At 50.2% G+C, this 56244-nt stretch overlaps 1 protein-coding gene across 3 annotated transcripts; it reads right to left on the minus strand.

The window, feature by feature from the left end:
• Window positions 1-1996: 1996 nt before the first annotated feature.
• On the minus strand, window positions 1997-33653 carry TNFRSF21 (TNF receptor superfamily member 21). 3 transcript variants are annotated; one of them, XM_082755610.1, is made up of 7 exons: window positions 32705-32849; window positions 28487-29141; window positions 26101-26592; window positions 13033-13298; window positions 6792-6845; window positions 4159-4378; window positions 1997-3371 (listed from the first exon to the last, which is right to left on the minus strand). In XM_082755610.1, the coding sequence occupies exons 1-7, from the start codon at window positions 32816-32818 to the stop codon at window positions 3142-3144; spliced, it is 2031 nt and encodes a 676-aa protein (XP_082611736.1). In that variant the 5' UTR covers window positions 32819-32849; the 3' UTR covers window positions 1997-3141. The 3 variants fall into 3 exon arrangements, with proteins under 3 accessions (XP_082611736.1, XP_082611737.1, XP_082611738.1); XM_082755611.1 differs by lacking the exon at window positions 32705-32849 and adding an exon at window positions 33302-33653 and having other exon boundaries at window positions 1998-3371; XM_082755612.1 differs by lacking the exon at window positions 6792-6845 and having other exon boundaries at window positions 1998-3371; window positions 32705-32848.
• Window positions 33654-56244: the final 22591 nt, after the last annotated feature.

Consider the following 56244-nt stretch of genomic DNA (forward strand, 5'->3'; position numbering starts at 1 on the left):
AGCCCTCCAGTCCCAAGGATGCTGGAGGCACCTTCAGTGGGTTTTGAGCCTTGTTTTCTGTCCCCTCTGTCCGTGACCACCACCCCAGCAGCCAAATTCCCCCCCTTGGCTGTCCCCACGTTTCAGATGGCATGCAGGGACACAGACACTGCAACCATGACTGAGGTCTAAAGCTTTTCAAACCTACACCAACCCTACCCAAACATCTCAAACCTGCACCTCTCGCCTACTGATGCAGTCACAAGGGCGTGCTTTGAATATATACTCTGCAAAAAAAAGAAAAAAAGCAAAATGGGGTTTTATACATATTATTTATGTCTTTATAGTCACAGCTTTGCCTTTCAAAACCCTTGCTCTCAAGAGCTTTACCCTTTCCAGTTGCACCGTGCACAGGTCTGAGCATTGCCCTCAGCACCTCAAGCCACGCACAAGGACAAGGACATTATTTTTCTGGGTCACAAACCCACAGAGACATTATTTCTCTGGGTCACAAGCCCATCCATTCCACCCAGGGGATATTTTCTTAAGGCATGGGAGCTGGCGCAGAGGAAGGGTGCGGGCACCGGGCTTGTGGCTCCTCGCACCTCCCACGCCCGAAGCGCCAGGAAATACCCTGCGTGCACCAGGGCTCAGCTGCTCTCAGACATTTCCCCCGCACACCCCCAGATATGCAAAGTATTTCTCACGCGTGTGTCTGCTTATATATTGCAGAGAAATGCTTATGCACCCAGCGGATGAAGTCGCAGCTAGGAAATGGAAAGGGATGGAGCCAGGGACAAGATCAAGGGCCAGGTCAAGCCAAGAAAGGAGTGATGCTGAAGTGTGCACAGAAGGAGCCCAAAGGCTGTTTTGCCCCACTGTGTGCCACCAGGCCAGGTTAAACGGGATGGTGGTGCTCCAGGAAGGAAGCACTGTTGATTCTGGCCTTTACAACCCATGGGACCATCACAAAAAGGACAAATCCCCACTTTCCCAGCTGGACCAGGCCCCCACTCCAGGAACCTGTTAAGGATTACCTACAGCAGGTGGATTGTGCTTATATAAAGCTATCGATTGAGCACACTAGTGCATGCCTTTCCATATGCTTGGCTGCTCCTCCCTTGTCAATTCTTGCCCAGGCAACCCAAAACCGCTCCCAACACAGAGATAAAAACAAAACAAACACATGCTTGCCAACAGGGTGGCACTCAGCTCCACCTCAAAATACCACTTTCAGCAATCCAGCATAGCCAGGCACACGAGCCATGCTCAATATTTCTTTGCAATGCTCCGAGCACACACCGCAGCCACCAAGAGCTCAACGCCTCCTTCCCAGAAAGGGGGAATCCCATCCCAGCGCTCCCATTAATGGCTCTTGCTATTTTGCTCTGTATTTCTGTCCGTTGGAGGTATTTCACCCAGCTTTGTGGTCAAAGGTTCATCCTTTCACCCTTAGCAAGGATTTCCGATGCCAGGCAGAGGGAACACAGAGCAGAAAACACCCCGTGCAGCTTGGTATACAAAATGACAGTATTATAAAACAGAAGCTTGCGTCCCACTAAGGTTTCCATTTGTAAAGCAGAATGAGGGCTGTGTTATTTGGGGATGGGAAGGATGTTGCTAACACAACAGGCCAACAGAAATGCCGCAGCTATGAGCCCTTCGCTTTGCGGGGCATCAGCTCAGCAGCTGCATCCCGGGAAACTGATACTTCGCACACCCCCAGCCACCCTCAAGGTAGCGTTTGCAACAGAAAGCCAAGTGCATTTCAGGCTCAAGGCTTTGTACAGGCTGAAGAAGCCCCCCCTGAACCCCAAATCTCTCTCTCTTCACCCCCCATCGCACCCTGCAGCCCCTGCTCCGAGCAAGGTGCCCCCCGAGCAGGGTGTTAAGGAGGTTAACACAGAGGCAGGTCAAGTAACAAACACCTAGTATTTATTAATAAATTAGTACACTGGAAGGCAATTTTTTCAGTTCATTCCCCTCTTCCCCCACTCCCACCCCTTCCCACAAGGCAGCACATGCCACCCTAGTATCGTAATTTCTTCAAATTGAGCATATTACAGACTGTTCATTACGGGAGCATAATAGTTGCAAATATAATCAGACAGACTTCTTATAACGATGCAGCTTTTTTTTTTTTTTTTTTTTCTCCTCCCCCCCCATCCCCTCCCCCCTTTTTCTTATTGATAAAAAGTGAAGTGTGATTTGAAGAGACTATTTTAAGGCCAGGCAGGATCTCGGGAGAACCTCCCCTTATCGGCCATGTCTGTATAAAAAACAAGAGACACGAGTGTAAAAGCGTAGCTCGGTAAGTCTTACACTGCAAGGAGAGCAGAACCAGCAGCCTTAGCCTCCCCGGCTCCAGCACCGGCGCTGTTACGACCTGCTGTCCCCTTCAGCGGCCAGGCAGGATGCTCCTCGCTTGGGTTCCCTTCCACCGCAGGCAAAGGACTGGTTTAGGGCTGTTTTCTATCAGTGTAAGGTCGGCGGAACCGAACCTTTCCTTTCCATTCAACCGCTTCTGCTTTAGCTTATGGGAGCACAATGCATTATTGTCCAGGTGAAAACCATACAATAAATAACCGTGCTAGTAAAACCGCAGCAATGGGCGTGAGCTATACGATAGCACATGAAAAAAGTCAGCTGGGAGTGGGAGGGGGGGAAAGCTTAAGATGCATTAAGAGAAGGTAACCAGCAACAATCGGCTTCGCATGTTTCACCGTTCACCACTCCGAGGCGGAAGGGAGGTAGCAGGAGACGTCGTTCAGAGGAACAGCTTTGAGAGAATTGAACCAGGCTACAGAGCAACCCCAGGGCTCAACGCCTAAGTGACACCGGCTTCGTGGTCTTTTAGTTCATTAACTGCGTTTTAAAGTGCATCGACTGATTTGATTGGAATGAGAACAAGACAAAAAAAAAAAAAAAAAAAAAAAAGACAGACTCCGAAGGGGGCAGAGGGTGCAAAGACTTTAACTGAGAGACAGAGTTAAGGTGGAGAGGCGCGACGCTGGCAAGCTGCCCCCCTCCAGAAACCAAGGACACCTCGAGGAAATACTGGCCATGTATTCTACAGCAAAACCCGCCTGCGCATCGCCGGTCGTCTTAACAAGTGCCAAGCTAGTTCTAGCAGATATTCGGAGAGTGCGTGGTGACCAGTGCCTACAGTAAATCGGGAAGGTGGCTATAGACGGAGTCCAGGAGGGTTTGGCTGGCTTCCTGGCTCTTGACGCCGGCGATCTCGAATAGCCTGTCCAGCTTGTCCTCCGCCTGCGGGATCTCCTCTATCACGTGGAGCTCCTCGGGGTTGAGGATGTGCAGCATGTCGTCGAAGATGGGCTGCAGGTCGCAAGGGTCCAAGCGCACCTGGCGCAAGACTGTGTCCTTCTTTTCTGCAGGAGGAAGGAGCAGGTGGTTAACAAAACACTCCCGTCCAAGAAGCCTCCACTCGGGTTCCTCCAAGGAGGAAAGCTCCTTGCAGACCCGGCCCATCCCCTGCTGCCCCCTCGGGGAAAAAAAGGGGTGAAGAAGGTGGCAGAAACGCTGCAGAGGCACTTCATGCAGGATCCTGCTAGATCAAATACAGCAGTTATAAATGCTGAATGGCCAGCACTGAGAAGCGAAGGTGGGAAGGGAGCCAGAAAAGCTGAATTCTGCTATTTTGAGTTGTTTTCACTGGGTCAGCTTCATTTCTGCACCCGAGTATAGATTTGTGAGATTGCCTGAGCTCAGTGCTCCACCTTTGTGAGAAGTTAAAGACGACTGAAGGCAGCAAATTAAATGCAGCAAATTAAACCCCCTCAAAAAGTGGTGGGTGACTAATGGTGATTTACATCTCACGTCACACAATGCAGCAAGTGGGACCAACGGTGAGAGGAGAATAGGAAAAAAATGTTATTTTTTTCATCTCATGCAATAACACACCCCAAGGACCACAAGCCCCCCTAGACATCCAAGGATGCTACACCTCTGACAGCACCACAAAGGAGTTCAAAACCTTTAAAGGCATTTTCCCTCCCAAATATTTGCTATTAGGATATTCCTGGTCTTGAATTGGCATGTGATGAACAGTTACTTTAGTGACAACACATCCCCATGGTGGGGAACATGCTGTGGTCACCCTTTGGGTACCACACATGGCACTTTGGTCCTCCCACGTCCCCAGGAGGACTTTGGTACCTTTGGTAATAAAGGAGCCCGTCCGGCTGAGCGCAGAGGAGCCGCTGGAGGTGGAGTCACACCGCAGGAGGGGCTCCGACTCGTCGACGAAGAAGCATTTCTTCTCCGAAGGAGAGGGCTCCACGGTGAGGACGGTGGCGTCAGGGGGGTTCGGGCTGGGGCTGGGCGTGGGGCTGAGCGGGCTGGGGTTCACCGGCAGCGCCAGCTTGTCGCCTTCCAGCTTCGAGGGAAAGGGAGAAGGGAAAAAAAAAAAAAAACAAAAAAAAAACCAAATTGAGCCATGAGGATGCTACATGACAAGCTGCTGCTCCAAACCATCCACATCCCAAAGGGAATTTGCGGCAGCTTTCAATACATCCCAGCCCATCCTGAGCACAAGACAGGAGAGCAGATGTCTGTGAGAGGTCACCACGTGCAGGGAACCTCCTCGGAGGGGACCTACTGACCCAGAACGGGCACCAGAGGTGACTTGTGGGGGACATCAGTGCTAGTATTAGGTGTATTGCATGCAGCTCAGCAGGCAGGAGGGGGACCTGCACCCCTGCTGGGAGCAACCACAGCACCGGGGTGGCATACGCAAAATGTCTGCCCAGGAATTTACTTACTTTAACTGTCTTTTCCTTTGCACTGTTCCTAATGCCCAAAGTACAGCTCCTAGGGGCTAAGTGCCATGATGACCTAGCAGGTGATCCACTCCCATCCCAAAAAACCTACTCCACAGCTCTCGTTTCTTAAGAACGAGGCATAGCCTGGCTCTGCACTTCCAACCAAGAGCGACTACCCCCTCGGTGAGGTCCACGAACCACGCACACTTGACCAGGGTAGCAATGCTGAACCACTTCTGGTGGCTTCAGATGCCAGTTCCTCACGCATTGCTGGGATTTCAGCTTTTGGGGACACAATGTTCCTGATTTACATCCACCCTGCCTTCCAGTTGGGATGCTGAGCCACATTCCAAGTTAATCATTTGTATGCCCTGTCTGGCCCCTGCTCCCGTGAGCACCCCATTAATGTGTTATGGAGAAATCCATCCCCACCTGACTCGGGGTCAGAAAGGACAAGCAAGGCCTCGTGTTGACCACACCATCACCTCTGCACCTTCACTTTTGCCCCATAACCCTGAAGCAAACCATCAGCCTGCGTTTGGCTCCACGGTCGCAAAGGCATGGAGAGCCCAAAGCGCCACGTGGACCTGTGGAGATGCAAACCCTCCAACTCATCCCATGCCTTGCATCCTTCTTCCCATGCTTCAGCAGCCAACATTTGATGCCTTCAGCATCTCAGCATCCCCTTGGGGTGGGGAGCCTCAAGCACAGCATTTTTGGTTTCTACTCCCACAGGCAGGAGAGCCTCAGGGCTGCGTCCCCATGTCCCTGGCCAGCAGCTCTGCCCCTGCTGCTCTGAAGACCACAGATTATTTAACATCATCCCAGACCCTGTGCCCTTGCTCGACACACCAAAGAGCAGAATTCTCCTCCTGCAGAGACCAGACATGGCCATTCCTCACTGCATCCCTTCACCTGCTGCCCAGAAATTAAACAAAAAGCTAAATCTGGACGAGAGGCAGGGCGCTGCAGAGCCACCTCCATGCTGGGGAGGGACAGATCCAGCAGCAGAGGCACAGATGTGCCCGTGCGTTCCTCATCTGTGTCGAGGAATTCGCCGCCCACAAATCACATGTCCACTGAGACGCCTGTTAGCTCACATCAAATTCACATTTCAGTCTGTTTGTGGAGGAATAAAAAGGCTTGTGTGGTTGTTTTCTTTATTTTTTATTTTTTTCCTTTTCTTTCCCCTTTTGCCCCCATTGAAAATAAACAGGGAGGAATTGTTCTGGCTCAGCGCGTTATGCAATAGGCGTGTTATAAATAAAAGTCAGCTTTAATTTTTAATTAAAAGAGCCTGCATTCTGCTCTCAGACTCCCTCCCCGAAGCAGTGCGCTGACGAGCTGCAGCCCGCTGCCACCAGCGGGGGAGAAGCAGTGCCTGGCTGCCCTCCAAGCTGCGGTGTGCTCCTGTTTCCCCTATAAAACCAAACAGGGTTCATTTCTCCCTCCTTCAACCCCATTTAGTATCCAGCTGCAAACCTGAGCCCTGATTTCCACACCAGACCTGGCTGCCAAGGACCCCTGAAATGGAAGGCACAGAGAAACCACCCACCTCAACCCTGCCTTCCCAGCAGAGGGGAAAACACTTCCCAGAAGCGTGCGAGTTATTTGGAGTTTAATTAAACAGCTGCTAAAGCACGCTAGAAAAAAAAAATCACCCGGGGTTATTTGACTGTAGGCGTCCTCGGAGCCTGAACCCTTGCGAATAGCTGAGCGTTCGTCAGCTTATTAGGCAAAGCAAACAGGATGCTCGGATGAGCGTTAATATTTAAACCGCGGGAGGAAAGCAAGTGGGAATGAGGGCTTTGAAAGGGCAGGGAAAGTAAAAGGTTGCTCTGAGGTGAAGCCTGTGGAATAGGTGTAAAAACACCATTCATAGCCTGTGACTCATCTGCTTGAAACCAGCGCCGCAATTCCTATTTCAAGCGAAACCACAGCAGCCGTGCCCCTGCTCGGGCTGGAAAAAAAATAAAATATAAATCCTCTGCAGTACTTTTGCCCTTCCAGAGCGACTGTATTTCTCACCTTTCCATCATCGTTAGAGCAGTCCTGCATTTGCCACTGAGGCTGCATTTGCACCTGCACAGACAGACAGACAGACAGAGCCGTTAGATGCGCGGTCCCGCGAGGCGAGGCGAGAAGCTGATGGCTTTTAGCAGAACACCAAGCGTGGCTTTGACGCATCAGCAACCTCCTGCAACCAAGCGCAGGTCCATCCTGCTGGGATGCTGAGCCTTTTTTTTTTTTTTTTTTTGAGCACTGCAGCAAAAAGTTTGCAATGCCAAAAAAAAATCCTGAAGGCTCTCCTGTATGCTCAGAGCTCTTTAGGATGCGGCTCTAACACACTGCAGCATCCCCTTGGATCTTGAACTGGCTGGGAGGATGCTCTATGCAGGGGAGGATTTCTGCAGGCTGTTCCCAAATGCCTTTTGGGGAGGGAGGAGGAGGACAGAAGTAGAAGGAAGGCGTAAGCCTGGCCTTGCATTCATTTTATGTAACATTTATGGAACTGCCCGGTGCCAGCACGGTGATCCCGCTGGCTCTGCTTGAACTACTTGGTCCAATTTTCTGGCTAAAAAACGTCTGCCTTCATTTTACTGTACCGCAAATAAAAGATCAGCTGGGACAAACGAACTGCAACCCCTCTGCTATTTTTATTTTAAAAATCAAATCAAATCAAAATCCCCCTGAGGTGATACCTCCTAGTGAGGCAGCAACCAGCCGATCATGAAAGCCCTGGGGACACAAAAAACAGCCCAGACCCCAAACCACCCAGCCTGAGCACCGGCAGGTCTCAACCTCAGACTGCATCAGCTCAAAACAACCCTTGCAAGCCGGTTATCAAGCTGCTGATCCGATCTGCAGAAGAAATGCTGAGGAGGAGGAATGCGTTTGTGTTTGCTCAGTCCAGGCGGCTCCTCCAGGGCTCGACATCGCCGTCTCCGAGTGACACCGGCCTCAGGAGCTTGGCGGCCTCAACCGTGGGAGGATCGAGCCTCAAACGCTGCCGGGAGCCGGGAACTGCTCCTTCTCGGCCAAACCCCAACCCTCAAAAGGCCACGTTTGGGGTTGGGTCAGCCCGGCTCTGGGCACGGAGCCCACAGCAGCTGCCGCCCGTGCTGGGGTCAGGTCGGGTTTTTCCTGCCCAACACAAATAGGGATGAAACAGCCGCTGCTTTTAGAAAACAAGCACAATTCCCAAGGAGGGGAAACCTCCGCAGAGGGAGACGGTGGGGTGATCAGGTCAGGCGGCCACGTGTCATCCCGGAGGGGATAAATTTAGAGTTGAGGTCACGGCTTCCCGGCTTGCCAGCCAACAGATGACACCGGGCAGACACCAGGCCCGGGCTGTAGGCCTCAACACAGAGCTCATGGAGGAGACAGGAGGAGAAATACCAGTCTGCAGGAGCCCTTAAACCTACAGGACACCCTCACGAGACCACCATCTGGATAAAGAGCTGGATAAAGAGCATCCAAACTCAACTATGGGCCGAAGAAGTCACTGTCTCCTTTGTTTTTTTCTGATCCCGCCATCTTCCAGTTTCTCCTCACACTCCTGAGCCCAGTACACTGCAAACCAAAAGGAGATGGGGCTACAAAAGCCACGAAACCTCAAACCCAGCTGCACCTGCTATGAAGTTATATTTGTGCTTATCTCCAGTTCTCCAGCCTGGTTCAAACACAGCCTCGGTTCACTGAGAACTGACCCAGAGTTTAGAGCAAACCTGCCAAAAACCGGTGATGCCCAGTCCTGCCACCACTGCGAACCCAACCAGCCCTACTCCTTCCCCTGGCTCCTAGCCACTTCATACTGCAGCTTCGTGCCAACACACAGTCAAATTACTGGCCCCAGCCCAGTTCTGCTTTGACAAAAGAGGAAACGAAGCAAATCCACAGGAGACTGAAACCGCCCGAAGCCAGGGCTGGATGCAAACATTGTTGCGCCAGCCTCCTGACCCAGAGGTTTTGGCCTGCAAAAGAGGAAGAAAAGGCCCCCAAAAGTGCTGCCACTGCCTCACCCAGGGCTTTCACATCCCTCTTCTGCCCAGCAACCCCAAAAACTGCACAGCTTAATGTCGCACACTGCTAACACTGGGCTTTTCCTCTGCCATATGTGCTGATTCACAGGATTATCTGCAATGGGAAATTAGCAATGGACCTAAATCTCACTGGGCTCAGGGCTGCAGTTCTCCTCTCTGTATTCAAGCCCCTCCATGTCTCTCCTATTATCTATTATTTTGCTGCTGAATACCCCAAGCAAGGCTGCCTGCTTCCCTCCATCAGCTCCCCAAAAGATCTGGGGAGCCAGCAAAGCCATAAATGTGACGAGCTTGGAGCCGCGCTCTCAGTAGCAAACACAGCATGGCTTACAGGCACCACTCAGCAGCCACCTGAAAATGCTCTTATCCCCCAAATTTCCACTCGGCGTCCATGCCGCATTGAACTTTTCCACTTCTAACCCCCAAACTGCAATCTACAGGGGCTGCAGTGAATTCTCCCTCTTCTCCGCCCTTCGCCTCCCTTTTTCTGCTGCCGTCAGCATCGCTAACCTGGGGTGTGCCTGGGCTCGCATGCTGCCCTCGCAGCCACCCGTCTGCCCTAGCAAGCATGCCTGGAAGGGCAGAGATTTTGCAAAGCCTTCCCTACGAGCTGGAAAAAGAAAGCCTTCGTTGCCAGTGCTGAACGGGAGCCGTGCAAACTCAACATGCCCCAAACCCCTTCCCGCAGCCACCGTGCTCTTCTTTGTTTTCTGGATCAGCGACTGCTGCAAAAACTTGTGAAGTGATTCAGGGGGCTAATCCAGTTTTAACCTAAATTCACGCAGTGTGGTGTAAAACCAGCATAATCTTTTGTTGCTAAAAAAGCTGTCAAGAATTCAGTGGAGCTCTTCTTTACGCAAAGGAAAGTCTTCATGCCACATACCACAATGCTCCAGAGGTTTACATTAATTCCCTTTTCCTACGTTATCAACAGTTGTAAGTATTTATATTTCAGAGCCCCAGAGGCTCCTGTGGGCATGGGGCACTACGAGAGCAGCTTTGCTCCTGTAGATTGCACAGGCTGAAGATGGAAGCTGGATACGGGATCTGGGACAAGGATGCAACAGAGAATGGGGTGGTGAAGGAAGGCTGGATTTAGGGTACTGATTTGCAGCCTGAGAGCTATGTCAGCTCTGAGCTGGGGGTGTTGGTGTTTTCTTCTTCACCTTACCCTACCATAGCTGTTTTCTGCAGGAAAGGGGGATTTCCAAGCATTTCCCCATACCAGCACATGCTTGCTGCTTGCTCCTGCGCGCACAGTGCTGGCACCGCATCGCCCCGCTAGCTGCCATGTGCATTACTGAGTCGCTTACAGGAGCCCTCACTCCCTCACAGCATAAAAAGCTCTTTTTATTTTATTTTTATTTTCATTTTTTTTTGGCAAGACTGCTCCCACACGGCTCATTGCTCGAGGGATGTAACGCAGCACCGACTTCTGCCACGACTCCTTCAGATCAAACCAGTTGGGTGCAGAGAGAAACCGCCTCGACCCGGGCTGTGTTTGGACAGACAACTTGTTGAGAGCCAAACAGATTAGCGCTAATTAAAGGCTTTCATACCAGAGCAATTAAAAACAAACCCAAACAAAACCTCAGTGTCTGCTCCCAGCATTTAGCAACAGGCTGCCCTGGCCAGGACTGCCGCGATGCAGCTCAGCTGTGGGCTTGAGGCTCCAGGCCTTGGGGGCTACCTTGCACAAGACGCTTCCCACAGCTTTCTGCCTCTCTCCGTGTGTCCCAGAGGGATGGAACAGCCCCTGAGGCTTTCAGCATGCCCAACCTGCAGAATCTGACTCAAGGAAACGGGTTACAGCAGGTAATACCTTGCAGGATCCATGCCCTAGGGCACTGCTAGGATTCAGCATCCCACGCCCTGCTGCAGCGAAACCACCAGCCTTCAGGAACAGCCACAGGTATGGTTGATCATTACAGACTCATCCGAAAAAAAACCCAAAGGATAGATGGGGGAAGAGAAAGTGCCAGCTTGGGTGAATTTGTTAAAATAGGCAGAAAAAAAAAAATCCCACTTTCTACAGGCAAAGCAGACAACATGCTTGTTTTCCTCTTAGCACGAAGATGAGGGTTTTGTGTCTACTGGGATTCTTTAAAAAATGAAATCAAGCACTTAAAGTATCTCAAACACAGTCAAATCCTAGTAGACAAAGCTTTGAGCTGCTCACCAGAACACCCCTGAGGGGCCCTGCAGCATCTCCACGTGGTGAGCATGAATTCCCCAGCGCCTTCTACCCACTCAGCCACCACAGCGATTCTGTAGGGTTTCCTCCCGGGAGGCTGATTGTTTTTTTCTGGCCCAAGTTTCCAAGCACCTTGCCTAACAGGCACAAGATCCAGAAAGCCTGTGTACAAGTATCTACAAGATCAGGGTTTGCTTATTCTGCAAAATATCCACTCACTGGATTTTCAGATTAATGGGCACTCATCTAAGCAAGTTCCTCAGTCATCCGAAGTCCAGGGTCTCAGTGGGTCACCCTATAAAGCCAATTCCCAAAGTTAACACCCTCTTTTTTAATTTCTTTTTTGTTGTTTGAGAACAAGCACTTGATAATCCTGGCAGAAACAGAGCAATGTTCAAGAGCATTGAACGCTGCACAATCTAGGTCTGTTAATTAGATATTGTGCTGACAAACCAACCCCAGGTTTTATCTGATGTCCTAGCCCAGCACTTTACTGTAACACTCAAAACAGTAACCAGGAGAACAGAGTTTACTACCTGCTCGAGGAGACCAAAAGGACAACGTGTCCTCCTGGCACATGGCACAGGCTGGAAGCTTTATCCACATGTACCAGAGACTTGTAAGACAACAAGTTTGTTTGTTTTTTTTTCCCCTCTGCCTGATTTCCTAACTATAATTTTGTCTCTGGCTTTCACTTTTAAATAAAAAACAAGCAAAAAAGCCCACCAAAAATCTTGGAGGATGGTAGGAAATGGAGAGCGTGACATACTGGAGTAAGAAGGAATAAAACAAATTATGAAGCACTTTGCTGATGAACTCAATGCAAGCCAAGGACTTCCACTAATACATAGAAACTGGTTTTGTGCTGTGGTTACGAGAGGCCAAGATGTTCAGAACACAGCTGTGCTACACAAAGTCATGCAGGGTATGCAAAGGGGCCAGAGGCCTGCTCAGAGTGGCCACCTGGGGATGGCCCTGCCCCAAAAAGGGGATTTAGGAATCCCCTGCCCCACAACCTTCACTACGTACAACCATGAAGGTGCCTTGCCTGATCCCCACAAGCTGCACGCAGAGGTTTGTAGGAAGCCACCTGCTTCTCTTTGGGTAGAAATCACTTCCAAGACCAGCAGGAGGTGTTTCATAAACTGGTTTAGGGGAAAGAGCCCTCCATTGACCTCCCCACCTCCATCTATGTATTGTCCCGTTGGCTTTCACGTTCAGAAAAAGCCCAATCCACCACCTTCCAAAACTTCTTCAGAAGACCACTGAATTACAGTCCCTCAAAAAAAAACAAAACCAAAAGGTCCAACAGCTAGGGCAGCAGGTAGCCAAAACAACCTGAAAAGGTCACCAGTGTTGGTTTTTGATCTGTGTTCCCAAAAACATCAACCCAGCCAAGACCTTGCTACAGGATATCCTGCAGCCATTATTTATTCTCCAAAATTATGGGAAAGCCTGTTCTATAGTCAGAGCTGCTGCAGAAAGGCGACAGTTCTGGAGGACAGCACACACGGACCCTTTATCTATGCAGGGGACATGGCTGTCCCCATGCCACCAGTCACCACCATGGAGGAAGCAACTCACTGCTCCACAGTGGCACCATTTAGAGCTTGAGGATGCTTGGCTCTTCCCACAAAAACCTGGTGATTCAGTAACAGCATTTACATGTGAGTCTAAAGGGGAATGCTGCCTCCCCAGCACAAGGACCAGGTCCTCCACATGACCTTCAAAGATACACACACAAACCACTTCCTGGTGACCTTCAAAGATACACGCAAACCAAAACGCACGAGACCTGAAAGTTGATCAAAACTCAGAGAAACCTCACTCAAAAGCTTGACAAAGCTCTGCTCAAAAGCAACACAGGGCATAAACATAAGCCTTTGAGGAGCTCTGGGGAGAAACAGTGGTCCAGCTACTTGGCTTTTTTAGCTAAGCTGGAGACTACAGCTGAGTCCCAAGCACCCAACCGCAGCAAACCAAGGCATGCAACGCGTCAGAGAAGCCAGCATGAAGCCCAGCCCGGCATTACCGACGTGGTATCCTCCATCAGGCCTCTGATCTTCTCCACCACGTCGTTGCGGCGGTGCTGGCGGAGGGCACTGATGAGCTGGGCCAGGCTGGCCTCGGGCCCGCGGATGGTCCAGTGCTGCAAGGCGGCGTAGGCGCGCTCGTGGTCGGCCGCGTAGCCATTGGAGAAGGCGGCCACCTCGCGCTCGCTGGCGTTGCACAGGAACTGGTAGATGTCCTTCCACTGGCTCCCCACCTGGGCTGCCACCAGCTTCAGGATGTCAATGCCTGTGGGGGACAAGAGCCACAGGTGAGGCATGGGGGGGCCGGGAGGCTCAGAGACACACAACGTTGCACACATAAGCTCCAGGAAAAGGTTTTCCTGTCCCTAACCTAAACAGGCACACTTTACTTTTTGTTTAATAATGATTTAAAAAAAATCCTCATTTTAAATAATAAATTAATATTTTTTTAAAAAGAGTATTTTAAGCAAGAGGGAACAGCTTATGAGCCTGGGGTGCAAGGAGCTTTGCAGACAAGCAGCCCCCATAACATGTTCAAACACATTTCATAGAATCATCGAATCATAGAATCATCAGATCCCAGAATTACTAAGGTTGGAAAAGCCCTCCGAGATCATCTGGCCCAACCATCCCCTACCAACAAAGTCACCCACTACACCATGTCCCTAAGCACCACGTCCAACCTTGCCTTGAACACCCCCAGGTACGGTGACTCCACCACCTCCCTGGGCAGCTTGTTCCAAGGCCTGAGCACCCTCTCCATGAAGGAATTCTTTCTAACATCCAGTCTAAACTTCACCTGCCACAAACTGAGGCCATCTCCTCAAATCCTATCACTTATCACCCAAGAAAGGAGACCAACACCCTCCTTACTGCAGCCTCCTCCCATAGTTGTAAGAGAGCCAGGTCTCCTCTCAGCCTCTTCCCCAGACTAAACCCTAATACCCTCAGTTGCTCCTCATAACTCTTGTTTTTCTAGCCCCTTTGAAGAGCAAGAAGATCAGGATTTCCCCCAGAAAAGCTCTTGAGACACATCAATTCAAGACTGGGAGAATTTCCTCCCTTTAGCTTTGGGAGCAATGCAAACAGCACTCCTTGCCTCGGCGGTCAGGCATTACACCTTCAAATAAACCCATTCCTTCCCCCTAAAAGCTTGTGTGGTCTGTTTTCACCCAGCTGAACACCACCTTGTTCAGAACAGCCCCACAAATGGGAGACTTCGAAGATCTGCAAGAAGCAGCTCACTTTTTCCACAAAGTTACCATACCTCGGGAATCCCCACGAGCCAGCGTTCCTCCACGGCTATGCACACCACTTCCCCTTCCAGCTACAGACACAACATCTCTATCAGCAGAAACAGCTGCCATGGGGAACACTACGCTAGAGCCAGGGCCTTTCCTGCTGTAGTAAAAAATTAGCAATTTTTAAAGCTGTCTAGGCCCAAACCTCCAAAGTGCATCTTCAGGTCTCAGCCCTGATATAGCTAAATATATATTATATAGCTAAATATATACTATATAGCCTGATATAGATATTTTTGACCAAACCCTCCTTCTCTCTGTTAAAGCAGGCTTATCAATACCTGCCATATCAAGACACCAGTTGTTCTTTTCGATCTAGATAAGGACGTGGCATTTTCCAGTAGCCACCAGCCTCAGAGTATCCAAAACCGGTGTTCGACCCGCTCTACAGCAAAAACCCCAAAACCCAGACTTTTACAAGTTTCTGCCCTCCTCCCATCACAATCCCGATCCCTTCCTTCCACAGATTTAAGAGCGAGACCTGGTGATGGGTTGGGGACTGCAGCTCTCGCTCTGCTTCTCCTCTTCCTCCCCCTAGGAGGGTTTGCCCCAGCTTGCTGCTGGAAGGAGCTGGTGGTTTCCAAAATACGTGTGTAATTTTTCCCCAGCCATCCTAGCTGTGTGATTGCTGGGCTTTGTCCTCACACAAAACCTCAGCCCACCAGCCCACCTGGGGTAGGTTTGGGGGAGAGGGAAGGAAAAAATAATAGAAAAAAAAATAGATGGGAAAGGGGAGAAAGACTTTGTCATTATTCAAAATAAACCCAAGACAAAAGAAATGTTCCCCAGCATTAAAGAACAAAAAAAAGGCCTGCCAACACGCTATTGTGCTTTATGACGGGGCTAATTATCCGAGGCACATAAAAAAATGTTATTGCCCATAAAATCTCAGCACGCGGCCGCCAGCAGCCATAGCAGGCGCTTGGTCTGGTCTCATTGCGTGAGCGGCTGTGGGAGGCAAGGAGCCGGCCGCCCTCTGTTCAAGTCGACACAGGTCACCTGTGTGCTTCCCAGAAAATCCCAAATTCCTCACCCTCGATGCCTGTGCATGCCTGCAAGCCATCTGTATGGCACAGCAGCCACACGCACCCTGAATGGTGCCAGCAACCAAGCCCTGTGCCTTCGGGCGCTATGGAGCAGGGCTTGGAAGCAGCACAAACGCAAACTGGGGTTTGGGGTTGGATCCTTTAAAGCAGCGAACGCAACAGCTTCTGGGATAAAAGCAGCAAAGAATCTCAATTTTGTCATTCAATCCAAGGGAAAAATAAGAGTTTAGCTGGAATAGGAGGGTAGGGAAAGCTCTGCAAAGCTTGTGCACCAAGATACAGGTGGGAACGCAAAAAGGGACGAGCATGGCTGATGCTGCTCATGTAGGGTACCTGCAGCACGCTGCTCGATGGTAGGTAGCATTAAAATGCAATTGCTGTTTTACAACCCATGCAATGCACCGAGACTTCCCAGGAAAGGAAAAAAAAAACATATCACCTGCTCCTGCCTACGCACTCAGTGCTGATAAATCCCAGCCTTTATTGCTGTGGCGGGGAGAAAAGTTTTCAGCTGGCTGAAACTTGATTTGCACTGGCTTTACACGGCATCTCGTCCGGATGTTCCTGATCGAGATTTACAGCACCAAGCAGAAATGCGCCTCCTGACGTTTTCCATTTTGGTGTATTTAATCTCCCAGTTCAACAAAGTGGCCCCACAAACATGTTTATATCTCCTGGCAGTGATATCACAGGGCACCAGAACGCACCGCGCAGCGGAGAACTTAATGGCGTGTAATAATCTTTAGAGAACAAATGTTCCATTAAAAATGAATTTGGAAATTTCTACCTTAATACTATAAGAACCTTAAACTCATTTTCTCGCAACTATTAAATGAATTTAAGCCCCATATGCTCGCTACCTCCACTAAAATGTTGTGCAAACACAACCCCGAAGAGATATGGAAGAGACAGACTTGAGCACAGATTTGGCTCGAGTCAGTTAGAAAACCATTTACTCCCTCTGTTCTGAAAAATAAGATTAAAACCAGGACATGACAAGTTGCTGCCGCACGCTGCCAACTATTACTGCTCCAGCCATTTACAGTAACTTAATTCAGTTGTTCAAAACTAAAATAAAATGTTAATGCTTCTAATAAGTTTACAGTCCTGCTATTTCCATATCTCTAGGACCCTTATGAAGTCACTCTGTGGAGCACTAATAGGGCCGGAGCTTCCTGGTGGGATGGGACAGGACAGTGCCCACCGGGGTGCAGCACATTTCTCATTTCACCTACATGAAATCTGTTCTCTCCCATCCTACTAGGAGCATGGCCCAAGGAACCTCAGGTCTTCCCCACCTGCCGACCACGTGGATCTTCTTCCACCATGCTCATCCACATGCTGAAGCCGGAGCTGTGTCTGAAGCCCTTTGGAGGTGAGTAATCCCAAGTAAAATGGTTGATCTCGGCAGGGACAGAGCTTGAACCCATCCGTTTCGTGCTTCCTATGGTCACAGCCACGTTGGCATGACGCTAGAACTGTTCTGAGCTTGTGGATAATGGAGAAGAGCCTGAGGAGCCCTCCCTCCTGCAGGAGGCCCTGTGGTCACATCTCAGGAGGCTTGGGACCAGCACATCCTTGCATCTCCTGTTCACCCATCCAAACGTTGTGGTGGGCCTCTCCATAGAAACAACCCAATATTTTGAGGTCCAAACCACCCTGACTTGCTACCTAAGGCAAAGCTTTTCAAAGATAGCCAATCTCACTACTTTTTTTTTTTTTCATATTAAGACAAAAGCAGATTTTCTGTAGAAATTGAATAATGCCATTTAAACATGGTGTTCAATTTGTCTGCCAGGAAACTGCATGGGTATCGCTCCCTAGAAGACAGCTGCAGTGCAAGAGTAAAGGAACTTGGCAAAGGGATGGCTCATCTGAAGTCCCTTTGGGGTTACCTCAAGAGTGCTGATATAGGATGGCACCTCCATGAGCCCAAAGGAAATGTCGGGGTGTGGGGTAGGATGGTGGTGGCTTCGCTATAGCCACCAGGCACCCAGCACAACAGCCTGGAGGAAGCCTCTAAGACAGCCCACTTGTCCTCTGCTAGGACTGGCTGTACAGCTCCATCCCAGCAGGATATGGCCCATAACCAAGGTCAACAAGTGTCCAGGTAAACACCATGTCTGAGGGTGTGCATACGTGTGCAGGAACTGCTGCGGCAGCTCCGCATCCTGTCTCCAGCTCATCTCCACCCAGTCTTACATAGAAATTAAAAAAATAAACATAAAAAATGAAACATACCAAAAAATAAAACAAACCAACAACACAAAATAAAATAAAATAAAAAAAAAAACAGGTTGCCCAGAGAAGTGGTAGATGCCCCATCCCCGGAGGTGTTCAAGACCAGGCTGGACAAAGCCCTGGTCAACCTGGTCTGGTGGGTGGTATCCCTGTCCATGGTAGGGAATGCGATGGCCTCTAAGGTCCCTTCCAACCCAAACCTTTCTGTGATTCTGTGATAAATGCTGTTTTGTCCACATGACCTGACTTTCAGTTGCTTATTTTGAATCAGATTGAACATATTTTCCCCTCGCGTTTCCATCTCCTCTACACATCTCGTGCCTCTCTGTGGTTCATAGTTCAGCTGCTGCCTTTCATGAAAGCCACCAAGATGGCCAAAAAAAGCACACAGGACTTTCACATGCTTTCATAGCTCTTGAGCTTGTTTCGGACAAATCTTGCTCAACTCCCGTAGCCCAGCTGTTTCCAGGTTGGGAACAAACCGAGTTCTTCCATGACTGTGCAATATCACACCATGCAAGAAGCCTTCAAGACACCACTGCCCTGCCATCACTGGCTGACATCTGCCAACAAATTCAAGAGGAGTTGAAGGGCTACCCTGCCAGAAGGCCGCACCCATCCACCCAAGAGCACACAGAGAAGTCTAACCACAACCCAACCACAGCAAAACTTCATTTCCTTCCCCTCCCCACCCTCTCATGAACAAAAAGCTGCTGTTGTTTTCATTTTCAGAGCTCAAGGCAAGCGTGATTTGGTATTCTTCAGAAGAGCGTTGGCTGAGAAACTGCTGCCTGTAAGGGGAAATCTCATGCTCAGGTCTACAGAGCCCTCCTAGGCCCTCCTGATGTCCCTCTAATAATGAAGGAGAAGGGGTTAACGCATCAGCTGTGTTCTTACATGGAAGCTAAGGAGATCCTCCACCACCTGCAGAGATGGGGCCCACCAGTCCTCCCCAACCCCTGTAGCATCCCTGTATCAACCTGAGCCAGGGTCCCCAGCACCTGGAGCTTCCACTACGTGCCTACTGATGCAGCTCTGTGAGCAATATTAATGGCTCTACCCACCCAACAACCAGGCTAATGGCTTGATCATCAACATAACCCAGCCCTCCTGTAATGAAGCCCTTGAAAAATTTCTCTCTTCTCCACCAAAAAGGCAACAGTGGCAAGAAAAAGAAAGCCCCGCATGGCAAGGGCTGCCCTTGTATCACCTTCTCCTTCTCCACCCGCTGTTTTTTTGAGCACACAGCAGCATGTGGAGGGATGAATCCTGCGTCAGGCTGACAGATTTTGACATTTGCACACATCTCAAGGATGGAGAAGCATCACGGGCAGGCAGCTGAGCCAAAACGTGTGCAAGTCAGGCAGGAGAAGGGCGGTGATGCAGCCCGACCCTCAGATAAAAGCTTCCCATCGCTGCTAGCCCAGCTCTGCTCCTGAGCTCATCCCACCTACCTCCTCCAAATATCTTCCTGACTCATGCAGAACACAGCCCCAGCAGCCTATTTTTACCTCCAAAAATACGCCGCGAGCCTACAACTCAGCTGGGAGGCAGCACATCCAAATCCCAGCTGTCCGCAGCTCGGGCTTTGAAATCCCCGAACCCTGATTGATGCAAAGACCTTCCCAAAACGAGGAGATTTCACTACCCTCCCCAAAATAGGGGGAGTTACTGGAAGATGAATCCTTTCACCACAAATCCCAACTCTAAATAAGTTTTGGAAAACGTGCATATGATCAAGACAGGCAGGAAGGACATTTTTATGAGGACTTCTGAGCAATGTGATGGTTTTTCCCATGGTCAGTGCTGGTATCAGATCCTCCCAGGAGCCAGTGATTCACATCCTCAGCGAGCATCATTTGGGCAACAAACCACTATTTTTTGTTCTTCTTTTTATTTTTTTTCCAAACCAAAAACCTTGCAGGGCAGGAAACGGACTCGCGACAAACACTTCCCACACCCTTTCTGGAAACTAACTCCACCAAGACAGTTGAGGAAGGCTTGTGATCATCACTGGGAGTTTATGGATGTGTTCAGACCCGGGGACCTGAGGGTCAGTGCTGGACAGGAGCATTACAGCTCTCCATCACACCTCTGGAACCAGCACCAGCCTTGGTCCTGACCCCTTGGGACCTGCACAACCTGCCCACCTCCACAGCAAGGTCTCCCTGTGGTCTCTTGACCTCCATCTGCTTGGGATGCTGCAGAGAAACCCGGCCAGGCAGAGCTGCTCTTCCTTTGGTTAAAAAGGGAACGGTCAGTGTAAGCACTCCATGTAATTATTACATTTTAAACAGCTTTTGTAGAGTTAATTTTCATTATAACCCCCTTGGACAGGCAGGTAACCCTGAGCAAGCACACTGCCGCAGCCAGAGTCATCGATACCGAGACACACAGATGCCAGCCTGAGGATTAAATTCACTTGCTGGTTTTTGATGTTTATTTTTTTCCCCACTCAGATGAAGCCCTGGCAAGCAGGTAAAGTCTGCCTCGTTACTTGAGGAGTTACGTGCTAGGGCCTCACGGAGGTGAGAAATCACAGCTCTCCCCACACAGAAGCAGGTGCAGGGTTTTCTGGGGAAAAAAAAAAAGTCTCAAGTGTGTTTTTTCTGCAAGAAACACTGAATTTCTGTGCCATTAACACTCAGCTGTGCCTTAATGGGCAGGCACCAATCCCCATTCCTCATGCTCCTTATTAAACTATCCAGGAATTTTGACCTTTTCTTGTTGCTGTTGCTTTTTTTTTTTTTTTGATGACTTTTTTTTGGAGCAGATTTTGAAGCAAATGGACCATTGTCCGGGGCAGCCCTGTGCATACTGCGGACAGATGGCTGGTGTAGCAGCACGCATTAGAAGTGATCGAGCACCAGTCTCCTGGCCTGCTAATGCAATAAGACTCAGGAGCAAGACATAATAAACCCGCCCCTGATTAGGTTTCCCTTTAAGCAGAGCAGCAGTCGCTCTCTCTCATTTGTGTTTTCCACAGCTCCCTTTCACCACCCAAGCTGTGGTCAGCCCCAAAAAGGTCAGTTTGGGGGCAAACCTGAGCGAAGCCAAAAGGTTGAGTGGTTTGAGGAACACGGTGATTCAAACTCATCGGGTATCACCGCAAAGCTCCCATGGCAGAGCTCTGTGTTGCTGGAGTTGAAGGGCTGCTTTATCCCACCCTGACACAAAGCATCCCACCTCCACGGGTGCAGGATGTGCAGGGCTCTGAGCATCCCCACGGTGTTTTCATTTCATTTCTATTTCATAGAATCATTCAGGTTGGAAAAGCCCTCCAAGATCACCTGCTCCAATCATCCCCTACCACCAATGTCACCACTGAACCATATCCCCAGGCACCACGTCCAACCTCTCCTTGAACACCCCCAGGGACAGTGACTCCAACACCTCCCTGGGCAGCCCATCCCAATGTTTTATAGCTCAGTGGTACCCACAACACCCTCTGAGTGCCTTGTTCATCCCTGCCCTACCCATTTTCAAGCTCCCTTTCTCTGGGTCTCATTTTCAGGAGGACCGGATGATATTTGAGGGCCAAACAGACATCTGCAGATACCAGAGGAAAAACAGCTTTAAAAAAAAAAAAAAAACAACAACAAAAAAAACCCTCTGGCCTCTTTGTTTTGGCAGGCAGACAGACATTAATCCCTCAGCTCTGCCAGGGGCACGTTAGGGTTTGCACCCAGGCACAGCACTGCTCCTCAGTCAATAAATTATTGGCAGCAACAGGCACATCTGCCCCTGGGAGATGCTGCTGGCCATCCTGCCCCTCGCTGCGGTCCTTGAGGTCACCACAGTGTGAGGCTGATTGAATTCTTACACCTCTCCCCAGGCTCTGCAGATGTTCAAAAGGAGAAGTAATGGGGTCCCCAGTCTGCTGGAGACAGAACATCCCAACAGCCAAGACCCCAAATCCTAATGCTTCTCGCCTTCCCAGCATCACCTCTTGGCTCTCCCCTCTGCTTTCAGACAGGGCCTCAACCCAGAGCTGCTTCCAGTCAGGGCTCTTCTACCTGCAGCCCCAGCCCCAGCCCTGCTGCACACAGCTCTGCAGCACGGCTTATTTCCCTTGATTACTTAACCAGAGGCTTCCTGGCTTTGGTCTCGCCACCCACTGCAATAATGTGCAATTACCAGACTTGAAGAAGAAAGGAAAAAAAAAAAAAAAGGCAAGTGGCATCTCCTGCCAGGCCAGCACTGCCAAGATCTGCTCCTGTCTTTCAGCTCCAAAATTACCAAATCCTCTGATTGCCTCTCAGCATGGCATTTCAGGCAGCTTCTTCTATACACGGGAGTTTTTACCCCAAAAGACCACTTTTGATGCAGCTCATTTCAGTCCTTGCCTTTCACTCGCTGCTACTCAAGAGGTGGAAGTCAAAGACAACGCTACCATGAGTTTCTGAAAGATTATTTCAAACCCACCCTCATGTTCAGTGCAGACTGGTGTAACTCTTGGAAACCCCAAAGATTGCAGGAGTCAGGCTTCAATTCTCTTATTTTTACTAAAAATTCAATTTTCTATTTGTACTAAAAGGGCTCCTTTTAAAATTCAGTTCCTTGCCTTTGGAAGCAGCTGAAGAAAGGGAAGGGGATGTGCTAAAATAAAGGGAATGTCTGGAAGAAAACATCTCCAGTAGGCAGGGCTGCTCTCAGTCTTCCAAAAGAAAGCTGCACCAGGTTAAAATCATTTCCCTGTACCCACACTAATAATTAACCACCACTTTCTTTGGAAATGGTGGGCAAAATGCCCTTCCCATTCCCACCTGCACAGCAGGAGAATTGAGCCAGATGAAACAGCCAGAGATCCAACTGCACCATCAGCACTGCTACTCGTTTAGATCCCATGAAATGAGAACTTGGGGTTCTGGGGGGAGCCAAAAAAAACCCCCAGGTGGGGACAGACGTGGGGACATGCTGGCGGTGCTAGCTCAGGCCAGCAGGCAGTGCAAGCTCTTCCCAGACCTCCGAGCCATTTAACCCAGTGAGAAGTGCTGGCATTTGTTGCCTGAGCTGGAACGTGTCCATGCTGAGGGCACAGGTCTTGTTTTAACACCAGCCTCCCAAGTCGCCTCTAATTTTAGGTGTAGGCAGTTATTTAAGGCACATATTATGACCAGGGGGAGCACGGGGAGTAGACACCTGCTCATGGGAAGATGAGGACAAGCGAAATGCCCCCAATAACAACTGCTGTCGAGGACAGCAAGCACATTGCAGGTATTTCAGCAATTCGGTATCGAGTGCCATCAGGAACAGGATTTAAGCCACTGCTTCCACTGAGGTCTGTCAAAGCAGCAACAACGTGGGCAGAAATAATTTAACACTGCAGATCCTGTGTGCGGGTGAGTTAATCACAGTATTACTACAAAAAAACCCTTGCAAAAAAAAAAAAATATTGAAAATAAAAATCACACTCCCACCCCCAAATCTTCCTTTTTCAGGAAGAAGCCCAGCCCAAGCGAGATGCTCTGCTCCAGCACCAAGCACTGCTAGTACCGCCCTGACCATGCTACACCCAGCTGAGAGGGATCAATCCTAAAATCTTCCCCAAAAAGGGCAAAATCTTCAAGGTTGGTCACCATGATCGCTCCAGCACCACCGGAGTGCACCTCCCCAAGCACAGCTCCTCCGCACCAGGGCTGGGGCACCCATGTCCTAGTACGTCTTCCCTTTCAAAGGTTAAAGCTGTTTACTGAAAGGATTACGAGGGAGGAGCTGCGAAACTAGGAGGAAGCAGGGGGGGAGACTGTGCGCAACTCTTACGTAGGCAATAAATGCCCCACAACCCCGCTCCCGTACAGGTTGGGAGGTCATAGGGATTTCCTTTCTGCTATGGTCTTAAGCTCATTTTGGGCTACATTGACCGTTGTCTGAAATGTTGCTTAAGGACGCAGCCTGCAAAGCATGGTTTGGGTACAAGAACTGCTCGAGAAGCAGAAAGCCAAGCTGTGCTGCTTCAGCTCTGCAGCGTACCTTGGCTGCGTGGACAGCTGTTTAAAAAAATAAAAGGTCAATTTTGTTTTACTGTGTTGCCTCTCATTTCAAGTAAATGAAATCTGAAGAGCTAGACACTTCAACATACACACGCAAAAAAAAAAAAAAAAGAGGGATTTCTACACCACCATGGAGAAGAAAAACTTATGTGCCTGGCACAGCAGAGCACCACCAAAGAGAAACTAATGAGCAGGGCAGATCCAGCTAAACACAACGCAATTTAGGCGACGTCCAAGCTGCCCTTAAAGCAAGACAAAGCATTAATTGGTTCTACTTGTTTTGCCTTTGCAGCAAAAAGTTCAGCTGAGGAGATCTGATGGCAGGAGCAAGCCACGAGGCCACCTGGACAAGCAGGCACCAGTGTGACCGCTGGGTGGGTTGTGCAAAACCCTACTGGGAGCCCTGAGAAATGGGAAATTCGCCTCCAGACTGGAGGGGCTGATCAGATACTGGGCCAGTTCATTAACCAAGTGCTGCTTCTGCAGTTACATCACCTTGTTTCCCAAGGCGGAAAGTGAACTTAGCAAACACGTTGTGAATTTGATGCACTAGCTGAATTCAGCTGTTAGAGGATGACAAAGGGAAGAGGAGATGTGTCCTGGGAAGCAAAGGGTGACCCATAGATTACACCGTCCCTCTAAAAGGATGACAAGATCTGTGAAGGTGGGGTTACATCTGAATGGTCTCACACAGCCTCATTGCTCACCACGTATCACCTTATCTTATCTGCGTGGTTTCTTTAACCTGACTCATCCTGGGTGAGCAAACACAGAGCCCTGCCCAAAGGGAGCAGATGTAGTGCAGGCGTTGCAGGAGGCTTCTGAACCACCAGGTCAGGAGCCACAGCTGGTTCTGCCCAAAGCAGCTGGTTTGCTCCTGCACTGGATTGCTCCCCGAGCTGTAAAAACTCAGCCCCTGCTCCGGGATGACAGCATTCACTGCTCCGAGACAAGGAAAGAAACAATGAGAAATTCAACCAACCCAAGGGAACTGGTAATTAAGATCTTGGGAGGGGAATAAAAAAACAAAAGGGAAAAAGAAAAACAGACTACAGGTTAGTAGCAACCAGCCCCTTTTGGCCAATGAACCACAGCTGAAGCGCTGAACCTTGGTATTCCCTGAAGCGTGCACAAATAAAAATATTTAATAGGCTCTGCAACCCTGCTGCAGATCACTAACCATAGCCCAGGGTCCACGCTTTTGGTACCACTGATTTTAGGGACAAAGAAGTACAGGCCTTACAGAAAAAAAAGATATTGGAACTTATTGCAAAGGGGAAAAAAAAAAAAGCGCAAGAAATGGCACCCTGGGAATTCAAAAGAGTTAAAAGGAAACTGATAAAAAGCACAAACACGAGAGAAGGCACAAAGCTAATTCCATCACGGCCTTATTGGTTCTGTATATGCATTAATGAAAGCAAACAAAGTGTAGGTCTGTTAATCAGCAGGAACGAGAGCAGAGTACATAACAAGACGCCCTGCTCAAAGCCTTCTCTGCTTTGTACTTAAGCACCCAAGGATGACTGTCATCAAGCACTGATCTCTCTTAAAACCCTCAAATCTTTTCTTTCCAATCTGCTCTTCACTTGGGTCCCCTTGTTAAAAGTGCTCTTCTAAAGGTTAACCAGGAAGGGATGTTTAGCTATTCCTTAGTCCTATCTTCAGGATAAGGGGGTCGATTCTGCCACGGTGGCTGTGTGAAGGTAGAACCTCCTGGGGAGCCCATGACCACTCAATATTCACATTCGTGCCACCATTCATTTATCATTGACTTTTATGAGTCCCTATTTAAGGCCCCAATGGTTCATCTTTAACTCTCATTGAAAAGCAAATAGCAAGTTTTTCCACCAGAGGACCAGAAAATACCAAGAAGCAGAACCCCCAAGATCCCCCAAGCACAGGGAGCTGCGCCCATCTGTGACACAGCCGCTAAGGATAACCTCCCTCGCTCCAGCAAAGGAAACGGGCTGGGGAAAGAAGCCAGTGGTCAGGATTTTGGGCCAAGAACCTGAAATTGAGGTGCTGCCAACGGGCGGGGGATGACTCAGCCTTGCAGAAACAGAAGGGGTGAGGGGAAAAGGACAGAACAAAAGATAATCAGACACACGCCTGAGTCACTGGTAGATAAGGAGGGACGAAAACAGAAAAGAGGTGGAAGGGCAGAGATTTAAAAAAAAGAAGTCTTCTTTTGAGATCCTCCAAGCAAGGGGTAGGTAGGAAGCAGAAGCAGAGGAGCTGAGGAGAGGTGATGCTCCCTCCATCAATCACTGCATCAGGAACGGGAAATGTGCCAAGGGAACAGGGATGGGGAAAAGCCAAGGATCAGCTGAGAGCTGGGATGTCTGCTTGCCCTTACCACTGGGCTCAATGCACCAGGAAAGCGACCCAGCCACGGGGTGGCCCATCCAAAGCACCGCGAGATCGGAAAGGGGAGAGGACACCGCTCCCCAGACCGGCTGCTCCAGCCCCCGGCCGGTACTGCTCACCGTGCCCGTTGCAGTAATAGATCCACTTCTCCCTGTTCTGCGTGGGGGTGGTGGACTTCTTCATAATAGCTTTCTCCACAATGGCACTGGGATCTTGCCTCGGCCCTTTCTTCAGAGTCCGTGAGCTCTTCCTGACGCTGCAGACCACGATAACCACCAGGACCAGCAGCAGGAAGAGGACGATCATCCAGGGCAAGTGTTCGTTGATATCGAAGTGCTGGTGGACGTTCTGCGGCCCTCTCCGGGGCGGCCTGTAGGGCATGCTGGACTTCTCGCCCCCTGCCATCTCCAGGGCCGGCTGCTTCTCCAGAGCTTGGCTGGTGTGCTTGTGCCGGTAGCTCTGCGCCTGGCCGGCGGTGCCAGTGCCCACCAGGCTCCCTCTGGTACCCCCGGTCTCGTTGGCCGAGGTCTGGTTGTAGTCGCTCGTCGGCCCCGTCACGCCGTCGGCCGCGGGTGGAGAGGGAGCCAGGTCGGGAACTGAAGAGTTCAGACCTGCAGGAGGAGAGGAGAGCTCAGTGTCACGGCGCTGGGGAGGTGACATGGAGCCACAGCACAGCCTGAGACCCCTCTGAGTGTCCGCATGGCCTGCAGGCCTAAGCCCAGCACCAGGCAGCAAGAGAGGGAAAGCCAGACCTTAATGTCACCTCTGTATCAGATAGCTACTGAGTCAGGTTCAAGATAAAACTGACTGGGTTAACACTGAGTGGCTGCTCAACAACAAAAAGGAGCGATTAAAAGCACATTGGTCGTCTGTGTTTGACCCAAATTCAGCATTTCTTAGAAAACCCGTAACTTTGAGGCAGTTGGCTTTCTTTTCCTAGCTTTACACTGATATTATTATTTTTATTTTATATTTTTACTACATTATTAGCTTTACACTGATAACGGAAAATTTGGTATTTGGGCTAGGAACACACATAAACATTAGCTTTACTTTTTACTGATGATGGAAAACATTTTCATATGTGTTTTTAGCCCAAATACTATTAACTTTACAGCCATCATAGAAAACTTGGTATTTGGGCTAGGAACACACAAATTCAGAGGCTTAGTATCTCTCAACCAACTCTTGTCAGAGAAGCACAAACATTTTATCAGGCAATCAGGCGTGGATGCATCAACTCCAAACGAGGTTCTGAAGTGACTGAGATGACCCAACTTCCTCCTAAGAGCCACTTTCCACTTTTATTGAGTTTTCTTATCAAGCAGCGCCTGGTGAGAAGAGGAAGGGCGCTGCAGCACGAATTAGAGCCTGCTCTGGAAACTTGGATGTGAAGATCGTGTCTCATCCCAGCTGAGCCAAAGCGCGGGTGTAACCATCTGCGATGTGAGAAGCCAAACCGCTCTGACCAGGACACAAACAGGGAAAACGCTAACTTTTATCTGCTTGTCTACGGTTGATATCAAAGTTCAGGGAACACCCTCCCTTCCTCACCCAGGGAGATGATAACGTCACATCAGGCTTCTCATTTCTTAGGTTCCAGAGCCCTGCAGCCTACAACCGTCAGCACCTCCCCGCACCTGCATTTACTGGCTCAGGTGTAAAGGGCATCAAAAATTGCCTTTTGTTGTTGAAATGCCCCATTTTGGACACTATCAAGGAGTGCTGAGCAACAGCTCACACAGAGCCCCGTAGCACCCAGCCATGGCTGAAGCATCTTTGCTAAACACAGCAGCACCCTGCCCATGGGTTCTCTGCCTGGACTCCTACCCCAGCAGTCTCCCAGTGAAGAGTGTGACATGTCATTTCCAATTAAGTGAGAGAATGGGGAATTCAAGCTAGTTTTCCCCACCAGTGGTAATTAGTGGAAGCCTTCGAGGTTAAAGAAAAAAAAAATAATAGCACAGCCTAGGTGCAGTTTTGGCAATGGTCCCCATTCAAGCCAATAGTGATACAATTCAGGGCAAAACATAGTAGGGAAAGCACAGGCAGAGAGGCAGCAAACCCATCAGGACACCCAAAAAACCCATCCAGAGATCCAACAAACCCATCAGTGGGGTGGAAGGAAGCCCCCATCTCCCTGCAGGGCTTTGCTGCTGCACCCGCTCCCTGCTCAGGTTTGCCACAAACACACCGAGACTTGTGCCAGCACAACACGTGGACTGGAAAAATGGCTGGGGAACACGATGTCCTCTTAATCCAAACAGTAGGACAGCCAGAAGTCCAATCAGGAGTAAAATCTCAGGGAAAATATTATTAAGTGTGGTTCATTAAGTGTGGTTTAACACAAGCAATGGCAACCTGATGTAGTCCAGAGCCATGTCCTGGCCAAAACAGCAAAAGCACCATCTGTACTTGAGACCAGGTTGACCTCCAACAGCCTAAAACCAACCGTGACCGAGGCAGGAATGCAATCCCATGGCCGAAAACAGCTGTGCACGTTACCTTTGGGAAGATGAGCAGTCGGTGGAGCCTCGTAGGTCTCTCCACCTGCTTCTGCATCTGACGAAGCCAAAGATGTGCTTGGCAGAGACGCCGGAGAACCGCAGACGTTATCGCTTTCCTTCGTCCCCGGCTTGACCACCACCATGTTCTTCCCGAAGCAGTCCGTGTAGGTTTTGCACTTCATCACGCTAGAAGGCACATCAGAAAAAGTACCACGGGGGCACGGCTTGCACCTCACGTCTTCCGTCTCGGTTCCTTTCTTGCGGACGCCCCAGCCGACCGGGCACACTGTGTAAGGGACGCAGGTATCGTTCGTCTGAAACGTACCCGACAGGCAAGTGCACTCGCGGTCAGTCAAGGCAGTACAATGGGTTTTCTCAATCATTGGCAGTTCGCAGGGCTTTCTGCAAGGGTGGCATCGCTCTATGCCGTTCTCGTGCTTCGTAAAAGTCCCGTCCGGACACGGGCTGCACTCCCTTAAGGTGCTCTTCGTGCAGTGCTTGGACACGTAGGTTCCCGCGGGACACTTGTCGCAGATCAGCTCCTGGTTGGTGGCACGGTCGAGGTGGCGGTACTTGCCGGCAGAGAGGCTGATGGCATTCTGCTCGGAGGTCAGCTGGGGCTGAGCGCCGGCGCTGCCAAGGAACACGAGCAACTGAAAGACAGAGGCAAAGCATTAGTGCATCCGGGGCCCCCAGTGCCAAATTCCTTCTGGAGTGCCAGCCCGGGACAGGGCCACCGGGGCAGCAGGACCACGAGGGAGATTTTGTCCTCTCAAGGCTGAGAGGTCCCAGCAGTGCTCAGGCATTTGCCAAGAAGACAAAAACCACGCAGGCGGTGGCTCTGACCTGCGGGACTTCCTTCCTCTGTGTTTGTTACCCTGCGGTTGCTCAGTTATTTGCCTTTTAAAATAAGGCAAAACAGGATGAAATCTGGGCTGGCGTGCGGTACCAAGTGTGTTCTCAGCCCCGCCACCCTCCCACACCCCTGTGCAAGGGTAAGGCTTGCTTCAGGGGCTCTGCTTCAAGCCTCCCACACCTGAATCCACTTGAAACCAGATTTATTTGCAACAGGAGAGGGGAAAAAGGATGCTATTCCTAAGCTCTTTTAGGGGCTCCACTGTAACTTTGTTCCTCATTGCATCAGATACAGGTAAAAGCTCTCACGTTTTTACACACCAAGCGCACCCAGCTGGGTTTGGCTGGATGATGACTATGGGTCTGTTCACCTCCACCTACTTCTAGCCCCATGATTTTTTTCCCTTTGGTCCTTTGTGTTGGTACCATGGGGCTGCTCCTTCCCCAGGAGAAGCCCTCTCTCCATTTCTACCTGGGGGACCTCTGGACCACAGATACGCATCAGTTAGGCCAGCAGAAATAACACACGGAAAACAAAAGGCAGCTCAAGAAGAGCTGCCACAATCTCATCCAGCATGCAAAGCAGCTGGAAATGCATTTCCAAACAGCAGCAGGCTGAGTTCAGAAGGAAGAGGACCAGGATAACATTACAGCAGCTTTACAAAGGTGATTTCCTACACTAAGGTGGGAAGACCACCAACCCTAACGCTTCTCAACCGAGCAGCCGAGGACATAAATCACCTTGCTAGGCTATACGGGACCTTGCTCTTGCTCTGCTACATATCCTGGGCTATCAGCCAGCAAGAATATATTATATAAAAAAAAAAAAAAAAAAAAAAAGCGCCCAACAACATGACTCTGCAGAACACACATCGCAGCAGAACTGCAAGCTGCGCCGCGTCATTTTTGGTGCAGTCTCTTGCTTCCTGGAAAACACATGCTCTGGCAGCACATTTCTCTTTCACCTGCTAAATAATTTATGGCCGAGGATTTGTACAAAACACTTCAAGTCTTTTTTTTTTTTTTTTTTTCCCCTCCCTCCTGAAGCGGCAATTACAGAGGCGGCAGCAGCAGACAAGCCTGCAGGAGTTGACAAGGATCCTGCGGTGGCCAGGCCAATTACAGCACGTCAAATTAAAACAACAACAACAGAAAAAAAAAAAAAAAAAAAAAAAAGCGAGAGGCTGCTCTGGCAGGCTCTAACGGCTCACCCGATGCATGTTCCACCCCTCCCTCCTGCAAGACACGATTTCACGAAGCGCTCAGCTCGCACTACAGAAACCTGCCACCCGTAATCTCCCTGACGCAACCGCGAATTAGCAAACCAGATGCAACAGGATCCAGCCTCCCCGGGGCTCACCGGTGCCCTACACGGGGGATATGAGCCCATGTTGGACCCTGGGGGGGGGCATCAGGAGGTGTGGGACCAAGGGGGCTCTGGTGCATGCGCAGCTCGGCGCTTATGGACAGCAGCGAGTCGCAGCGGGGGAAGGCTGAGCAGCCTGGAGCATCCATGCGGGTGTCGTGTGGATTGGTGCTTCTGGTCCCTAAAAATAACCCGCTGCTGGGAGCGTGCAGCTGGCAGCGCTCGCGGCACTGTGAGCACCAGCCAGGAGCAGGAGGATGTCTCTGCCTGGGAGGACGTCTCCGCCAGGGAGGATGCCTGCTGCTCAGACCCACCACGAGCAGCACAAGAATGGAGCAGGGTCTCCTTAGCCACTGGATTCCAGTTCGTTACTCCAAGCACCAAAGCACACAGGGCAAGAAAAAAACGCAGAAAAAAGGCATTGGTGCAAGATGACCCTGGTACGACCAGATACCAGCACACCTGGGTTTGGTGCTGCTCCTCACGCCTGCAGAGCATCCCCAGCTCAGCGCCCACGTCCCTTCCTGGCCACCCAAACCGCCTCCAGCACATGGAGGACTTCGGTTGGGGAATGGGCTGGGATGAGGGAGCCCCTGAGCTGGCAGACGACACAGGCATGACCCATCTTACTGCCAGCAGCCCGGTGATGCAGCCAAGCACCTACGCAGCATCGCCATCACCACTCTCTTCAGTTGCAGCCACTCATTGGACGGAGCCGATGAGCAATTTGCAGGGACAATAGTTTGTAGGGAGCTACCCGCCTCCCAAGCACATGTACGTGGGATGCGGCAGGGAATGGGCCAGTTTGTGCAGGAGCAAAATCCGCTCCTCAGCCCTGAGAGGCTGCCAGGAGAGAGACAGAAAGTTGGCGAGAAAATGAGCATTTGGGTCCGAAACAGGGCGAATTTGGGTTGAGCGTGGCGCTGCCCCACTGCTGCCAGCCCCGCGGTAGGGAGCAGAGCAACGGTAAACTTCACAGCCATACAATGCATTCAGCAAAAAATAAAAAGAATAAAGGTGACTTAAAAAAATAAAAGAATTAAATTGACTTTAAAAAATAGAAAAAAAAATCATTAAAAAAAAGAATAAAGAAAAAGCAACTAAAGGCAACTAAATGCAGCGTATGTGATGCTGGTAGAGCGAAACCAGAGCAGAGGCACAGGGCTGTAGGTGAGCAGGGACTGACAGCACCAAGGTGATAACCCAGGAACTGTTTCCAAGTGAAAATACCAACATTTCCTGAATTCGTTGAAATTGCAGCTAGCCTACACTCTCCGTAGCAATGCCTCAGCCCAGGTCGGGCTGCATAGCTCCCCTTCCCGAAGGTCAGCTACACTCTCTGCGGAGCACCTCCGGGAAGGCATTTGTGACACTGAAGGTGGAAAAACAAACAAACAACCCCCCCAAAACACCAGTAAATAGGCCCAGAAGTTTGATGGCAACTTTACGGAGATAAGCAGCCCATCTCCTGCCCTGCACCCCATAGGCAGGATCAAGTTACAAACTCCAAAAACACCTGGGACGAGGGTCTTGGGGAAGAAGGAAAGCGAGATTTAGCTTCTTTAAGGGCGCTGAGTTATTTTCAGCCAGTTTGGGGTTTAATGAAACTGAGAGTCCAGGGCTTGGTCGACTCAGCAATCCCACTGCCATGGCTGGGAAGGGCAACGGCAACAGGGGAAAATGCCAAAACAGCAGCACAGGCGCACGGTCCCCGTGAAGGGGAACTCAACAGCTCTTTCCACACCGCACATCAGCCGAGAATCGCTGGCTGCAGCGAGCCCACTAGAGGCAAACGAAGCCCCCACAGCCCTCTGAACACACCTGGGATGCATGAGCAAACAGTGATCCAGGCGGCAGCCACGAGAGCATCCCACCCAAGACCTTGCCATCAAATGGGAATTCTGTCCCACGGCTCATCTGGTCGCACACCCGCACACATCCAGGTTGAGGATGCGTGTGCACGAGCAACGCTTGCCTGGACGTTTGGATCCTTACCTTCACTCTGGGAGGGGGGAGAGCACTCCGCTTGTATTTACCCACGTACTCGGACCCCTTTGATTTTTCCTCGGGGAAAAAGAGGCCGGGGGGAATCCTGACACTGCCGACCATGCAAAGTTTTGCTTCGCGTTCCAAGGGGCGATGCCGCTCCCCGTGCAAGACTCACCCCGTTGCGGCTGCCCGGCGATTCCCCAGTCCCCGCAGCCCCGCAGCAGCTCGTTAGGACCCACCTGGAGCCCAGCAGGAGCGGCCGCGGCGCTGCTTACACAACCCAGCCGCAGCACGGACCCCCCGCCCCCAAAAATCCCTCCGTCTCTCTCTCCCCAAAACGACAGCGTTTCGCCCCAAAGCGCCGCTCTGCCGCGGTCCTACGTGGGATGGCAAAACGGGGAAGCCGGGGGAGCTTGGCCTCTCTCCCAAAGCACGGGGGCAATAAAAACAACATCAAAAAATGGGATGAAGGAGGCGAGGGTTGAGAATAAACACCCCAATAAACAACCCCAACACCTCTCACGACCCCCGGGACGTGCAGGCATCCCCGCACCTTACCACCCGTCCCCCACCTCAAATCTCCGGACCCCCCAAAAAACTCACCGAGAGCAAACCGGCGAGCACTGGGCACGCCGCGGCGGGGCGGGGGGCGGCCGCCCCCATGGTGGACGGGGGGTCGGGGTAATGGGGTGGGAAAGGGAGGGGGGGGGTGGCCGCAGCGAGCGGGGAGGGGGGAGCGCGGGCGCTGCCCGGCTAACGGCGCTGCTTCATGGGGCGGCGCGGGGTCGGCAGCGGCGGCTGCTGCCCGCGGCGGGGGGCGCCCATGGTGGCGGGGCCGGGGCCGAGGCCGGAGCCGGGGCCAGGGCCGGGGGGGAGCCGAGGCGGGGGCGCTGCCGCCCGCCGCGCTCCCACCTGCCTGCGGGGGCTGCCGCTGCCGCGGCGGCGGGGCGGCGCGCACGTGGGGGCGGCGCGCCGGCGGGAGAAAGAGGCGCGCGCGCGCGCCCGAGGAGGGTGGGCGGCACCGCCCTTTGTGGCGTCACCGGGCGCGCGGGGCCGGGGCGCGCCAAGGGCGCCCCCTTCCCGCGCGGCGCGGGGAAAGGGGAGAGCGGCGGGGGCGGGTGGGAATTTGGGGAGCAAGGGGAGTTCAGCGGGGTGGGGTTATTTTATTTTATTTTATTTTATTTTATTTTATTTTATTTTATTTTATTTTATTTTATTTTATTTTATTTTATTTATGTTTTATTATTTATTTTATTATTTTTCGTTGTTTTATTATATTTTATATTTTCATCTTATTTTATCTCATTTTATTTTATCTCATTTTGTGTTTTTTTTTTTTCTCCTGTTCTCTGACGCGAAGCACATAAGGAGTAAGGGGAGTAAGAGGGAGCAGCAAGAATCATACAGAGACACGGAATGGTTGGGGTTGGAAGGGGCCTCAAAGCCCATCTAGTTCCAGCCCCATCCAGCTTGGCCTTGGGCGCTGCCAGGGATGGGGCACCCACAACTCCTTCGGGCAGCCTGCGCCAGGGCCTTGGTGCCCTCTGAATAATAATAATAAAAAAATCCTAATATCTCATCTAAACCTACCCTAAGAGCGGAGCTGACCCCCGTAAGAGGGTGAGCTGGAAGCCCTCACAGACAAGGGCCAGATCCTGCAGCATCCACACAGGATGGGCAGGGTGCTGGGCACAGCATCCAGCCCCAGGAAACAATGGGAAAGACCTGGATCTACCCAGGGAGTCAGGAGCAGCAGGGATGGGGCCAGAGATGAGACTCCATGGGTCCAAGGTCCCACCAGTGCAGGGGTGGGGTGGCCCAGGCAGGGCTGGGCACCAGTAGGGTTTATGGGTGCCTCAGGGCACTCAACATCCATGGGTGCATGAGATCCAAGCCTTCCATGGTTATCGATGTTGCTCATTGCCCATGGTCACACACCTGATTCCCAGAGCCTGCAGAAACCTTGCCAACCATCACCTTCTGGGGGCATCCTGAAGGCAAGCGAAACAAGGCGGGGTTTTGGTGCCACACCAAAAGCAACGGCACATGTCCCCCATGAATGATAGAAAATCTCAAAAAAGAGATAAACAGAGATATCCTCGCTCTGCAGGAGCGTGGGCTTCATCCAAACGCTTCTGAAGTCCGCACAAAGCCTTCTTCTGACTTCAGGGAGGTTTGAATCCAGCTGTAGGCTCCTCTCCCAGCCGAAGCAGACCTTTTCTCCCTGCACTTTTCCCCATTCCCAACCCTGGAAAGGAGCAACAACCTCAGGGAGCCTGGGAACGAGCCCGGAGCAGAGCTCCTCTCCCCAGCCAGGATGGCAGTGGCAGGACAGCCGTTCCCAGGAGAAGACCGAGTCACGTCTGCAGGGAGAGGACCTTCCTCCACAGCTGGCCATGCTGCAGAGCCCTGCTTCGAGCTCCTCCATCCCCTGGGGCCACCAGGGCCAGGAGCAACGTGCTCATCCCAGGAAGGGAAGCCAGCTACGTGCCCCCACAGGAGTCCCCATGCAAAGCCCAGGCCACTGGGGCTGCCCAGCAGGCAACCCGGGATGCCCACGGCTGCTTGTAAATCCAAATATTTGGGGTGAATAACTGGCCATAACCCAGCTGGACTCATGGGAGGGGGCTTTAAGTTTAAAGATGTGCAGCTTTCTGGTGAAATTCGGGGTGAGTCTGGGCTGACGGTGGCTCTGAAACCACACCGGGTCTGCTGGCGGCATAAAAGACCTCAAATTGGGTTAGGGAAAAACAGGAAAATAATCATCGGGAGGACGGGGTGACTCAGGGGACTGGCAATAAGCTGGATCATTTTACTGCCATGGACTGCATTCTAATTAGTTATATCCGATTTTAATTATTGGTATTTATACAGAACCTACAGGCTGTCCATGGATTATCCCAAAATGCACAGGCTGCTCTGGAAATCTCTCCCCCATGCCCCTTGCAGCCTTATTTGAGACAAACCCTGGTCACGCTGCCTACACGGGGTCACGAAGTGCTGCAGGAGTTGCTTACTGGTGCTCTTCTTGCTGCCTCCCTGCTTTTCTGGGTCTTCAGAATGAAAAAGGGGAAGCGGGCAGCTGAGGTTAGAGCTTCATGTGAAGGGTTTCTGGCGGCGGCAGCAGCTCAGAGGGTTCCTCCTCGTCTCTTACATTCGGTTCCTTTTTCCCCCTTGTGCCACCCCACGAGTCATGCAGATGCTCCCGGTCACGGGCTGTGGGATCAAGCAGGTCAGTGACCTGGGAACTCTTAAAAAGCACAAAGCAGGGGGATTTTGAGTCGCAGTCAGGGAACCTCGCTGCTCACATTCACCACAGACCCGTGGGCTTTCAGTAAGTTGGTGGCAGGAGCGATGGAGCGATGCCCACCCTCCTGCTTTGCCACCGAAAGCTATCTTCTGAACCTGCAATGTCTCCTCCTGCTAGGAGAACCCAGAGATGTTTGGTCATTGGAGGCTGTTTAAAGCCCTTCCCAAAATTTCATGAAATGGGAAGAATTTTTTTATGGGAAATGTTAAAGGATACCCTACACAGCCACCACTTGCTTCGTCCTGAGGAAGCCAGAAGCTTGTGGGCAGTGATTTTGCAATAAAAGAAGCCAGGCTAACGAGGCAGATATTATTTACTTAGAGACCTTTTCATGGACCATCGCTTTCACATCTCCTGTACAAAACGTATTTCTATATTTCTGGTTGCTGTTACAGGAAAACAGCCCCTGCATGGGAAAAAATTCAGTTCCAATTCATATGGAAACCACATCTACCGCTTGCACAAGCATAAATCAGGAAGTTAAACTGACACAGTCTGAGGACTTACCCCGGGTGAGAGGAAGAAGCCTCTGGGTGGGGGTTCTCACCCTTGTGGTCCTCCCTGGGATCTCCAGGGAACAGGGAAGGGAAACGTCAACCAAGAGCAGCTGTTCCCAGCAGGAAGATTTATATATAAAACACACGTGTGTATGTATATATGTATACGGAGGGGTTTTTAGCAGGATCTGTGGCAAACGTAGGATGACCTGTGGGAAAAGTCTTTGGGGTGGTCGAGGCTTTTTGACGTGGGTTTGGTGGCCATCACCTCCGAGCTCTCCTTCCTGTGCACAAGGCCGAGCAGTGTGTTTTCCCAGGTGACCTGAAGAAAGGAGAAGCTGGGCAGCAGGCAGCAGCACCAAGTGCATAAACGGGAATTTAACCTGGGGTAACATCTGTGAGACACCCAGTGGGCACCGTGGGGAGATGCTGCCGCAAATGAAGCGCAGCTGGGGCTGCTGCTTCTCCCCTGGGGAGAAGGGTGCAGGGAAATCCAATCATTTCCAGGTCAGCGGGCAGCCGTAAAGAAGCTTTCCTCCTGCCCCCAGAGCAGCACAGTGATGCAAGTGCTGTGAAGCGAGGAGAGTTTTGTCTCTCTTTCATTGGGCTGCCTGCACACCCAAATTGGTGTGGGTAGAACAAGCCCGGCAGCCGCCTCTGTGCCTTTCAGAGCAAGATTAACAAAGGTGTGAAAATTAGTGTTTCATTCAGGGTGTTGCAGCCCTTTGATATATACAGAATATTGTTTTGCTGGAGGTCCTGCAGTGCCTGCTTTGTCCCTGCTGGCTAGGAGCAAGGCTTGCCCCAGCCGCTCTGACTTCAGGTGCATCACCCAGAGCCCTTGGTCATTTCCCTGCCATGCTCTCTGCTGGGGCATCCTGGTGGTTGGGGTGTTAGAAATGAAAAATTACACGTTAGCCAAACATCTTGCTATGCCCCTGAGCTTACACTGGAGAAATCAAGCGCTTTCCTGGGAGGACTGCATGAACTTCTTGGTTTAGCATCAAAAAAGACACCGGATGAGCCCTGCTGGTACGGAGATGAAGCAGCAAATGACCCTCACCACCTTGAACCCAGCATGGTTTGTTTAGCTCAGCTCAGCACTTTTTTATTTATTTTATTTATTTTTGTCTGGAGTGAGAGCTCAGAGCCAGATGTACAGCCCTGGGGTTATTTTTGGAGCCCCAGGAGGATGTCACTTCCCGAGTGACCTTGCTTGGCTGCACCCAGAGGACCAGACCTCGTTGTGGACGGATCTTGAATGATCTCAGTTGCAGCTGAAGGTCTGTGTCATGGCTCCCATTACCAGTGTGGAGGATCAGATATCCACAGAGGCTTTATCCCAAATGCAGGAAAAGCATCGCTAGTTAGAGATTTGGGGTCTTGGCACCACCGACAACCACTACGCAGCCAAGGGTTAGTCACCAACCTTCAAGAAAAGTGTCACTCTTTATGTTCTTAGAGCAATGGGATCAACATAGGTGGGATAGATCTACTTTTTGATGTGGTACCTCTTTTTTAGAGGGTTTTAGGGGAATGGGTCTGTCAGTCCCAGGTGCTCCCTGATATATGGGTTGGCTGCTGCAAGGTGGCATCGGCACGGAGGGGTTAAGCCCTGTCGGTGGCTGTCCTTGTCACCACAGGGAAACAGACAGAGCAGCTGGGGACTGCATGTTCTTTGCACCTTTAGTGAGCTCTTGCACTCCAGCACACGTGCAGAGTATTGAGAAACCTCACCCAGGTTTGGCTGTTGTGCAGCAGTTCTGGCTGTGAGGTGTCTATGGAACAGGCCGTCCGTGAAAATGAGCCAGGACATAGTCCTAGAGAGCCAAGATGCTGTGCTGTCTGGGGGTAAGGCTGTAATAAAGGCAACCTTCCTGGCAGCAACAACAAGGCAATTAAGGAACCCTCAATTTCCAAGGGTCCTTACAAACACATCACTAATCTTCAGCCAGAAACAGGGGAAAATTAAGTCAGCTTGGGTACTCGGGGATGGTGCCGTGCTGTGAGCCTTTCCTCACTGCCACCCTACAGCTGTCCTTGCCCTGTTTCCCATCCCAGCTGGCCTTCTCCATTTGTGAACAAAGAAACTTAACACCAGAATCCTTCACGGAAAGGAGGAGAGGCAAGGGAAACAGGAAAGCAGATAATGTAAAAACAAACAAGCACCCCATCCAAAGTACACAGAGAAATGTTCAGCTCTCTCTTTCTCTTTGCTTTTCCGGGGCCCCTTAGGAAAGCTGGCTACTTCCTCCATCCTGCAGCCTCCTGCTGTGCTCAGTTCACTGGTGTCACATCTCAGGCCATGCATTTCTTCCAGGAAGATGTCCACCCATCCATTTGTCCATCCATCTGTCCGTCCGTCCATCCATCCATCCATCCATCCATCCATCCTTGCATCCCGCTATCCACTGCTCATCATTTGTTATTTGTTGACTTCTCTTCCATATGAGGAACCCTCTATTGAGCTCTATCAGAAGAAGACCTACTAAATAATGACAAATCCCAAAGGCAGCCTGTTTTTTATGCACGATTTCTGATAGTGGTCACATCAAGTTGAGGTGTCAAGGTTACAGAGTGAGAGGGACCTGACCCTGGGACAGCAGTGTGCGTGGAGCTCTGCTTTTCATCGATGGGTTTGACTTGTGTTCGTGCAGGAGAGGAAGGGGAGAGTCTCAGAACAGGAGCACAGGATGTGCATTTCTGGCTGGATCATCTGATGAGTGGTGAATCCCAAGAAAGGGATGAGCTGTTCCCTGCTCGTTATTGCTACCAGATGATTAGGGGACTTTTATGATCATTGTTTTGGATCATCTCATGCTGACTGTGACAGAGGAAGGAGGTCTGTGCTCCCGTCCCCCTTGCACCCCACGCTCAGTGCTGAGCCCCCCTCCTCTCCCGCAAGGCTTTGTTGTGGGGCTGGTGTGCAGCATCCCGGGCATCCCTCCCCCCCCACGAGGTCCAAAAGCTCCATCTGGGGTTGTTGAATGATGCCCAGAACAATGTGTTGTGGTTGGAGTAACAAGCCTGGGATGCCTGGGAGAGTGCCAAGGGGCTCTTGCTCCCCCTCTCTGCTGGTGCTGGGGGGTCAGGCAGCTTTGGTGGCTGTGGTGTTCGTGGTGGTCCTGCAGCAAGGGGGAATAAGCAGCCCCCAGAGCCTTGTTCCCAGTCAGGAAGGCTGGCATTTGGCACCGACTCTGCCACAGATGTGTTGTGTGGCTTGGGCACAGCTGTGTAGAGCATGCCTTCATCATCTCAACAGCTTCCTTGCAGGTATTGAGGATGCTACCAGACACCCCCTGAGCCTTCTCCAGACTGAACCAGCCCTGTACCCTCAGCCTCCCCTCCTGAGCTCCTTGGTGGCCCTTCACTGGACTCGTCCTCTTGTAGTGGGGGCTCAAAACAGGATGATACAGTCTCTAGATGGGGTCTCACTGGGGCTGAGCTGAGGGAAAGGACCCCCTCTCTCAACCTGATGGTAAGGCTCTACTTGGTGCAGCCTGGTATGCTGTTGGCCTTGTTTGCTGTTACAGCACATCACTTGCTCATGGTCAACCTTGCATCCACTGAGACCCCCAGGTCTGTTTCTGCAGAGCTGCTCCCCAGCTGGTCAGCCCCAGCCTGTGTTGTAGCAGCAGGTTATTCTTTCCCAAAGACTTGGCATTTGTCCTCGATGAAGTTCATAATTATCTCTGATCTGTCTAGTCAAAGAGAATGATCTCTTCTCCCAGCCACCAAGTGATAAGACAAGAGGAAATGGCCTCAAGTTGCACCGGGAAGGTGGATGTTGGATATTAGGAAAAATTTATTCACCGAAAGGGTTGTGACACATTGAGCAGGCTGCCCAGGGAGGTGGTTGAGTCACCATCCCTGGAGGTATTCAAGGAATGTGTTGGTGTAGAGCTTAGGGACAGGGCTTAGTGGTGGACTTGGCAGTTGGGTTAAAGCTAGGTTAAAGGTTGAACTAGATGATCCTAGAGGCCTTTTCCAACCTGAATGATGCCATGATTCTGTGATCAGCCTACAAGTGCCTTCTGGGCTTGCCCTGTTCACATGGATTTTTTGCTTTGGAATGGTTTGGAAATTCCCTTCCAGGACCTACCTGCATCTTAGGAGTCAAAAATGTCTTGTTATGCTTCTCTGCTTATTTAGGATATTGTGAAGGCTGGAAGCTTGGGCAGTTGTGCAACATGTGTGTGGCAAGGAGCTAGGCTTTGGGTGGCCTGGATGTCTGTGTCCTTGCTTCCTGGTTGATTCCCTTCGTTTCACAGGTCACCTGGGGCTGAGCCAGCCCTCAGAGCCAGCTTGGTGCAGGGGACGTTTGGTCCAGGAGCTGTAGGTCATCTTCCTTTGGTGTGAGCAAGTCCTTGGCCAACAAGGGTATTAGAAGATGGTCATCACCTCTGCTGATGGAAGGCAGAATAATGTTCTCCGAGGAGTGACAGTGCACAGAGGCAAGCTGCCATGCTCCTGGTCTGAGTATCGTTTAGGCCACACTAAGCCAGATGTGTAAGAAGACACCAGCACATTTACGAGGCTGAAGACAAAGACCCCCTTTGCTCCTTTGTCAAGGAGCTCCCATTCTTCCCCAGCTCTCCACAGCAGTGGTTTGGGGTCTCACCCTTGCAATAGAAAGGTCCCTTCCCCAGACCAGAGCATTTATTGTGATGCTGACATGTAAGGAAGCATTCCCAGGACTTCCCCGCTCCGGGGCTGCTCATTCATCTCTGGCAGACAGAATGGAGCCTGTCACAAGAGCAGATGCAGAGCAGGCAGAGCTCCCCATGAGATCCTTCACCACCAGAGATGATAAACAGATGGGGAAATCTGCTGGGAAATGCATTGACGTAAGAAGTAGGTGAGAGGCTGAGGCATTGTCCCCAGGGATGTGGAAACACGCTGAGAAAGCTGGAGGCAAAGGCCCAAATGCCAAGGCACAATGGCTCTTTGATTCCCCCAGACAGGGAGCTGCTAATGGACCATTTCCTCTCCCACCCCTCCCAGTTGTCCCTGAGATCTCTTTTGCCCTCGTGTTCCCTCTCACCCTGACTCCTCTTTGGGATTTCCTCCAACCTGCTTGCTGCTCTGTCCCTGGCCCTCCAGTGTCCCTCTGTCACCAGAGCTGCCCTCGAAGGACAACATATTGGGGCAGCTGCAACACAGCCCTACAAAGCACAGCCCCATGGGACAGCCTCGGCCTTTTGGGTTGCCCAGAGAGGTTGTGGGGTCTTCTCCTTGGAGACCTCCTCTGGATGTCCCTTCCAAGCCCAACCGCTCTGGGATTCCCATTCAGAATGAGAGCTGGGGTCAGGCTCTTCTGGACCTCAGGAAGGTTCAAGCCTGGCCCAACAGCTCTCCTTCAAGGGGTCTGCTCCCCACGGCATCGCACTGGGGCTGTGTCACAGTGAATAAATCCTTCTCGGAAGGAGGCTGTTATCCAAAACCATAAATACTGCTTGCACGTGGCTTAAGTGCTCCTGCACCCACCAGGGACCAGACCCACACGAGGCTTTGGTTGCTTCTGAGCTTCCATGGGCAGGGTGATGGACCCCAAAAGAGGGATGCAAAAAGGACCCTTATGTTGAGTGGAGCCACCCCAAAGTCAGCGGGAAGCGGTGACCCCAGGGGTGCATCCGAATTTTACCCATTGGGGATGTGATGGAGCAGGGGAGCCAGCAGCTTTTCTTGGAAAGTCTGGAGCATGGCTCCTCTCCCAGGCTCTCTGCCTTTGTCTGGCTCTTCATGCACATCCCAGGGGAGCAGGAGAGCAGCCTCAAAGCCTAGAAATGCAGTTATTTGTGTATTTGGCATAATGCAGCTCTCTCTATCCCTCCAAAAATTAAATGGGGAGCAGAGACCCAAACGCTGCCCACCCTGTCCCAGCCTTGTCCCACAGCACCAGGCACACACGGGATGGGAGCATGCTTGGGAGATTCATCCCTGACGCATCTGCCTGCTGAGCTGGCCTTTGGTATTAAATTTTAATCACCAGGGTTGAATTGTAATAGAGAAACCGTATAATTGCACTTCGCATCCTGGCCCCAAGGCCAGGATGCAAGCATCAAAGAGTCCCTAATGATGAGGTGAAGTTGTTGTTGTTGTTGTTATTATTATTATTATTATTATATTTTATTTTATTTTTATTTTTATCTAATACAACAAAAAATCTGATTGTATTTGGAAGTCCAGGAACCAAGATGCCCTGGGGGGAGGCAGTTATCAGGGCTGCTTTCTTCATGCTTGTGATGCAGAGCTGCCAGGAGGCTCTGACCACCAGATCTTTATTGCTTTTGTAACGCTTAATAGCGAGCAGCGCTGCACAGACCTTTCTTTATTAATTCCTCTCCACAACACTTCACAGCGTGCAATAACTCAGATTTGTAAAATTGAACACGCACCTTGTTTTAATGTATCATCTACTTCTGTAATGAGGTTTTTAATTGCCTGTCCTAGAGTCGTGTGTTCTCCGCTCGGTCTGGGGGCGCGAGCGCAGCCATCGGCCCGTGCCTGCAGTAAGTGGTGCATTTAAATCTTCACATTAACAACCCAGAGCAACATGAGCAGGAACACGGAACATTCATCATTAGGAATTGTTTTCTCGGAAAAATAAATAAATAAATAAATAAATTGTGGAAAACCATGCCAAAAATACAAACAGATTTTTTATTTTTTTCCCCCCAAAGGGAAAGGCATTGCACAGTGTTTTGATTACTGATGGTTTTCTTTTCAGCTGACGCGTATCCAACATCTTGCACTTGGACTACAGTCCAAAAGGCTGGGCAGAGGGCTAGGAGACCCTCTCTGAGGTTGTCCACGTGCCCTGTCCCAGGAGATTTTGCTTAAATTGCACCATCCAGCTTCCCTGCCCTGGTTTGTTTGCTGCAGGGACATCGCCTCGTTCCCTGCTTTGGTGGGGCCACGTGCACTGCTGTGGTCCGTGCACCCCAAAATGGGTGTGCTGGGGTGGAGAAGGGTCAGAGAAAGGTAACTAGACAGTTATGGGGATGGGGCAGCTGCTCTGCTGCCATTTAATGTCATTTACTCTTGTCTCAGTTGAATATCTGCTCTTTGGAAGAGTTGGCTGTATCACAGGGCTTTTATCATGGCTTTTCTCTCCTGGCAAAACAAAGATATGCCCTTCCACCTTTCTACTTTTTCATATCTTAATCTTTTTAATTAAGTAACATCCTTTTGAAAGTGTACCCTAAACAGGAGACTTGCTCCGTCTGAGACCTCATCAGCATGGAGCAAAGCCGAATAATTGCCTCCTCTGGCTTACACACAAAGTCTCGTTATTACATCCTGCAAAGAGATTTGCTCTTTTTGTTGATATTTTCCCAACAGCAAATTTCTCATTCCCATCCTTTTGTGACTTGCCCTACCTCCCCCTTTCCTGCCCTGCCGTCCCCTGGTGAGAGCTCCCTGCTGGGTTTTTCTCTCCTTCCCTTCCTCATTGGATCTCATCTTGCTCATTTCAGACTTTTTCTCCAATTTTTCAAGGTCATTTTGAATTCCCATCCTGGTCTCTGGGGTGCTCACACTCCGGTACTACCCATATATTTTATAAGTGAGCTCCCTGGGCAGTTGTTCGAGTGAGTAAAGGGAAATGTTGAATAGCCCAGGCTGGGAGGATGCTGTTCAAAATGTCTCTCTCATCTGGCTGAAAACCATCAGCAGTGTCTTTTATTCAATTGCTCATAAATTCCCTTTGTGGAGGTTTCACCTAACCTGTATTTATTTCCTTAACTAACAAGAACTTGAGAGGCAGCCATATGGGACCACTTTAACAGCCTCACCTGCACTAAGGCACACTACAGCTATGGAAGAGGGAACCCAAGCTGAACATTACTCTAGTTTTGGCAATTTATTTGACAAATTCATTTTCTTTCCTTATTACCATGTTTCCCTCTGGCTTTTTATCAACATTTTTTTTTTTTTAATATAATTTTCTCCGGGACCTTTCCAAGGCTCACCATCAGGCTCCCCATGTGTAAACCTTTCTTTTCAAAGAGAGATTCCTCCTGCCCCATGGAACATCTCCTCAGCCCCAGGAGCTTGTGGGGTGACAGGAGCAGGGCAGCGATTTCACCCCATGGCACCAAACTCCGTCCCACCTAACCCACACTCAGCAGAGCTCTTTCTGCCCTGAGGTTTGATGAATGTGCAATTAAAATGAATTATCTGGTCACAAGGAAGAACCTTTTTTTTTTTTTTTTTTTGTGGACACAGCACTGAGTCATCCCTTTCCTCTTTCTTTTCCCTCTGACGTATTTATAGGTCCTCCTGTTGCCTTCCCACCCTCTTTAGCTGAAACTCATTCATCCTACCCTCGCGGTTTCGCAATGGGGTGGTTTTGGCTGGAAATGTGTAACCAGCTCCCACGGTCCCCACCTCCCTTGGCCCTGTGGGTTGCACCAGGACCATTGGGGTGGGGATCCCTGCTTCTCACCTTCCTCCAGGCAGCACAAACCTCCTGTTGCAGCCCTAGGAGCTACCAACAGCTTCTCCGCGTGTGTTGAACTCAGCCATCTTGAACCCAGCATCCCACATCTCTCCTCATTTAAAAAAAAATAAAATAAAATAAAAAAAAAATATGAGTTTTGTCATTTTGTGACCAGCCTGCTGGAAATCAGACTCCCCTCTGGTCCTCATCCAGCTCATCACAGTCACAGTCTGATCGGGGATCTGGAAGATCTTCACCTGAGCTGAAACCTTGTCACCAGCAGCACGAGGACCCAGTGAACTGCCTGTCACCTGCCCAGCAGAGTGTAATTACAGCTCTTCGTTAAAACGCCCTGTGCTGTGGCTCTTCTTGATAACTGGACACAGAAACCTCTCCCTCCTCCTTTGAAGGATGCCCACGTCTCCTCCCGTGGCCACGTGCCCTTGCAGCGCTGCCTCCTTACCTCTGCAAGGACAGAAGTGGGCTCGTGTGCTGAGTTTGTGATGCACGGTGTCCCTGCAGTGGTGGTGTCTTAAGAAATGTTATTTATTAATCAATTTTATTTATTTTCTAGATTCCTGGGGGTTGCATGGGTGTAGTAGATAACCCCCGTGTTGCCCTTTCTCCTTTGCTAGCCAGAGCGAGGCGATGTGTCATCCTTCTGGGATCTCATCCCGTGACTGTGCAGGCTGAATTCTGTATTTGCTGTGTTCAGGGAGGGGACCACTCACCTTCTGGCTTTGCAGATCCTCTTTTTCCCTTCTCTGCCCCACCCAGGTTATCTGTTGTAACACAGAAACCCTATAAGAGAAAGAGAACCAACCCTATGAGAACCCAGCGCTCTCCCTCCCTCCTCCCGTATCCGCTTCAGTCTGTCCCAGCACCAGTCTCTGGGCTTCAGAGACACAATAAATCCAGGGTATAGATGATATAATAATAGTAAATCACCCAAAGGGAGTGTCACAGGCAGCCAAGCCCAGGAATTGAGCTCTCATGGTTTTCTTTGTCACAAGATGGGTCTGGACCCTTCCAAACCCCATGGGAACAGGGGGCTGGGACTCACAGGTTTCATCTGCTACCCAACCCAGCAGGTTAAGGGAACCTGCATCATCACAAGCAAGACACTCAGGATGTAGGAGAAGAGTATTTAAAATGGACTTGGAGTCATATCTTGGCTATGAACAATTCAGGAAAATGTTATAATCAGTTGTGAGGTGCTGGTGCAAATAATGCTATCTGTAGCAAGAGATTCGAGCATCCTTTCATGGGTCTTCCTCTTCAATCCAAGAGTTTATTTTCTGTATGTAGCAAAATAGAGCCCTTCCTCCCTCCCCATTTTGTGTTGAACAAACAATGCTATGTCTCTCCTGCCGCTGCAGTATTAGGGAAAACTGGGTCATGCATATAATTCTGCAGAGGGAAACAAAAGGCCATTCTGCCCCTGTTGGAGCTCTTATTTATGGATGCTGTGGCACATTATAGTAATTTTCATTTGAATCCAGCACATAAATTAATAGCTAATAATTCAGTAGCAGCATTTTTTACATGCAGATTTGGGAGAGATTCATGCCACAGTGGTTACACTGTAAAATATGACTTGCACATAAAACCGCTTGCAGACCTTCCAAGGCACCAAATTCCCATCTCCAGTTTGCATTCTGGCTCTTCATGCCTTCCCCCATCCTGGAGGATGTTGTTAATAGCTGATTATTTCCTCTGTTTGTATTCTACACCATTTTCTAGACATTACGAGTGTGTCTGCATGCAAAATGGTATGCTCAATGGATTTATTGGAAGTGTAATGTAGACATCTGTTCTGTGCTCGCAGAGGGGCAATTCGAGGAAGGTGGTAAATTGTGGAGGCACAGGGATATGTCACATACGCTTGCACGTAGGCTGTATGTGTTGGCTTTATAGTTGCTCATGTACAAAGAGGAAAAATTCAACTTGGGCTTTGGTGAACAGGCTGATATCAGCAGGGCTGAGTGTTGGTGTAAATCTCCTGCTTTCTGGCACACTTCACTGTTCCTTTGTGCTCCCTGTGCATTTGGCCATGTACTACCTCTAATCACGTGTGCTCCCAGTGACTCATCGCTGTAAGAGTGATCTCAGGCCAAAGAGATGAAAATGAAATGAAAATCCAGAGAAATGTTTCCATGGCTGTGACAGACCGCCCCCCTGCCTGAGCAGGGCTGAAGCGAAGATGATAAAGCAAAAATCACAGCCATTATCGCCTTGGGGTTATCGGGCCTGATCCTGCGGGGTGACACAAGGTCTCAAGGCATTGATATTTTCACCCAGACATGTCCATTCCTGCATTTCTCTAGCAAATTTGAGGTAACATGTGGTCTGGGAAAGCAATGCTCTGTTTTACCCAGGCATACATTCTCTCTCCATCATTACACATCACCTAAAAACTCAATTCCTTCTGCACCTTCTTGTTTCTGGATTTGTTTTTCACCCAACAGTCAGCTAAGGCTGAGGGGCTGCACTCCCACATTCCAGCATCCCCTGGCACTGCAGTGCCTGTATGTGCTTTAACCCCCAAAACAGCCTTACTAAAAAAAGCCCTGTGTGTATTATTTCTCTTCCTTGACACACCAAATAAATTGTGTGACTTGAGGTAGTGCTTGTAGATTAAGAGTACCCACATCAAAGCTGCTTTTAACTTCCAATATTAGGGTAACTCAGGGGGATTTTCAGTAGTCCAAGTCCTGGTACCCATCTCCATGGCCTCGGATGACCTGGGAAGAAAAAAGGGCAGCTCTGGGAGCAATGGCTGCAGCCTTCCTGCTCCTGGAGGAAGCTGGCACTGAAATAAACTTTTGGCCACTCTCAGCATCTTTGGGCTTAGGTTAGATTGGTGTAAAAGAGTTGGCATGCCCTGCTCCCAGCCTGCTCTCTGCTCAGCTCCTTCCTTGCTGGTTTTGTTCCTACCGTAGCTTTTCTGCTTGGATGCAAGGAAAGCAAAATGCTACTGAAAAAAAATAAAATACGGTGAAGCATATGCACGTTTCATTTTTAAGGGGTTTTCACTGCATTTAATTTATCTTTCCTTTAATATACCAGTGACATTTGCGTATTCCCAGAAATGCCACCCATGAAAGAAAGCACGATAAAAAATAGCTGGGCGTAAAGGCATCCTCCAGCGGCAGGCAGAGGGCTGCACTGCAGATCAAAGCAGCTCCCACCCTAGGGTTTGCCTCGTGCAACCCTGCTGCCACTTGCAAGCGAAGTCGGTGCCTGGAAAGCAGCAAGCATCGTTGCACAGGGATGCTCCCCCACCATCTCCTCTGCTCTCACAGTGTGCTGCTGCTCCAACACTTTAAGGACTTGTCTTTTCTAGGAAATTGCAGGCAGACGTAAAGGAAGATGTAATGCTAGCAGTATTGCTGGAGGCGGATAGTTCTGGGGTGTGGATATCTCCCAGCTCTGGGAAGCTCTGTGCCAGGCACCCAAGTCTACAGGAGCATCTGCAGGCTGGTGAATGAGTCCACTCTGCGGACACTGGGGATTTAATATCACACATCCTTCACCAAGCAACTGCTGTTTGTACCCTTAAACTGGGAGACTGGAGGGAACAAAACATCCCTGCAATTGTAGCTGACAAGTCTGTAGGCAGAGAACGACACTTCTGATCTGCGATGTTGTACATGGCAGTGGACTTGGGTGTGAAAACAGAGAGGCAATCAGCCCAGAAGCATATTTTACCTAATCCTGGCTGGAGATCTTACCCAGCACATGTGTGTGCCCGTGTCCTTCCCAGGAGGACGGAGGTGAGATGCTCCAGAGGTCCACGTCTGGCCTGGGCACAGCCCTGGGGCTCTCTGGCTCTGGGCTTGGGTCCAGCCCTGGAGCTGCCCAGGTTCATGCTCTTGGGCAAATCCTTGCCACGGGGATAACAGTGCCTGATGCCAGTCTCCGAGGGGAGCACTGAGGCTTCATTAGCAGGTGTTTAGGAAAGGCTTTGAGCAGGGAAAGGATACTCAGCGTGAAAAATGAATGAGCATCAGCAATGCCAAAAATGCATGTGATAGAGAGGGAGAGAAAGACGATGCTGGAGGACTAAATGCTCCAGGAGCAAAGAGCTGGCCCAGCCCTCAAGGGCCTTTTTCAGATTATCTGGTCCTGGAAGACTCACTCCCACCCTGTGGCACTGGATTTCCCTCAGGAAGAGATGACCTGCACCTCCTCACCTGTTTGATGATGTCTGTATCCTTGTACGTAGAAACATCTGATGGGAACTTGAGGAGCACAGGATGTGCCTTATCGCCCCTGGCTACCCAGCCCCACCTGCTGCCCCTCAAACTGCCCATCAGTAGCTTCTGACATTTTTTTCTGTTTCATGCTCAGGATCCTTACAGTCTCCCCTGCACTGTCTCCTCTCCTCTCTCTCCTGTTCTCCTGGTTGTCCTGAGGCAGCTTTTCTGACCCCATGCCACATTTCGCTGGTTTGTCAGTTTGGTCAAGTGCTGCTCACCATACATCGTTGCTGAGATTTTCTTTATTTCTTTAGGGTCTGTCAGGTTTTCACTTGTGGTCAACCTGACTTGGCGATGTTGGAGCATAGCTTCAGCTGCGGCCATCAACTGCTCTTCCTACATTGGCATCAGAAGGGAAATATCCTAAAGATGCCCACGTTGGTGGATGGCCATGTGGGCTTGAAGAGCATGGGAGCGTGTTCTTCTGTCTGCAGCATTGCTTTTCCTTGCCCACAGGCTCTGTGGTGGTTCCTCTCTGGCTAAAGTCAGCATTGTCACTCTAGACAACACTTCTTTATAATTTTTCTTAAAATACACCACTTGCAGCCTTAAAATATGCCATATATGCAGTCTGAGGAACACCTCCACCACCCAGGGGAAAATTCAAACCATGCTAAACCTCCAATCTGGGTTTTCCATCCCAGTACTCCACTAGACTTGAGCCATTCAAGCCATCATGCTTGGACTGGAGCAGCTCTCCAAGTGCAGAGGAGACCCCAGCTCACTGATGGACCAGCTGCCTGATGACCATGGGCAGACACAAGCAAGGGAATGGGTGTGGGGCTGAGGGAAAGAGGGGATGGGATGAGCCTGGGCAACTCCGTGGCTGCTTGCTGAAGCCATACAACCATCCACGTGTCCACCATCCAGCTCACCAGAACTGAGAGAGCCAGCGAAGCGCAAGGAAATCAGCAGATTTTGGGCATCTGAATGTCTGGGAAAATCACTGTGGAGGAGGTCTTGGAAAATTGGGGTCTTCCCAGGTGGGGCTTATTAATGCAACCATTAGTCTGGGAGCAAAGATGGGGGTGGCTGAGGCCACACTGAGGAACAACCATCGTACAGAAACAGCAGCTAGCTTGGGGTAGGTCTACAAGCCTCTGCTGAGTTCATGAAGCAGATACAATGGCTGTACCAAAATCACTGAGCATTCAGCACATATTGTACAAGGAACAGCCCCAGGAAGCCTGCCACAGTCCTCCTTCCACTTTTCCTAAGGCTGAACATCCTCCTGGGTCCAAACCAGAGGATGCACCTTCCTTGGCTACCAGGGCAGGTCCCTGTGGAGATCTCACCAGGAGCTACAGCACTCTGGGCTTTCTTTGCACTTGTCTTAACCAAGGAAAAATGTTGGTGAAAAATGTGAAAATATGTAGAAAGAGTCTCTTTCCTACTGCTGTGCCCTAGGAGGTGAACCCTGTCCAGAGCAGCCATCCGTGGGGCTCCTCCTGTCCCACTCTGGGCCAGCTGGGACACGAAGCCTCTCTCTGCACCTCCAGCAGCGTTCCCAAAGGCTTGGATGGGAAAGGACCTTTTAACCCTAGTCCTCCCAGGCCTCTAGCAAAAAATATCTTTGATCTCTGGTGTTTTCTGACTAGATCTCCCTTGTGATGTGGTTCTGAGAGGGAAGGAAGCTGTCCTTTGGTCTCAGGACCCAGGTGAAAGTAAGGCTGTCATGTGCATGTTCTGAAAGTGTCCCATGCGTCACACACACTCACAGGGAAACGAGGACAGTTCCTCACCCTGTCCCCAAGGAGCACAGCTGAGCAGCTCCCAGTTAAAGCACAGCCAGGTTCTCCAGATGAACTGCATGTCACTTCCCACGTCTCTGGGGCAGCAGCTCTGACATCAGATTATAAAGTGCTACCAGCACACCACAAGCAGTCGCTCTTTTGGGTGTTTTTTGGGATCGAATCCTAGCTCTGAGCCCCTTTGAATTGGTGGCCCATCATTAACGCAGAGCAGTGAGATGGAGCAAACTGTCTGAGAGCCAGGACAACTATCTTAGGGATCAGGAGCACTTTTGGAACCAGTCTTTGGACTCACATTTCACATCCCAAGGGCTGCCCACAGCAGTGGGGTCTGCAGAAGATCGGTTCTGTTGGATCCAGGTAGGACTGAGCATGAGATGCATCAGGGCCACAAAGTTTTGCTGTAGTCAGAAATATTTGCTGTGTACTGCTTGTCCTCTGATACATTAAGCATTTCTCAAATAAGAGGTGTCTTCAGAGAATGGTAGCCCATGTTGGAAGGGACTTCGGAAGTTGTCTGGTCCACCCCTGCTCAAAGCAGAGCCAGTGTAGATCAAGGTGCTCAAGGCTTTGTCTGGCCAAGCTCTGAATACCTCTGAGGATGGAGATAGTCACAGACAAGGACAGAAAACAACTGTCTTTCAGCTGTTCTCTATCCAGATAAGTTCCCAATATTTAGAGATGATAGATCTTTATATTAAGGACCCATCTATGATCTAGGAGTCCAGAGGAAACACATGAATTGAACAAACACATAAATGTGTTTGAAACACATAGAAAAAAAAAATGCCTGAATTGCTCTTTAATGATTCATCAAGATCTGGTCTGGAGAGACACTTCCAGCTGGGTGGAAAATACTGAACTTTGGACAGGGTCCTGTACTCTGGCTCTGCAGCCAATTTTGAAAGTCTGACCACATCGATACCACACACGAGCACCCAAAGAGGGCAGCTGCATCCCCAAACTGGGTTGGGATATTCCCAAATCGTGCCCAGAAACTCTCTGGGGATAGCCATGCCAGTGAGTATTCAACCAATTTGATAGTAGGGACAGCTGTGGGGCACATTCTCTGCCACGTTTTAGTTTGTCAGGACAGAGCTGCCCTTAATTTCTCCTCATAAGCAGCTTTCCACTAGCAGCTCTCTGTGCAGCCTTCCACAGAGAAAGCTTTCCCAGTCAGCCCACTCTTTATCACAGGGTAGAGAAAGGAAGGGAAAGGGAATGAAAACTTTGATGTTTCTCATATAGGGGAGGGAGATTCAGAGGATGGACACAGAAATCACGGAATCATCAAGTCATAAAGGACCTTCAAGATCATCAAGTCCAACCATCAAATATTGGCCATGGGACTCGAAATACATGTCTTCATGCTACTTCTTTATAATAAACATCTTGTGTGACCCTTGACAAATCATAAGCCTGCATCCTGTTGGATCATCTCGTTTGATTTCTTGTGTGACACTGAGTTATAGCGTGTAACCAGCTCCTCCTGTTGAGTTCAGCAGCTTGTGTTTGACTACAGCACAGATCTCCCATCTGTTCTTCATTCTCAGTCCTTTTTGCTGCAACATTGCACTGTGATCTGATACAGATGATCCCCCTAAATCCCCTGAATCCTTTTCTATGCACACTTCCTATCCTATATGCACTACCTCTGGTCCTTATTCCCCTGTGTATCCTACTGCTCTGAGTGACATTCATCCTATGCTGTTGGAAGGATTACAAGCCACAGCACAACTGCTCTGCCACTGCTGGTACTGATTATCCCACCAATTTCTGCAATTGCAGCTTTCACCAGCAATGATATTTATTTTTGTTCTCAATGCAGTGGTAAAATCAGTCGGTGCTGGAGTTAGCAGCTGTGCGCCCAGAGCCCTCCTAGGGACCCTAGGAAGTGGTGACCTTCATCTGCTCTCTGCTGACCTGGATCCGTGTCTTCTGCTGCTGTAGGGTGAGCATTTCCCTGCTGCAGAGAGTAATTCCCTACAAAAAAAACATAAGCTCACAGCCCCTAGGTAGTCACTTCTCTCAAGAAAACTGCCCTCTCCATGATGTTTCACAAAACCCACAAAAGCTTTTTGACTGGCGCCAGTTATACCCCTGTCACTTAAGGAAGGGGGATATTTGGTTGCCTGGAGCTATTTGCACCATTTCAGGCTAAGCAGGTGTTGCATGGGACATCCCTTTTGGCAGCCTGGGTTACCCTATACCCCATGAGGCTCACATGTTTGTGCTACTGCCCTGTTGAGGTTCCTCCATGGGAAGACCTTAAGAAGATCCCATTCTTTCTTTTGTAGAAGAGAAGGAAGCTGCTGGGAGCAATGCAACAGAAATAAATGTAAAGTCTTGAGCATTGGCTTACCATAAGGCCTTGATGTCCTCAACTACAACCTTGTTTCTTCTGCAAAATGGGCATAATGTTTCCTAAAGCTGGCACAGAGGTTCCTCCACGTCTCAGCAACCAGAGACATGACAGACAGGAGGTGAGAGGGCTGACAATGCCAGAGCAGCCCAATTTCCTTCACATTAGGCTGGTATCTGCAGAGTTGTTTTCATGCAGATCTGGAAGGAAGTCTCATAAAAAAAAAAAAAAATCACAACATGAACAGAACCAAAATCCTGCACAGTTTTGTTTTGGAAACACGGCAGCTTTTTGAAGATAAATCTGGTTTCCAAGATACCTGGCATCATTTGGATTAAAAGTAACTGGATTCTCAATGATTTCAGGGCTCTGCAGGGGAGGGGGAGCTGCCGGGACAGAGCACAGCAGACGTCTCTGCTCAATACAATAGGTATGTGCAGACTGCTGCTGGGTTTGTTATTTACTATAGTGACAGACTCCAGTGTCTGAATTTGATGTTAAATTTTGAAGGAGGTCAATGATGGAGGTCATAGGGAGGGGAAAAGGGGAAGAATAACTGATGTCATACCATCCAGGGGCATATCACAAAGCCTGCCTCAAATTGCCAGGAGCCTGGCAGAGCACATAGGTACACAAAAGGCTGGGAATGAGACTGCCAATGGGTGAACAAGCATTTCTTTCAGATGCAGCTTTTCCCTTTCATTTCTACACTTGCAGGTAGGCAGCCTGTACCACCAGACCATGGTGAGGAGCTGGACCTCATGAGATGTCCCCTGCAAGCTGGACTCCCATGTCACACAAACTGCAGTGGTGCACACGAGCTGTGGGATCTCAGGCTTGCTGTTGTTATAGGGGCAGTGAGATGGGACTGCAGGCACTCCCTAATGACCCTCCTGCGTGCCAGCACCATGCCATCTGGGAGGTGCTGGAGCTGTACGGATGGTGGGCAACACAGGAATCACCAGCCTGAATTATGGCCAGGATGGAAATGTACTGACCTAAAGCCAACCACCTCACGGTCCTATAAATATCAGTCCTAAGCAAGTGTAGAAATCCCCAATACCTTGTTGTTTAGAAATCCCCAATACCTTGCAATATGTCTTCCGTGAGCCTTGCCGTTTCCAAATTTTAATGAAGTCGATGTTTTGATTGTAGCAAGCACTATTGAATTATTGTGTTAAGTAGGCTAATGATTAACTGATGATTAAGTGCTGCTAAGGAAAAAATCACCCAATTTAATTTGTGATTTACCATAAAGGTATTAATGAATTTTAACTTGCTGCTAAATCAACCCCATGTTAAAATTTCATCCACAACACACTCTCTGCCCAGCTGAGCCATCATGCCTCCCACAAGTGCAGAGCAGCAAGGGCAGATGGAAAGGCACGTGGTGTCTTTCTTGCTCCAGTTCACAGCCTTATATTTCAACCAAACTTGCCCACGAAGGCAGGTTGGCACTGAGGTGCCCATCCCATAGTCCAGCCAAGGTGCAGATGGACAGATCCATCTGAGGATCTGTACCCTACACGGAGGGCATGGGACTGAGTTGTAAAGCAGGGCAGGGACCCTGTAGATTGATGCAGATATTTATTTATTTATTTATTTTTCCAGGAAGGTAGGCTGCAGCCGTTTACATTTCCCTCCTGAACAGTGCTATGCAGTGACCGCTAAACCTGGCACTGCCCCTGTGCATACTGGTTCTCCCCCAGCACCAGGCACATTACCACCAATGTCTGCAAGGGCAGCTCAAGGGAAAGGGGCTTTCTGTGTGGAAATTCAAGTAGGAAAATCTCTTGTTTCAATTCTCAATGGCTTTATTTTCATAAACGCCAGCACTCAGACATACAGAAAATAAATAGGAGAGTGGAACTAGGGGGAGTAAAGACAGGAGGATTTCAAGAAATTCAGCAAGAACTGACAGTGATGGTGCTGTAGCACCTGTTTAAGTTGTGGAAATGCCCACACAGGCAGAGCAATGTGTGTCCTGTGGGGATGGAAGGGCTCTGAAGGGGCTGGGTATGGGAAGGGGACATCTTTCAGCCCAGGTCTGCTGTTGTGGCCGAGCTCCCCACTCAGGGGCTGTGCAAAGGGCAGCTCGCTGCAAGTCAGGCTGATGAGATTTTTCTGGGTCTCTTCAGGACAAGACAGTGAAGGAATGGTGCCATCCCACGCAACTACACAGATTATTTTAATGCTACCCTGAGCTGTAAAGGGAGAGGATGCAAAGCACTGTTACAGGCAAAGTAACAGGATATTAGAGAACAAGACCATTTTTCTAGATATCAGGTAAAGCTGCAACCCCTCATGCCCAGCCTGGATGTTTCTGTGTAGGTAATGAACCGTTTACATGATTTAAACTCCCCAGGTCCCCAGGCTTGCCACCCATGACAGATTTCCCTGGTATCTCCATAGCAATCTGCTGCAGAAGGCTGGAGCTGGAAAGGACATTCCTTTTTCCATGCAGCCCTGCTTGTTCCAAGTTCAGATTTCCATAAGCGTGCCTTTTAAATTGACGTGCATGCTCAAGCTAAATGTATCATCTATAAAATTTGATGTTCTTTTTGACCGTGTGCGGTCAAGAGAGAGAGAAACTCTGGGTGCGAGATTAGGGGAAAAAAATAAATCAAACAGAATGAACCTCTAGAGGCTTACGGCATCAGCCACGGAGAAGAGATGATGAAACACTCTTTTCTGTGCTGTGTTTTCTGCAGCATGTTAGAGGGCAGCTGCTGCCTTAACCTGTGCAGTGCCTGATAGTGCAGGGTCCCCAGTGTGGTGTGCCTGGAGCCGGAGGGCATGGGGTGGAGAGGAGGGGAGGGCTGCAGGGCTGCTGAGTTAGTGGTGCCCTGCTGGTGCCCTCAGCAGTCCCATAAAGGCATCTGAGCGCTGAGGAGGTGGGATATGATGGGGTGATGTTGTGC

This window comes from Aythya marila (assembly GCF_965140915.1).
Source record: "Aythya marila genome assembly, chromosome: 3".
Taxonomy (NCBI): Eukaryota; Metazoa; Chordata; class Aves; order Anseriformes; family Anatidae; genus Aythya; species Aythya marila.

Excerpts from the sequence above, each read along its gene's own strand:
- TNFRSF21 (XM_082755610.1), bottom strand. The coding sequence starts at position 32,818 with ATGGTCGGCAGTGTCAGGATTCCCCCCGGCCTCTTTTTCCCCGAGGAA. Across the intron at positions 29,142-32,704 it reads TCCCCCCTCCCAGAGTGAAG|TTGCTCGTGTTCCTTGGCAG; the intron begins GTAAGGATCCAA and ends TCTGTCTTTCAG. Across the intron at positions 6,846-13,032 it reads TGATGGAGGATACCACGTCG|GTGCAAATGCAGCCTCAGTG; the intron begins GTAATGCCGGGC and ends CTGTCTGTGCAG.